Here is a 72,089-nt window from a genome sequence, read left to right on the forward strand (position 1 = left end):
ACGTCCCCCACTGACGGACAGGGCCACGGACCGGGTCTAGCCACCGTGACAACCCCGAGACTGAGACCCAGAGGCCCGGCTCCGGGTACCCCTCGGCCCTGCGGCGGTGTGGGGGCGCCGCATAAGGGAATCCGATTAGGTGTGATCCTTGGTCAACTGGCACCAGGGATAAAATAAAGGAACACTAACAACTAAAAACACATAGTCACACGTGTATGAATGAGATGAGCTGAAACCAAATATTTTGTTAACGTTGTGGAGTTAGGGGCATGTCCTGTCGGTGCCCAGGGCCGGCGTTAGGGGCAGGCAGACTAGAAGCTCCCCCAGGGGCCCCCAGATAGTGGCAAGTCACGCAGCCGCTATGGGGCCCCTGTAAGGCAGGGGGGCCCGCCTGCCGCCAGCGCTGACTTTTCCGCCGCATTGAACTATACCGGCATCTGCCGGTACAGTTCAAAGCAATGATAGAGGAGAGAGCGTCACCTGATGTTCCCTCTCCCATCATTCCCCGCTCTGCCTCTGACACAGTGGGTAAGTGTCATCGCGTACTCACTGTCTTCCAGGCAGTGCGGCGGCAGCCACCGACACAGGAGCAGGGAGCAGCGCTGGCTCGGGGAGAGGTAAGGAGCTTGTGGTTTTTTTTGTTTTTTTTTACTGGACTGTGCGACCATTCTCGGGAGGAGAGAGGCAGGGAGGGAAGGGGGGATGTGGGCAGTGCTGTATACTACTGTGGGCAGTGCTGTATACTACTGTGGGCAGTGCTGTATACTACAGTGGGCAGTGCTGTATACTACTGTGTGGGCAGTGCTGTATACTACTGTGTGGGCAGTGCTGTATACTACTGTGGGCAGTGCTGTATACTACTGTGTGGGCTTTGCTATACACTACTGTGTGGGCTGTGCTATATACTACTGTGTGGGCTGTGCTATACACTACTGTGTGGGCTGTGCTGTACACTACTGTGTGGGCTGTGCTGTACACTACTGTGTGGGCTGTGCTGTACACTACTGTGTGGGCAGTGCTGTATACTACTCTGTGGGCTGTGCTGTATATACTACTGTGTGGGCTGTGCTGTATATACTACTGTGTGGGCTGTGCTGTATACTACTGTGTGGGCAGTGCTATATACTACTCTGGGCTGTGCTGTATACTACTGTGTGGGCAGTGCTGTATGCTACTGTGTGGGCTGTGCTGTATGCTACTGTGTGGGCAGTGCTTTATACTACTGTGTGGGCTGTTCTATATACTCCTGTGTGGGCTGTGCTATATACTACTGTGTGGGCTTTGCTATATACTACTATGTGGGCTGTGCTATATACTACTATGTGGGCTGTGCTATATACTACTATGTGGGCTGTGCTATATACTATGGGGGTATATTATATTCTAAGGGGGAGGCTGTATTATATTTATATTCTATGAGGGGTGATGGCATCATACTCTATGAGGGGGTTACATTATACTATATTTGGGGCTGCATTATATTCTATGGGGAGGTTACATTATACTCTGTGGGGGGTTACATTATACTCTGGGGTGGCTGCATTATACTCTGTGGGGTGGCTGCATTATACTCTCTGTGGTGGTTGCTGCATTATACTATATGTGGGCTGAATTATACTGTATCGAGGACTATGGGGAATACATTATACTATATGAAGAACTATGGGGTGCATTATACTATGGGAAGTGAATTGTACTACATGGATGACTATGGCGGTGCATTATACTATATGGAGCACTGTGAGGAGTGTATTATGCTATATGGAGGACTGAGGAGTATATTTTAGTATATGGAGGACTATGAGGAGTGTATTATACTATATGGAGGACTATGGGAAGTGTATAATACTATATGGAGGACTATGAGGAGTATATTATACTATATGGAGGACTATGGGGCACATTATATTATATGGGGGACTATGGGGTGTGCATTTTACAATATGGAGGACTGTGGTGCACATTATAATATATGGAGGAGTATGGGGTGTATTATACTAAACAAGCAAAATGCTGCATATTCTGTTGTGAATTCTGTTTTTGGGCTCCCTCTGGTGGTTACTGGTGGTACTGGTTGACTGGTGTCTTGTTTTTTCCAGTGCACTATTTAGTCTGGCTTCCCAGTCATTGCAGTGCCGGCAAAATCAATGTTATCAGAGCACCTTGTTGCTTGCTTCCTGCTCCAAGTCTGCAAGTCAGCTAAGTTGAATCTTTGGCTTTTGTGTTTGTTTTGTCCAGCATGCATTTTCATATCTCGTGCGGCTGGAAGCTCTAGTGATCTGGAATTGCTACTCCGGTGTCATGAGTTGACAACGGAGTTAAGGTAATTCCAGGATGGCTGTTCAGGGTTTTGAGGTGACCGCGAAGTCCTCTTTGGTATATTCCGCTATCTAGTCAGAGGGCCTCGCTTTGCTGAATCTATATTCATACTGCGTTTGTGTTTTCCTCTTACCTAACCGTTATTATATGTGGGGGGCTACTATAACCTTTGGGGTTTCCCTGGAGGCAAGTCAGGTCTGTGTATTCCTCTATTAGGGGTAGTTAGTTCTCCGGCTGGCGCGAGGTGTCTAGAGACAACGTAGGCACACCCCCTGGCTATTTTTAGTTGCGTGTTAGGTTCAGTATCGCGGTTACCTAAGATACCATCCTTCCTAGAGCTTGTCCGTTTTTTGCCTAAGTCCCTGCCATTGGGAATCATGACAGTATTGCTGGCCTAATGTATTGAGAGTATTGGCTGAAGAAAGAGAGTAAAAAGAAGTTTCTGACACTTTTTTTTTTTTTGCTCAGAAGTTCTCCTAGCCATAATTGCAGTCTGCTGTTTTTTGTTTTTTTTTTCTCTCCTCTTAACCCCTGAATGGCTCAGATCTCTGCTGTTGAAAAATGGATATCCAGAGTTTAGCTTCAAACTTAAATGCTCTCGCTTCTAAGGTTCAAAATATCCAAGACTATGTTATGCATGCTCCTGTGTCTGAACCCAAGATCCCTATACCCGAGTTCTTTTCTGGAGATAGATCTCGTTTTTTGAATTTTAAGCACAATTGTAAATTGTATCTTTCTCTGAGATCTCGCTCCGCTGGAGATTCCGCTCAGCAGGTTAAAATTGTTATTTCCTTGTTGCGGGGTGACCCCCAGAATTGGGCATTTGCATTGGCACCAGGGGATCCTGCGCTGCTCAGTGTGGATGCGTTTTTTCTGGCACTGGGGTTGCTCTATGAGGAACCTAATTTGGAGATTCAGGCTGAAAAGGCCTTAATAGCCCTCTCTCAAGGGCATGATGAAGCTGAAATATATTGTCAAAAATTTCGAAAATGGTCTGTGCTTACTCAGTGGAATGAGTGCGCCCTGGCGGCGAATTTCAGAGAAGGTCTCTCTGACGCCGTTAAAGATGTCATGGTGGGGTTTCCTACGCCCACAGGTCTGAATGAATCCATGACTATGGCTATTCAGATTGATCGGCGTTTACGGGAGCGCAAACCTGTGCACCATTTGGCGGTGTCTTCTGAGCAGGCACCAGAGATTATGCAATGTGATAGAATTCTGTCCAGAGGTGAACGGCAGAATTATAGGTGCAAAAATGGGTTGTGCTTCTACTGTGGTGATTCTGCTCATGTTATATCAGCATGCTCTAAACGCACAAAAAAGGTTGATAAGTCTTTTTCAATTGGCACCTTACAATCTAAGTTTATTTTGTCTGTAACTTTGATTTGTTCATTGTCATCTATCACTGTGGATGCCTATGTGGATTCTGGCCCTTCCTTGAGTCTTATGGATTGGTCCTTTGCCAGACGTTGTGGGTTTAGCCTAAAGCCTTTGGAAGTTCCTATCCCTCTGAAGGGTATCGACTCCACACCTTTGGCTAGGAATAAACCACAATTCTGGACACAAGTGACTATGTGTATGACTCCTGACCATCGGGAGGTGATTCGCTTCCTTGTGTTGCATAACTTGCATGATGTCTTAGTGCTTGGATTGCCATGGTTGCAAACTCATAATCCAGTCCTCGACTGGAAAACAATGTCTGTGTTAAGCTGGGGATGTTGGGGGGCTCATGGGGAAGTACCTTTGGTTTCCATTGCTTCATCTACTCCCTCTGAAATTCCGGCATTTTTGTCTGATTTTTGTGATGTTTTTGAGGAGCCTAAACTTGGTTCTCTTCCCCCTCACCGGGATTGTGATTGCGCTATAGAATTGATTCCTGGCAGCAAGTTTCCCAAGGGTCATTTGTTCAATCTGTCTGTGCCTGAGCATGCTGCTATGCGAGAGTATATTAAGGAGTCCTTGGAAAAGGGACATATCCGTCCATCCTCATCCCCTTTAGGAGCAGGTTTTTTTTTCGTGGGTAAAAAAGATGGCTCCCTGAGGACCTGTATTGATTATCGCTTGTTGAATAAGATTACAGTCAAATATCAGTATCCTTTGCCACTATTGACTGATTTATTTGCTCGTATTAAAGGGGCAAAGTGGTTCTCTAAGGTTGATCTTCGGGGTGCGTATAATTTGGTGCGGATTAAGCAGGGAGATGAGTGGAAAACTGCATTTAATACGCCCGAGGGCCATTTTGAGTATTTGGTAATGCCTTTTGGTCTTTCTAATGCTCCTTCAGTCTTTCAGTCCTTTATGCACGATATTTTCCGTAAATATCTGGATAAATTTATGATTGTGTATTTGGATGATATTTTGATTTTTTCGGATGACTGGGAGTCGCATGTTCAACAGGTTAGGAAGGTTTTTCAGGTTTTGCGGTCCAATTCTTTGTTTGTAAAGGGTTCAAAGTGCATTTTTGGGGTTCAGAAGATCTCCTTTTTGGGGTATATTTTTTCCCCTTCTTCTGTTGAGATGGATCCTGTCAAGGTTCGGGCTATTTGTGATTGGACGCAGCCTACTTCCCTGAAGAGTCTTCAGAAGTTCTTGGGCTTTGCTAATTTCTATCGTCGATTTATAACTGGGTTTTCAAGTGTGGTTAGACCTCTGACTGATTTGACTAAGAAGGGTGCTGATGTTGCCAATTGGTCCTCTGCGGCTGTGGAGGCCTTTCGGGAGCTTAAGTGCCGCTTTTCTTCTGCCCCTGTGTTGCGTCAGCCTGATGTTTCGCTCCCTTTTCAGGTTGAGGTTGATGCTTCCGAGATTGGAGCAGGGGCGGTTTTGTCGCAGAAAGGTCCCGATTGCTCAGTGATGAGACCATGTGCATTCTTCTCTCGAAAATTTTCGCCCACCGAGCGAAATTATGATGTCGGTAATCGGGAGCTCTTGGCTATGAAGTGGGCATTTGAGGAGTGGCGTCATTGGCTTGAGGGTGCTAGACATCAGGTGGTGGTCTTGACTGATCACAAGAATCTGATTTACCTTGAGTCTGCCAGGCGTCTGAATCCTAGACAGGCGCGCTGGTCTTTGTTTTTCTCCCAGTTTAATTTTGTGGTTTCATACTTGCCGGGCTCGAAAAATGTGAAGGCAGATGCTCTTTCTAGGAGTTTTGAGCCTGACTCCTCTGGTGATTCTGAGCCTACGGGTATCCTTAAAGATGGAGTGATTTTGTCTGCTGTCTCCCCAGACTTGCGGCGTGCTTTGCAGGAGTTTCAGACTGATAGGCCTGATCGTTGTCCGCCTGGGAGATTGTTCGTTCCAGATGAGTGGACCAGTAGAGTCATCTCAGAGGTTCATTCTTCTGTGTTGGCAGGCCACCCTGGAATTTTTGGTACCAGAGATTTGGTGGCCAGATCCTTTTGGTGGCCTTCCTTGTCTCGGGATGTGCGTACCTTTGTGCAGTCTTGTGATGTTTGAGCTCGGGCCAAGCCTTGCTGTTCTCGGGCTAGTGGATTGTTGTTGTCCTTGCCTATTCCGAAGAGGCCGTGGACGCACATCTCTATGGACTTTATCTCGGATCTCCCGGTTTGTCAGAAAATGTCTGTCACTTGGGTGGTGTGTGACCGTTTTTCTAAGATGGTTCATTTGGTACCCTTGCCCAAATTGCCTTCTTCATCGGAGTTGGTTCCTTTGTTTTTTCAGAATGTGGTTCGTTTACATGGTATCCCGGAAAACATCGTTTCTGACAGGGCATCTCAATTTGTGTCCAGGTTCTGGCGAGCGTTCTGTGCCAGGATGGGCATTGATTTGTCTTTTTCGTCTGCGTTCCATCCCCAGACTAATGGCCAGACGGAGCGAACTAATCAGACCTTGGAGACTTATTTGAGGTGTTTTGTGTCTGCTGATCAGGATGATTGGGTCGCCTTTTTGCCGTTGGCAGAGTTTGCCCTCAATAATCGGGCCAGTTCTGCCACTCTGGTTTCTCCTTTCTTTTGCAATTCAGGGTTTCACCCTCGTTTTTCATCTGGCCAGGTGGAATCTTCGGATTGTCCTGGAGTGGACACTGTGGTGGATAGACTGCACCAGATTTGGAGTCATGTGGTGGACAATTTGAAGCTGTCTCAGGAGAAGACTCAGCAGTTTGCTAATCGTCATCGTCGTGTGGGTCATCATCTCCGTGTTGGGGACTTGGTGTGGTTGTCTTCTCGTTTTGTCCCTATGAAGGTCTCCTCTCCTAAGTTTAAGCCTCGGTTTATAGGTCCTTATAAGATTTTGGAGATTCTTAATCCTGTATCTTTTCGTTTGGATCTACCAGCATCTTTCACCATTCATAATGTCTTCCATCGGTCGTTGTTGCGGAGGTACGAGGTACCGGTTGTTCCTTCTGTTGAGCCTCCTGCTCCTGTGCTGGTGGAGGGTGAATTGGAGTATGTTGTGGAGAAGATTTTGGACTCTCGCATTTCCAGACGGAGACTTCAGTATTTGGTTAAATGGAAGGGATACGGTCAGGAGGATAATTCTTGGGTGACTGCCTCTGATGTTCATGCTTCGGATTTGGTTCGCGCCTTTCATAGGGCGCATCCAGATCGCCCTGGTGGTTCTCATGAGGGTTCGGTGCCCCCTCCTTAAGGGGGGGGTACTGTTGTGAATTCTGTTTTTGGGCTCCCCCTGGTGGTTACTGGTGGTACTGGTTGACTGGTGTCTTGTTTTTTCCAGTGCACCTGTTTCCATTAGGAAATTGGGAGTCTCCTATTTAGTCTGGCTTCCCAGTCATTGCAGTGCCGGCAATCAGTGTTATCAGAGCACCTTGTTGCTTGCTTCCTGCTCCAAGTCTGCAAGTCAGCTAAGTTGAATCTTTGGCTTTTGTGTTTGTTTTGTCCAGCATGCATTTTCATATCTCGTGCAGCTGGAAGCTCTAGTGATCTGGAATTGCTACTCCGGTGTCATGAGTTGACAACGGAGTTAAGGTAATTCCAGGATGGCTGTTCAGGGTTTTGAGGTGACCGCGAAGTCCTCTTTGGTATATTCCGCTATCTAGTCAGAGGGCCTCGCTTTGCTGAATCTATATTCATACTGCGTTTGTGTTTTCCTCTTACCTAACCGTTATTATATGTGGGGGGCTACTATAACCTTTGGGGTTTCCCTGGAGGCAAGTCAGGTCTGTGTATTCCTCTATTAGGGGTAGTTAGTTCTCCGGCTGGCGCGAGGTGTCTAGAGACAACGTAGACACACCCCCTGGCTATTTTTAGTTGCGTGTTAGGTTCAGTATCGCGGTTACCTAAGATACCATCCTTCCTAGAGCTTGTCCGTTTTTTGCCTAAGTCCCTGCCATTGGGAATCATGACAATATTCATTGGGTGATTGGATTGTTTATGCCGGAATAAAAATCATTGTTCTCAGCAGGATGTCGCCGGTGTAAACTGTAGATGTGCTGCTGATAACATGATACTGTATGGTGATCTGTTAGTGATCTATTAGTGATCGTTCTGTCCCCTTCAGTCTTTCTCAGACGGTGGAAAGAGGCTGGGAAACAAGCGTCCAACGACTTCACTATTGTCGATCACACTCGTTTAGTGGCCTGAGATCAGCGCAGGTAAATACAACCGAAATGCTTCTGTATGATGTGCAATATGTTAGCATTTGGGGCCCCATTTTAAACTTTGCCTAGGGCCCCACTTTGCCTAAAACCGGCCCTGTCCGTGCCATTAGTGGCCTATGACTCTACAATAATTTGACTAATATTTGGGAAGGCTGCAAGTGAAGCAACTGTGTTAAAATGCTATGCAGGTTTTGTGTGTGTTGTGTATGTTTCAGAAAATTAATAGATGAGAATAATGTCCTTTATGGTAGGTGGAAATTAACCAAGGTATTTCCAAGGACCACACAGGATAGAACACGATTTATAAAAAGAGGGGATACTAGATGGGACCTTAGGTTTGTGAATACCCATACCCTTATAAGTGATTCTCATTTTAACCCCAAGAGCCTTGCTAAACAACTCCCTGTATGTACGTCAAAGTCCAGATGGACAGGTCCTTCATATCAAGCACATACAGTATGTGTTAGAAACAGAGCTCCTAATTAAGTGCATGTTTGTTTTGATGTTTATGTCCATATATAGAATACAGCACTAAGTGTTGTGAACAACATTGAAATACGTTAATCTATATTGTGCCAAAGGAACTGCTTTTGTTCTTCTCTCGATTGTGATATTTGTATTGTATTTAGCAGTTAGAATTATTTGGCCAGTTTCCGGCAAATATTTTGTAAATGTTGTGCTCTGAGTGTAAATTTAGATTAATGATGGTTATATCATAGTACTTACATAGTTATTAAGGTTGAAGGAAGACTTTAAGTCCATCAAGTTCAACCCATAGCCTAACCTAACATGCCCTAACATGTTGATTCAGAGGAAGGCAAAAAAAAACCATGTGGCAAAGAGTAAGCTCCACATTGGGGAAAAAAATTCCTTCCCGACCCCACATACGGCAATCAGACTAGTTCCCTGGATCAACACCCTAACAAGGAATCTAGTATATATACCCTGTAACATTATACTTTTCCAGAAAGGTATCCAGTCCCCTCTTAAATTTAAGTAATGAATCACTCATCACAACATCATACGGCAGAGAGTTCCATAGTCTCACTGCTCTTACAGTAAAGAATCCGCGTCTGTTATTATACTTAAACCTTCTTTCCTCCAGACGTAGAGGATGCCCCCTTGTCCCTGTCTCAGGTCTATGATTAAAAAGATCATCAGAAAGGTCTTTGTACTGTCCCCTCATATACTTATACATTAACATAAGATCACCCCTTAGCCTTCGTTTTTCCAAACTAAATAGCCCCAAGTGTAATAACCTATCTTGGTATTGCAGACCCCCCAGTCCTCTAATAACCTTGGTCGCTCTTCTCTGCACCTGCTCCAGTTCAGCTATGTCTTTCTTATACACCGGAGACCAGAACTGTGCACAGTATTCTAAGTGTGGTCGAACTAGTGACTTGTATAGAGGTAAAATTATGTTCTCCTCATGAGCATCTATGCCTCTTTTAATACATCCCATTATTTTATTTGCCTTTGTAGCAGCTGCCTGACACTGGCCACTGAATATGAGTTTGTCTTCCACCCATACCCCTAGGTCTTTTTCATTGACGGTTTTGCCCAGAGTTTTAGAATTAAGCACATAGTTATACATCTTATTACTTCTACCCAAGTGCATGACCTTACATTTATCCCCATTAAAGCTCATTTGCCATTTATCAGCCCAAGCTTCTAGTTTACATAAATCATCCTGATAGAAAAAGGAGTACCAATTGGAGCGTAGAGGTAGTGAAAAATATATCAATTATATTAAATAGACAAGCATAAAGTGCATAACAAGTTAATACAAAGTATAGTATCAAAGGATGGTTAGAAAGAAGGTGTGTATCCTCCGGTGTACATTGCCACTAGGTATATCATGCATCATATTAGAAAGGCAAGGACCCCTCAGTAAACAGTGACACTCAACTCGTGAGTTAACAAGTGTCCCATAACCTGAAGTAGTAATAGAGAAAGGACGCTTACCAATAAAGTGTAATAGGGCAGAGCACACCGGGTTGGATCCCACTAGCAAGCACCCCCAATAAATCATCCTGTAATATAAATCTGAGGGTTGGAAAATTATTAAAATTGTTCACCAAGGTTATAGTCAAGAGTATACTGGGTTTGGACCTCTGTCAGAAAGATGTCTAAATTTTAAAGTATTCCGACTAGTGTTGAGCGATACCTTCCGATATCGGAAAGTATCGGTATCGGAAAGTATCGGCCGATACCGTAAAAGTATCGGATCTAATCCGATACCGATACCCGATCCCAATGCAAGTCAATGGGACGAAAATATCGGAATTAAAATAAACCCTTTCTTTCCTTGTAGGTTAATTCTACATGAAGGAAAACAACTAAGAATAATGTAGGATGTATTGGGGGAGGTGGCAGAGACATTAAAGGCACAGAGGTTTAGCCCAAACAAATAGAATAGCAGGTTTTTTTGTTTTTTTTTATGACGTTCGGCGTTAGAAAGATTTTGACTATTTTTTTTTTTATTTTGTCAGATATTGATGTTTCACTACTTCCACGTCCTTCACCTTCTTTTTTACTTCTCCCACACTTTCTTCTTCATTATCCTCATCATCAGCTTCTTTGACATCAACTATCTTCACCTTATTCATCTTCTTCTTCTTCTACCTATAATTTTTTTTTTTTACATTGTTCATATTCTTTTTAATTAACTATTATCTTTTTCATATTCAACTTCTTCATCATATTCTTATTTGTGACAGGCATTCCCGTAGTTGTTATCTATAAAAGTTTGAAGATTACACCTTCCATTCTGCCTGTCACAAAAGAGTTACATTTGTCCGCGTTCAGTTTGGCCTGCAGCATCAGGCTTTATCCAGGGGCACCATGAGGAGGAACGGACTCACCCCCATACACTGCTTAGTCTTCTTCTGCTTATAATTTAGATAATATCTTTTGCTCTGATATTTAGTGTTATGCTTAATGTTCTTCTGCTCTTTGTTCTGCAGCCTCTTGTTCTTCTGCTTCTCGGTCTCCCATGTCGTAGTCGTCTCCAGGGTCGTCGTCATCTCAGTGGTTGTCGTCTCTGGTGTCGTCGTCATCTTAGGGGTGGTCTTCCTGGTCATCGTCTTTAGGGTCTTGAACTTGGAAATGTAGCAGAAGGTACAAGAAGGCTGAGAAAATGCCGAGAAACAGCTGATGGAACTGGAACTTGGATGGGTAGCCGAAGGTCCAAGAGCCAATGGAACTACCGAGGACCAGCTGACGTTACTGGAACCCGGTTACTAAGCAGGAGGTACCCGTGCCTGAATCACTACCAAGGACCACCTGACGTTGGTGGAACTCGGATACCCAGAGGGAGGCACCTAAGCCAAAGGCTCTGCCCGGAACCAGCTGACGGTACTGGAACCAGGATGGGGAGCAGAAGGTACAAGAGCAAAAGACACTGCCGAGAACCAGCTGACGGTACTGGAACCCGGATGGGTAGCCGAAGGTCCAAGAGCCAATGGAACTACCGAGGACCAGCTGACGTTACTGGAACCCGGTTACTAAGCAGGAGGTACCCGTGCCTGAAAGCACTACCAAGGACCACCTGACATTGGTGGAACTCGGATACCCAGAGGGAGGCACCTAAGCCAAAGGCTCTGCCCGGAACCAGCTGACGGTACTGGAACCAGGATGGGGACCTATTCAAGCTTGTCTTCCTAGAGCCCCAACTGGCGGTGTTAGAGCCCAGGGTCAGCAGGAGGAGGAGCAGGGGGAGGGGAGTGTAGGCCGAAGCCTGCACTGGCGGCAGCTTTGGGTCTGTTGTGTCTGCGTGGCGGTCGCAGGACACGTTGCCGGCTACACAGCAGGGGAACAGCTGGCGGTGCTGGACCCCACTGACACATTGGCGAGGTGTTTGGCTCTGTACAGCCAGCACTTCCGGACAGCAACTAGCGGTGTTGGAGCCCGGGCTCTGCAGGTGGAGCAGAGTGTAGGCCGAAGCCTAATTGAACCGATTTTAAAAGTAACCTTTAACCCCCCCTCAGGGGTTACAAACTAGAAGAGCCACAGCTTATGCAGCAGTAGTGCTGCACAAGTCAAAGGTTGCTCTTTTAATTTTTCTCCTTGCACACGCTGAATGAAACACGTATAACATTTAGCCCTTTATACAGTCAAACTGTGTTGGAGGCGAGAGTTCCCTTCGTAATGAGACGCAGCACAGATGTCAAGAATCCCACCTTGGTGCTGAGCGCAGCCTCCTGAGCGTTGTTATTTGCTGTACAGGAGTCTGCGCTGTCGTGTTATCCCTTGGCCTTGCGCTGTTAGCGCTGCCCATCTTCTGACATCATTTAATGTCAGCCGTTGCGCTTTGCGATGACCATGAATCCCAGCCCCGCAGTGTCTTTACATAGTTAAAACACTGCGGGGCTGGGATTCATGGCCTGGCGCAGTACATATGTTCGCCTCTCACACTCGGGTCTGTCATGTTCTCAATGGCAAGAGAACATAGCATCAGCATATATAGGAACTAGCTCTTGGAAGATGGGAACTGAGCTGACCATGAACTAAACCTAACGCACAACTAGCAGTGGCCGGGTAGCATGCCTACGTTGATTCTAGATGCCCAGCACCAGCCGGAGGACTAAATAATGCTAGCAGAGGAAAATATTAGTCCTAGCTCACCTCTAGAGAAATACCCCGAAAGGAGACAGAGGCCCCCCACATGTATTGGCGGTGAATTAAGATGAAAAAACAAACGTAGTATGAAAATAGGTTTAGCAAATTTGAGGTCCACTTACTACATAGCAGAAGACAGAAAGGACACTTTCATGGTCAGCTGAAAACCCTATCAAAACACCATCCAGAAATTACTTTAAAACTCTGGCATTAACTCATAACACCAGAGTGGCAATTCCTGTTCACAAGAGCTTTCCAGACACAGTAACGAAACTACAGCTGTGAACTGGAACAAAAATGCAAAAACAAACATGGACAAGAGTCCAACTTATCTAGTAGTTGTCTAGGAGCAGGAACAAGCACAGAGAGGCTTCTGATAACATTGTTGACCGGCAAGCAACTAACAGAGCAGCAAGGTTATATAGCGACTCCCACATCTTGATGGGAACAGGTGAACAGAGAAGATGAAAACACCAGTTCAATTCCACCAGTAGCCACCGGGGGAGCCCAGAATCCAAATTCACAACAGTACCCCCCCCTCAAGGAGGGGGCACCGAACCCTCACCAGAACCACCAGGGCGATCAGGATGGGCCCTATGAAAGGCACGAACCAGATCAGAGGCATGAACATCAGATGCATTCACCCAAGAATTATCCTCCTGGCCGTATCCCTTCCACTTGACCAGATACTGGAGTCTCCGTCTGGAAACACGAGAGTCTAAGATTTTCTCCACAATGTACTCCAACTCACCCTCAACCAACACCGGAGCAGGAGGCTCAACGGAAGGCACAACCGGTACCTCATACCTGCGCAATAATGACCGATGAAAAACGTTATGAATAGAAAAGGATGCAGGGAGGTCCAAACGGAAGGAAACAGGGTTAAGAATCTCCAATATCTTATACGGGCCGATGAACCGAGGCTTAAACTTAGGAGAAGAGACCCTCATAGGGACAAAACGAGAAGACAACCACACCAAATCCCCAACACAAAGCCGAGGACCAACACGACGGTGGCGGTTGGCAAAAAGCTGAGTCTTCTCCTGGGACAACCTCAAATTGTCCACCACCTGCCCCCAGATCTGATGCAATCTCTCCACCACAGCATCCACTCCAGGACAATCCGAAGATTCCACCTGACCAGAGGAAAATCGAGGATGAAACCCCGAATTACAGAAAAACGGGGACACCAAAGTGGCAGAGCTGGCCCGATTATTGAGAGCGAACTCTGCCAATGGCAAAAAAGCAACCCAATCATCCTGGTCAGCAGACACAAAACACCTCAGATATGTCTCCAGGGTCTGATTAGTCCGCTCGGTCTGGCCATTCGTCTGAGGATGGAAAGCGGACGAAAAAGATAAATCTATGCCCATCCTAGCACAGAATGCCCGCCAAAATCTAGACACGAATTGGGTCCCTCTGTCAGAAATGATATTCTCAGGAATACCATGCAAACGAACAACATTTTGAAAAAACAGAGGAACCAACTCGGAAGAAGAAGGCAACTTGGGCAGAGGAACCAAATGGACCATCTTAGAGAAACGGTCACACACCACCCAGATGACAGACATCTTCTGAGAAACAGGCAGATCTGAAATAAAATCCATCGAGATGTGCGTCCAAGGCCTCTTAGGAATAGGCAAGGGCAACAATAATCCACTAGCCCGAGAGCAACAAGGCTTGGCCCGAGCACAAACGTCACAAGACTGCACAAAGCCTCGCACATCTCGTGACAGGGAAGGCCACCAGAAGGACCTTGCCACCAAATCCCTGGTACCAAAAATGCCAGGATGACCTGCCAACGCAGAAGAATGAACCTCAGAGATGACTCTACTGGTCCAATCATCAGGAACAAACAGTTTATCAGGTGGGCAACGATCCGGTCTATCCGCCTGAAACTCCTGCAAGGCCCGCCGCAGGTCTGGAGAAACGGCTGACAATACCACTCCATCCTTAAGGATACCTGTGGGCTCAGAGTTACCAGGCGAGTCAGGCTCAAAACTCCTAGAAAGGGCATCCGCCTTAACATTCTTAGAACCCGGTAGGTATGACACCACAAAATTAAACCGAGAGAAAAATAATGACCAGCGTGCCTGTCTAGGATTCAGGCGCCTGGCGGTCTCAAGATAAATCAAGTTTTTGTGGTCAGTCAATACCACCACCTGATGTCTGGCCCCCTCAAGCCAATGGCGCCACTCCTCAAAAGCCCACTTCATGGCCAAAAGCTCCCGATTCCCAACATCATAATTCCGCTCAGCGGGCGAAAATTTACGGGAAAAGAAGGCACAAGGCCTCATCACGGAGCAGTCAGAACTTTTCTGCGACAACACTGCCCCAGCTCCGATCTCAGAAGCGTCGACCTCAACCTGAAAAGGTAGAGCAACATCAGGCTGACGCAACACAGGGGCAGAGGAAAAACGGCGCTTAAGCTCCCGAAAGGCCTCCACAGCGTCAGGGGACCAATCAGCAACATCAGCACCCTTCTTAGTCAAATCGGTCAATGGCTTAGCAATATCCGAAAAACCAGCAATAAATCGACGATAAAAGTTAGCAAAGCCCAAAAATTTCTGAAGACTCTTAAGAGAAGAGGGCTGCGTCCAATCACAAATAGCTTGAACCTTGACAGGATCCATTTCAATGGAAGAGGGAGAAAAAATATATCCCAAAAAGGAAATCCTCTGTACCCCAAAAACACACTTAGAACCCTTCACACACAAAGAATTAGACCGCAAAACCTGGAAAACCCTCCTGACTTGCTGGACATGAGAGTCCCAGTCATCCGAAAAAATCAGAATATCATCCAGATACACAATCATAAATTTATCCAAATAATCGCGAAAAATATCATGCATAAAGGACTGGAAAACTGACGGAGCATTTGAAAGACCAAAAGGCATCACTAAATACTCAAAGTGGCCCTCGGGCGTATTAAATGCGGTTTTCCACTCATCCCCCTGCCTGATTCGCACCAAATTATACGCCCCACGAAGGTCAATCTTAGAGAACCACTTGGCCCCCTTTATGCGAGCAAACAAATCAGTCAGCAACGGCAATGGGTATTGATATTTTACAGTGATTTTATTCAAAAGCCGATAATCGATACATGGTCTCAAAGAGCCGTCTTTTTTTGACACAAAGAAAAAAACGGCTCCTAAGGGAGATGACGATGGACGAATATGTCCCTTTTCCAAGGACTCCTTTATATATTCTCGCATAGCAGCATGTTCAGGCACAGACAGATTAAATAAACGACCCTTTGGGTATTTACTACCCGGGATTAAATCTATGGCACAATCGCACTCTCGGTGCGGAGGTAATGAACCAAGCTTGGATTCTTCAAAGACGTCACGATAGTCAGACAGGAACTCAGGAATTTCAGAGGGAATAGATGATGAAATGGAAACCACAGGTACATCCCCATGAGCCCCCTTACATCCCCAGCTCAACACAGACATAGCTCTCCAGTCGAGGACTGGGTTGTGAGATTGCAGCCAAGGCAATCCTAGCACCAAATCATCATGTAGATTATACAGCACCAGAAAGCGAATAATCTCCTGGTGATCCGGATTAATACGCATAGTTACTTGTGTCCAGTATTGTGGTTTATTATTAGCCAATGGGGTGGAGTCAATCCCCTTCAGAGGAATAAGAGTCTCCAAAGGCTCTAAATCATACCCACAGCGTTTGGCAAAGGACCAATCCATAAGACTCAAAGCGGCGCCAGAGTCGACATAGGCGTCCGTGGTAATAGATGACAAAGAGCAAATCAGGGTCACAGATAGAATAAACTTAGACGGTAAGGTGCAAATGGAAACAGATTTATCAAGCTTTTTAGTGCGCTTAGAGCATGCTGATATAACATGAGTAGAATCACCACAATAGAAACACAACCCATTTTTCCGTCTAAAATTCTGCCGCTCGCTTCGGGACAGAATTCTATCACACTGCATACTCTCTGGCGACTTCTCAGTGGACACCGCCAGATGGTGCACTGGTTTGCGCTCCCGCAAACGCCTATCGATCTGAATAGCCATTGTCATGGACTCATTCAGACCCGCAGGCACAGGGAACCCCACCATAACATCCTTAATGGCATCAGAGAGACCCTCTCTGAAAGTCGCCGCCAGGGCGCATTCATTCCACTGAGTAAGCACAGACCATTTACGGAATCTTTGACAGTAAATTTCCGCTTCATCTTGCCCCTGAGATAGGGACATCAAAGTTTTTTCTGCCTGAAGCTCCAAATGAGGTTCGTCATAAAGCAACCCCAAGGCCAGAAAAAACACATCCACATTGAGCAACGCAGGATCCCCTGGTGTCAATGAAAAAGCCCAGTCTTGAGGGTCGCCCCGGAGCAAGGAAATCACAATCCTGACCTGCTGTGCAGGGTCTCCGGCAGAGCGAAATTTCAGGGACAAAAATAATTTGCAATTATTTCGAAAATTCTGAAACCCAGATCTATTCCCCGAGAAAAATTCCGGCAAAGGAATTCTCGGCTCAGATACAGGTGCATGACAAACAAAGTCTTGCAAATTTTGTACCTTCGTGGCGAGATTATTCAAACCTGCAGTTACACTCTGAAGATCCATTACAAACAGGTGGACACAGAGCCATTCAAAGATTAGAAGGAGAAAAAAAAAAAAAAATTCTCAGCAGACTTCTTATTTCTCTCCTTTCTCAGCCAAGGATTTTAACCCTTTAGTGGGCCGGTCAAACTGTCATGTTCTCAATGGCAAGAGAACATAGCATCAGCATATATAGGAACTAGCTCTTGGAAGATGGGAACTGAGCTGACCATGAACTAAACCTAACGCACAACTAGCAGTGGCCGGGTAGCATGCCTACGTTGATTCTAGATGCCCAGCACCAGCCGGAGGACTAAATAATGCTAGCAGAGGAAAATATTAGTCCTAGCTCACCTCTAGAGAAATACCCCGAAAGGAGACAGAGGCCCCCCACATGTATTGGCGGTGAATTAAGATGAAAAAACAAACGTAGTATGAAAATAGGTTTAGCAAATTTGAGGTCCACTTACTACATAGCAGAAGACAGAAAGGACACTTTCATGGTCAGCTGAAAACCCTATCAAAACACCATCCAGAAATTACTTTAAAACTCTGGCATTAACTCATAACACCAGAGTGGCAATTCCTGTTCACAAGAGCTTTCCAGACACAGTAACGAAACTACAGCTGTGAACTGGAACAAAAATGCAAAAACAAACATGGACAAGAGTCCAACTTATCTAGTAGTTGTCTAGGAGCAGGAACAAGCACAGAGAGGCTTCTGATAACATTGTTGACCGGCAAGCAACTAACAGAGCAGCAAGGTTATATAGCGACTCCCACATCTTGATGGGAACAGGTGAACAGAGAAGATGAAAACACCAGTTCAATTCCACCAGTAGCCACCGGGGGAGCCCAGAATCCAAATTCACAACACGGGTCCTTACACCCGCTTCAGACTGTGCGGCGTCAGCTGATCCCTTATCGCATGCCACGGCCATGAAGCCGCACAGTCTGAAGAAGGCGGAAGGAGATGAGGGACAGGCGAACATAGGCACTGCTCATGCCCATCAATCACACCCTCGCAGTCCAAATAAATAAGACACCGAGGGGCGTTGTGTGGGTCAGGGCGGCCGCAGAGGCGCAGCCAGCCAAACAATGATGCCAGAAGACGGGCAGCGCTACCAAGGGGGTTGCAGCGTGTCATTACAAAGGAAAGTCACACCTCCGGGACGGTTAAATGGTCACAGAGGATACATTTTAGACGTGTTCAGTTCCCCATGGGCAAGGAGAATAAGTTTCCGAGCCACCTTGCACACATGCAGCATTACTGCTGTACAAGGTGGCTGTAAAACATAGAAACACCTGGGGGAGGGGGGACAGGTTCCCTTAAATTTCAGTTCTTGTGTCTGCGTGGCGGTCGCAGGACACGTTGCCGGCTACACAGCAGGGGAACAGCTGGCGGTGCTGGACCCCACTGACACATTGGCTGGTGTTTTTCTCTGTGCAGCTAGCACATCTGGGCCCCAACTGGCGGTGTTACAGCCCAGGGTCAGCAGGAGGAGGAGCAGGGGGAGGGGAGTGTAGGCCGAAGCCTGCACTGGCGGCAGCTTTGGGTCTGTTGTGTCTGCGTGGCGGTCGCAGGACACGTTGCCGGCTACACAGCAGGGGAACAGCTGGCAGTGCTGGACCCCACTGACACATTGGCGAGGTGTTTGGCTCTGTGCAGCCAGCACTTCCGGACAGCAACTAGCGGTGTTGGAGCCCGGGCTCTGCAGGTGGAGCAGAGTGTAGGCCGAAGCCTAATTGAACCGATTTTAAAAGTAACCTTTAACCCCCCCTCAGGGGTTACAAACTAGAAGAGCCACAGCTTATGCAGCAGTAGTGCTGCACAAGTCAAAGGTTGCTCTTTTAATTTTTCTCCTTGCACACGCTGAATGAAACACGTATAACATTTAGCCCTTTATACAGTCAAACTGTGTTGGAGGCGAGAGTTCCCTTCGTAATGAGACGCAGCACAGATGTCAAGAATCCCACCTTGGTGCTGAGCGCAGCCTCCTGAGCGTTGTTATTTGCTGTACAGGAGTCTGCGCTGTCGTGTTATCCCTTGGCCTTGCGCTGTTAGCGCTGCCCATCTTCTGACATCATTTAATGTCGGCCGTTGCGCTTTGCGATGACCATGAATCCCAGCCCCGCAGTGTCTTTACATAGTTAAAACACTGCGGGGCTGGGATTCATGGCCTGGCGCAGTACATATGTTCGCCTCTCACACTCGGGTCCTTACACCCGCTTCAGACTGTGCGGCGTCAGCTGATCCCTTATCGCATGCCACGGCCATGAAGCCGCACAGTCTGAAGAAGGCGGAAGGAGATGAGGGACAGGCGAACATAGGCACTGCTCATGCCCATCAATCACACCCTCGCAGTCCCAAGAAATAAGACACCGAGGGGCGTTGTGTGGGTCAGGGCGGCCGCAGAGGCGCAGGCAGCCAAACAATGATGCCAGAAGACGGGCAGCGCTACCAAGGGGGTTGCAGCGTGTCATTACAAAGGAAAGTCACACCTCCGGGACGGTTAAATGGTCACAGAGGACACATTTTAGACGTGTTCAGTTCCCCATGGGCAAGGAGAATAAGTTTCCGAGCCACCTTGCACACATGCAGCATTACTGCTGTACAAGGTGGCTGTAAAACATAGAAACACCTGGGGGAGGGGGGACAGGTTCCCTTAAATTTCAGTTCTTGTGTCTGCGTGGCGGTCGCAGGACACGTTGCCGGCTACACAGCAGGGGAACAGCTGGCGGTGCTGGACCCCACTGACACATTGGCTGGTGTTTTTCTCTGTGCAGCTAGCACATCTGGGCCCCAACTGGCGGTGTTACAGCCCAGGGTCAGCAGGAGGAGGAGAGGGAGCAGAGTGTAGGCCGAAGCCTGCACTGGAGCAAGTTGAAAGGGAACCTTTAACCCCCCCCCAGGCGTTTGTAGCTGAAAGAGCCATCGTGTACAGCACTAATGCTGGAAAAGGTAAACTTAGCTCTTTTAATTATGGTCCTTGCACATGCTGAACCTAACACTTATGAAATGTGTCCCCTCACACCGTTAAACCGTCCGGTAGGTGGAACTTTCGTTTGTCATGTGACGCAGCACAGCCGTCATTCTTACCCCCTTGGCGCCGTGCGCCGCCTCCTCAGCGTTGTTTGAATCTGTCCCGGAGCCTGCGCTGTTAGGTTAGCCCTTGGCCATGCACACATTTTGCGCTGCCCGTCTTCTGACATCATTTGGTGCGGCCGCGCTGGCCGAGAGCCCGCCTTGCTGTGTCATCTAATGTAATCCCACCGCGGGCCTGGGATCCGTGGCCATGCGCAGTGCATATCCTCGCCTCTCACTCCCCTCCCTACGGCTTCTTCAGACTGTGCGGTGTCACGGCCGTGGCATGCTATTAGGGATCAGCTGACACCGCACAGTCTGAAGAAGCCGTAGGGAGATGAGTGAGAGGCGGAGGTTCAGATATGCACTGCGCATGTCCATGGATCTCAGGCCCCCAGTGGGATTAAATCAGAAGACAATGCGAGGCGGGCTCTCGGCCAGCGCGGCCGCACAGGCGCAGCCAGCCTGACACCAAATGATGTCAGAAGATGGGCAGCGCAAAATGTGTGCATGGCCAAGGGCCAAACTAACAGCGCAGGCTCCGGGACAGATTCAAACAACGCTGAGGAGGCGGCGCACGGCGCCAAGGGGGTAAGAATGAGGGCTGTGCTGCGTCACATGACAAAGGAAAGTGCCACCTACTGGACGGTATAACGGTAGGAGGGGACACATTTCATAAGTGTTAGGTTCAGCATGTGCAAGGAGCACCACGAAAAGAGGCACTTTTTCCCTTTGCATCATTACTGCTGCACAAGTGGCTCCTTCAGTAACAAACGCCTGGGGGGGGGGGACAGGTTCCCTTAAAATTAACTTGTTGTGCCTGCGTGGCGGTCGCAGTACACGTTGCCGTATACACAGCAGGGGAACAGCTGGCGGTGCTGAACCCCACTAACACATTGGCGAGGTGTTTGGCTCTGTGCGTACAGCACTTCTGGACAGCAACTAGCGGTGTTGGAGCCCAGGGACAGGAGGAGGAGGAGGTGGAGGAGATAGGAGGGATTGCCATACACACAGCAGGGGAGCAGCTGACGTTACTGAACCCCAATAACAGAGGAGCGACTGTTGGGACTGTGCGTACAGCACTACCAGGCAACAACTAGCGGTGTTGGAGCCCAGGGACAGGAGGAGGAGGAGGTGGAGGAGATAGGAGGGATTGCCACACACACAGCAGGGGAGCAGCTGACGTTACTGAACCCCAATAACAGAGGAGCGACTGTTGGGACTGTGCATACAGCACTACCAGGCAACAACTAGTGGTGTTGGAGCCCAGGGACAGGGGGAGGAGGAGGTGGAGGAGATAGGAGGGATTGCCACACACACAGCAGGGGAGCAGCTGACGTTACTGAACCCCAATAACAGAGGAGCGACTGTTGGGACTGTGCGTACAGCACTACCAGGCAACAACTAGCGGTGTTGGAGCCCAGGGACAGGAGGAGGAGGAGGTGGAGGAGATAGGAGGGATTGCCACACACACAGCTGGGGAACAGCTGACGTTACTGAACCCCAATAACAGAGGAGCGACTGTTGGGACTGTGCGTACAGCACTACCAGGCAACAACTAGCGGTGTTGGAGCCTAGGGACAGGGGGAGGAGGAGGTGGAGGAGATAGGAGGGATTGCCACACACACAGCAGGGGAGCAGCTGACGTTACTGAACCCCAATAACAGAGTAGCGACTGTTGGGACTGTGCGTACAGCACTACCAGGCAACAACTAGCGGTGTTGGAGCCCAGGGACAGGAGGAGGAGGAGGTGGAGGAGATAGGAGGGATTGCCACACACACAGCAGGGGAGCAGCTGACGTTACTGAACCCCAATAACAGAGGAGGGACTGTTGGGACTGTGCGTACAGCACTACCAGGCAACAACTAGCGGTGTTGGAGCCCAGGGACAGGAGGAGGAGGAGGTGGAGGAGATAGGAGGGATTGCCACACACACAGCAGGGGAGCAGCTGACGTTACTGAACCCCAATAACAGAGGAGCGACTGTTGGGACTGTGCGTACAGCACTACCAGGCAACAACTAGCGGTGTTGGAGCCCAGGGACAGGGGGAGGAGGAGGTGGAGGAGAAAGGAGGGATTGCCACACACACAGCAGGGGAGCAGCAGGCGTTACTGAACCCCACTAACACATTGGCGAGGTGTTTGGCTCTGTGCGTACAGCACTACCAGGCAACAACTAGCGGTGTTGGAGCCCAGTGACAGGAGGAGAAGCAGAGGAACACAATGTAGGCCGAAGCCTGATTGGAGAAAGTCGAAAGGGAACCTTTAACTCCCCCCCCCAAGGCGTTTGTAGCTGAAAGAGCCAGCTTGTGCAGCACAAAAGATGCAAAAGGAAAAGGTGGCTCTTTTCATTATGCTCCTTGCAAACACAGAACTAAACACTTATAAAATGTGTCCCCTGAAACCGTGAGACCGTCCCGGAGGTGGGACTTTCCTTCGTAATATGACGCAGCACAGCTGTCATTCCTACCCCCTCGGCGCCGTGCCCCTATTAGGGTTGAACAATTAATATAAATGTTCAATTCTCTAGTTGCCTACTCCTGGCCTAATGGATATTGATCATGTGCACTAAAGAAATACACCAGACACAGTCAGCTGTAACTCTCCTTGATCAATGTGTGGCTCAGCTCCAAGAAGGGCTTTTATTAGTGAAAACACAATGTTATATATCTCCTGTAAGGGGGCTCGGTTAGCTCTAAAATGGGAGTGATCGGATGTATTCCATTGGTTAGTGGGTTGGGCATGAGCAAGTCCATGGGCGGATCCATGAGGTCATCAAGGTGGGTTGGTCCGTGAGGTCATCAGAGTGGGCGTCGCTGTGGGTGGATCCATGAGGTCATCAGTGTGGGCGTCGTCTTGGATACCAGACCGCATGGTCTGCTAAAACAGGAAATGGCAGCCATCTTCAGTGTCTTCATTGTTCATCAGACCGCATGGCTCTGGTATAGGAGATGGCAGCCATCTTAAGTGTCTTACTTTGTCTGAGGAAAACTTATGTAAGGTTAAACAATACATGTTATAGGTTGCTTTCCTCAATTACCTTATGTGTTGAGGTTAATTAAGTATTTGATCTTATGGCTCTCCTCAACAGTCCCCCCTAAATACTTTATTAACCTTTTCTTTTATCTTGATCCCACCGTGGTTCCCTAACCCACCGATGTTAAGTGTTATTATGACATCAGAGAATGTGTGACCAATTATGGGTATACTGAGGAGGTATATCAGAGCGCGTTACCAGTGTCCTCGGGACTTCCCAACCTGCTGGATCTATTACTCTCCAATCTCCCATCTCCATGGTTACTTAAAGTAAAATACACATGCGACTAACCCTGATGTACACATCCTAGATCTGACCGTCTTGCCCGGGAGGGGGAATTGGAGTTTTCACCAGTTTGAGACAAGTTTTCCCTTGTGGAAAACCTCCCTTTGTAGCTGGACTTTGACAAGCAGGTCAGATCCTACTCTGTCCCTAACTGTCTAACAAGTTTACAATGTGAGAGATGGATCCAGGAGGCGCTCAGCAACCCTGACTGAAGTAGGAGTAGTCAGGAGCACTTGGTAGGGACCCTCAAATCTCGACTCCAGGAATGTCTTTCTGATGAACGTCTTTACCAGCATGTAGTCACCAGGTTAGAAAGTATGGGTACCGTCACTGGAATCTGGACCTGGAATGGATGATAAAACTTGTACATGTGTTATTGACAGTTCTTTAGTAACAACAATTACATATTTTACAAGAGTATCACTTCCCAAGGCTAGCTGTTGTGGAAAATATTGACCCAATCTTGGAGGCCCCCCAAAAAGAATCTCGTATGGTGTGAGTTTAGTGGGACCCCTTGGAGTGTTTCTGACTGAGTATAAGGCAACGTGCAAAATGTCTGTCCAAGTCTGACCTCCTAACTGGCTTTCAGTATTTTATTTTTGAAGGTGCCAGTGTTTCTACTTTCCCACTGCTATGTAGGTGATATGGAGTATGTAAACCCAAATCAGCTCCCACCAGTGTCCATAGTTCCTTAGTCAGTGCTGCAGTGAACGCAGGTCCTTGGTCACTCTCAATTACCTCTGGGACCCCATATCTGCAGACTACTTCAGTCATCAGTCTCTTAACAGTCACTCTGGCAGTCATGTTTGTTACTGGATAGGCTTCGGGCCATCCTGAGAACATGTCAGTCACTACCAGTACATACTCGCACTTCCCTACTTTTGGCATTTGAATGTGGTCAATCTGAATTCTCTGAAAGGGATAGAGTGGTTTAGCCAAATGTTTCTGAGTAACTTTCTGAGGTGGTGCTGGATTGCATGCTGCACACAAAAGGCAGGACTTGAAATAATTTTGGGTGACAGTAGAGATCCCAAGTGCCATATAAATCTTCCAAATCAGGTCATTCATCCGATTCTTGCCTCTGTGGGTGATACCGTGTGCCCATTCTGTCACTGAGGGGCACAGATTACGGGGTAGACAGACCTTTGTGTTCACCCTCCAGCCTCCATCTTCATCCTTTTTAGCTCCTCCTTCTTGCCATGACTTCTTTTCATCATCTGATGTCTTGATGTATATGGATAATCCTCATAAGAGAGGCTTTAGTCCCTTCTTCAGTGTCTTGTGACACGTACACCGCTGCTTTCTCTTTCCTAAATGGATCCACAGCATAGGGTTTTTTTTCTGTTTTGTCAGCAAAGAAGTTCCCCCTTGCTTCTGGAGAATCCAATTTCCCGTGAGCTTTGATCTTGATTACTGAAACCTCCAAAGGTAGATCTAGAGCGGCCACAAGTTCTTGTATGATAGCAGCATGTTTTACAGGAGTTCCACTGGACGTTAGGTATCCTCTGGCTGCCCAGATACTGCCGAAGTCATGAGTCACTCCAAAAGCGTATCTTGAATCCGTATAGATGTTGACCACCTTCTCCGTCGCTTCCTGACAAGCCAACGTCAAAGCTTTAAGTTCCGCTTCTTGTGCAGACATGTGCGGTGGTAGCGATCCAGCTGAGATGACCTGGTCATGTGTAACCACGGCATATCCCGTATGGAACCTTCCTGTTTTATCTGCAAATCTGGAACCATCAGTGAAGAACGTCACGTCAGCATGTGGGAGTGGGTCTTCAGACACGTTTTTCTGGGAGGCTACTTCTTCATGCATTTGTTCAAGACAGTCATAATCCTCTGAGTGTGTAGAGGCATCTTCTCCGAGAGCATCAGTATCATCCACATCCCCCCTGGAAAGAGGAAGCAGCGTGGACAGTTTGAAGATGCTGCAGCGGACAAGAGTGACATTATCCGGAACCAAGAGCCAATGTTGGAGTCTCATATGATGCTGTACCAACAGATGTTTAGGTTCCAACAATAGCAATTATGTCATGTGGAGCCATTAAGAGAACTGGATGTCCTCTGATGATATCAGAAGTTTTGTCCAGAAGCATATGTGCAGCATGAACAGCTCTGAGGCAAGTCGGGGAAGCTTGAGACACAGAGTCCAGACGGGCAGAGTAGTAGCCGATTGGTCTTGTTCTTCCCCCATGTTTTTGTGCTAGGACTCCGGAAGCATGTCCTGCTACTTCACTGACAAACAAGTAAAAAGGTAGTTGATAATTTGGGATTCCAAGAGCTGGTGCAGACTGTATGGCCTGTTTAAGAGCGTAGAAAGCTTCCACGGATTTAGTACATAGTGGAAACGCTGACGTCTTGAGGTCATCGTACAATGGCTGCATCAGCTTTGAGGCATCTGGAAACCTTTGGCAACAATAATAATTGATAGGTCAGCCAACTCATCCGAGGCCCTTGTCTTAGGTTCTTGGCAGAACTCAACACCAGAGTCCCATGTCTCGTCATGCTCCTGTAGAAAGGCATCGGCTGTTTTTCTGGATCTAGAACTTGGTTCAACAGAGTAGCAGCGTGCCGGGGTGTAAACTTGACACAGATGGTGGGCTCTTCAGACATGAGCATCGGCACTGTTGGTGGCGGCACCTGAGGCGGGAGTAGAGATGGCACCGGCAGTGCAGATGTAGTCCCTTGTGTATGAGGAGCCGGAGGAGGTAACAGTCTTGGAATGAGGACCTCTATTTGGGCAGCTCCAGTATCATGGTGTGGGCTCCAGGTGATGCAGGCAGTCTTAAAAGCTTTAACAGTCCTGTCCTCATTACTAATTAGCCTGATTTCAGAGAGGCAGCAAATGCTTGGGGGGCTACACTTGTTTATTATAATTTCAACAATTTCCCTTGTACATGCATGAACAGGGAAACCGAAAATGCCAACACCAATGGCGGGAATTGTCAAGGTCTCAATGTGCTCACTAATATTTGCATACTCTAAAATGCGAGTTATTGCTGCACGAAGTTGTTGAGCACTAACGTCTGGATGAATAGGGTCATAAGTAGGGGTCACAGCATGTATGATCATTCTACATGGAAGATTGCCAGCTTTAGTCACCGCTATGTCCCCAACAGCTATCTGACCACGTGACTCAACAATGATTTGGCTGTCAGCTTGAATAGTCGCCCCTCCTGCTTCCACTATAGCTCTAGCTACACCTCCATTGTGCTCTAACCGAGAATTGGCAGCATTAACAATAGCGTCTGTCTCCATTGTTGTTATGTCACCCTTTCCCACCACTAACAAGGGTCCCTCAGGAAGTTCTTTTTCAAAAATAGGTTGCCAACAATCCCTCCCCTTTGTGCTTCCTGTGCTATTGGTATCCCCCTCCCACATTGAGCCCCCCTTGTTACAGTCGCCAATGTCCCATACAGGTGTGCGCTTGGCTGCGAGACAGCCTGTGAGGTACTGGGCATAGGGTTATGTAGGCTGCGTGAGAGTGCTGTTGTGGAAGCATTGGGAGGAGAGGCCGCTGCTTGGAGCATCTCATGTGGGTGTGCGGCTAAATTGGCAGTGGAAGTGACAGTAGAAAGGGTAGGTGCTGGGGACGATCCAGGTGGGAGGACTGCTGGATTCACAACAGGAGTGATAGAGGAAAGGGTTGGTGCCCCATTGGAAACACTGAGATAGGAAACATGGGTAAAGCCTTTTTATTTCCTGAAGGAATATAGTATTGGCCATCAGTGGTCATTACTGGGTAACAAGGATTTAGCGAAGTGGTGTGTAGCCTTTGTCTGAGATGTTCACCACCAGAACCAGCACATTCGCCATCCACAACATGGCCGCTGTCAGAATTATATTTACCACCAACAAGATGGCCGCCATCAGAATTATATTTACCACCAACAAAATGGCTGCCGTCAGAATTGTATTTACCACCAACAAAATGGCTGCCGTCAGAATTGTATTTACCACCAACAAAATGGCTGCCGTCAGAATTGTATTTACCACCAACAAAATGGCTGCCGTCAGAATTGTATTTACCACCAACAAAATGGCTGCCGTCAGAATTGTATTTACCACCAACAAAATGGCTGCCGTCAGAACTATATTTACCACCAACAAAATGGCTGCCGTCAGAATTGTATTTACCACCAACAAGATGGCTGCCGTCAGAATTGTATTTACCACCAACAAAATGGCTGCCGTCAGAATTGTATTTACCACCAACAAAATGGCTGCCGTCAGAATTGTATTTACCACCAACAGAATGGCTGCCGTCAGAATTATATTTACCACCAACAAAATGGCTGCCGTCAGAATTATATTTACCACCAACAAAATGGCTGCCGTCAGAATTGTATTTACCACCAACAAGATGGCTGCCGTCAGAATTGTATTTACCACCAACAAAATGGCTGCCGTCAGAATTGTATTTACCACCAACAAAATGGCTGCCGTCAGAACTATATTTACCACCAACAAAATGGCTGCCGTCAGAATTGTATTTACCACCAACAAAATGGCTGCCGTCAGAATTGTATTTACCACCAACAGAATGGCTGCCGTCAGAATTATATTTACCACCAACAAAATGGCTGCCGTCAGAATTGTATTTACCACCAACAAAATGGCTGCCGTCAGAATTATATTTACCACCAACAAAATGGCTGCCGTCAGAATTGTATTTACCACCAACAAAATGGCTGCCATCAGAATTATATTTAGCACATGGCTCTGGGCCACCATTTTGGCTGCTATCACATTTAACACATTCGCCATTAACAAAATGGTTTTGTAATACACAACTCAAAACTCTATTCTTTCTATTCCTTTTCTCTTCTACCGAATTTCCAATTTTTCCTTTTTTTTTTTTTTTTTTATTTACAGACTTTCAGAGACTCTTTCTCCTGCCCTAGCAATAGACAACAATCCATTATCTTCTAGGATACCTTTTCTTTCTTTCAAGACAAGCTTACACTCCAGGGGCTGTAACCTCCCCCTTCTGGCATTCCACACAATTTCCACTAATGTGCATGAGTCTAACTTGCCATCTGAATTTGGCTTAGTGCCCATACGGCAGAACTGCATTAATTTCTCCATCTTTCTATAGATACACAGTATATATATCTATCTATCTATCAAGATAACAAACACCAAACAAACAATAAGACGGGGGAGATGACTCAAACCTGAGATTCTAAAGGGAACTGAGTCTGCAGTACCCAGTTCCTATTGCTTCTTGTCACGTGGTCCCTGTCTGACTTCCGTGCTCCGTACTTTACAAACCAATTATTCCCTACTTTGTCAAATTGCTCCCTAACTTACCGGTCCCCGTGCAGAGTCACTCACTCGATGTCACGGGGCAAAAAAAAGGAAAACTATAAATTTAATTGGCTCAAACTGAGTCAATCACTCCAAGCTTTGATGAGCCGCTACACAATTTATTATGCCCGAACTGAGCCAATTCGCTCCAAGATTTACCGGGCCCCCCCTAGGCCGAGTCAATCACTCAAGGTCCTAGTCTTACTTGTACAGAACTGAAAATCTTATCACAGGCGACAACCGTATACCACAGACAAAAATTATTTTTCTACACTTGCTTGCTTTCCTTCTCTATAAACAAACCTGCCCTGTTCCAAACACAATGCTTCTCTTTCTGTAAACACTTGCTTTGACTTTCCTAGAAACCTTGCTCCAAACACAATGACTACCAGTCATACCAATCTGTAAAAACCAGTTTTTCTTGTTTTATCACTTGCCTGTAGCCCTCTGTAAACACTTGCCTTATTTTTCCTTTCTTTCCTAGTAACCTGCTTTGTTCCAAACACAATGCTTTTCTTCTTTACTACCAATCATCTCCCCTCTTCACAACATGTAACAGGCAGTAGGCAACTAAAACGTGACGGTTCTTGCAATTAAATGACCAGCAGCGGAGATACCCTTTCTGCCGTCTTACAGATACCAAGAAAACCGGACACGGTCAGGCAATCTGCACAGGATACCCCGAAAGACACAGGTAAAGACTACAGATTATAAAAATCAGCAGACTTACCGTGTTCTGTTAAGGAGTTGATCAGTCTCCAGATTCGGGGTACTCAGTGCATCCAGCCGTTCCACTCGCCGGTTTTACAGGGTTCAGGGCTCTTCCTCTGCTGGCCCCAGGTTGGGCGGCCAAATATTAGGGTTGAACAATTAATATAAATGTTCAATTCTCTAGTTGCCTACTCCTGGCCTAATGGATATTGATCATGTGCACTAAAGAAATACACCAGACACAGTCAGCTGTAACTCTCCTTGATCAATGTGTGGCTCAGCTCCAAGAAGGGCTTTTATTAGTGAAAACACAATGTTATATATCTCCTGTAAGGGGGCTCGGTTAGCTCTAAAATGGGAGTGATCGGATGTATTCCATTGGTTAGTGGGTTGGGCATGAGCAAGTCCATGGGCGGATCCATGAGGTCATCAAGGTGGGTTGGTCCGTGAGGTCATCAGAGTGGGCGTCGCTGTGGGTGGATCCATGAGGTCATCAGTGTGGGCGTCGTCTTGGATACCAGACCGCATGGTCTGCTAAAACAGGAAATGGCAGCCATCTTCAGTGTCTTCATTGTTCATCAGACCGCATGGCTCTGGTATAGGAGATGGCAGCCATCTTAAGTGTCTTACTTTGTCTGAGGAAAACTTATGTAAGGTTAAACAATACATGTTATAGGTTGCTTTCCTCAATTACCTTATGTGTTGAGGTTAATTAAGTATTTGATCTTATGGCTCTCCTCAACACCCCGGCTCCTCAGCGTTGTTTGATTCCTTCCCGGAGCCTGCGCTGGTGTCAGGCTGGCTGCGCCTGTGCGGCCGCGCTGGCCGAGAGCCCGCCTCGCAGTGTCGTCTAATGTAATCCCACCGCGGGCCTGGGATCCGTGGCCATGCGCAGTGCATATCCTCGCCTCTCAATCCCCTCCCTACGGCTTCTTCAGACTGTGCGGCGTCACGGCCGTGGCATGCTATTAGGGATCAGCTGACGGCGCACAGTCTGAAGAAGGCGTAGGGAGATGAGTGAGAGGCGGATGTTCAGATATGCACTGCGCATGTCCATGGATCTCAGGCCCCCAGTGGGATTAAATCAGAAGACAATGCGAGGCGGGCTCTCGGCCAGCGCGGCCGCACAGGCGCAGCCAGCCTGACACCAAATGATGTCAGAAGATGGGCAGCGCTAAGTGTGCCTGGCCAAGGGATAACATAACAGCGCAGGCTCCGGGACGGAATCAAACAACGCTGAGGAGCCGGGGCACGGCGCCGAGGGGGTAGGAATGACAGCTGTGCTGCGTCATATTACGAAGGAAAGTCCCACCTCCGGGACGGTTTTACGGTATCAGTGGACACATTTTATAAGTGTTAAGTTCTGCGTGTGCAAGGAGCATAATGAAAATAGCTACCTTTTCCTTGTGCAGCATTACTGCTGCACAAGGTGGCTCTTTCAGTAACAAACGCCTTGGGGGGGGGGACAAGTTCCCTTACATTTCAGTTGTTGTGTCAGCGTGGCGGTCGCAGGACACATTGCCGGCTACACAGCTGGGGATCAGCTGACGTTACTGAAACCCAATAACACTGGGTCGTATGTTTTGACTGTGCAGACGGCACTTCTGAGCCTCAACTGGTGGTGTTGGAGCCCAGGAATTAAAGTTCAGGTGGTAGAAAGATGAACACAACAGGAGACCTGGATAACGTAGACAGTCACCTAATTATTTAATCAGAAAGAGGAGTGGCAAATTTCTTCGAGATCCAGGCCTTGTTCATTTTCAGGAAAGTAAGCCGGTCAACGTTATCGGAGGATAGTCGCATGCGACGGTCAGTTAGTACACCACCTGCAGCACTAAAGACGCGTTCCGATAATACACTAGCCGCAGGGCAAGCCAGCACCTCCAATGCATACTGGCTTAGCTCTGGCCATGTATCCAGCTTTGAGACCCAAAACTTGAAAGGGGAAGAGCCGTCTGGGAGTACAGCAAGAGGGCAAGACATGTAGTCTGTCACCATCTGACGGAACCGTTGCCTCCTGCTGACTGGAGCCGTCTGTGATGGTGTAGACTTTTGTGGCGGGCACAGAAAACTGTGCCACAGTTGAGCCATACTGGTCTTGCCTTGGGCAGAGGCACTGCTTCTGCTCCCTCTTTGTGCAGAGCCTCCACCACTGCCTGGACGCACTGAGCTGCTTTGTAATGCACTAGCAGCACTTCTCTCACTTGGAATGGAGAAGATGATGGAATTCACCAGTGTGTCTTGGTACTCCCGCATTTTTCGCTCCCGGTTCAACGGTGTGATGAGGCTTTCTACGTTGTCCCGGTAGCGAGGATCGAGGAGGGTGAACACCCAATAATCAGACATGTTGAGAATGTGGGCGATGCGGCGGTCGTTTCTCAGGCACTGCAGCATGTAATCCACCATGTGCTGCAGACTGCCAACTGCCCAAGAAACGCTGTCCCCTGCTGGAGGCGTGATCTCTGCCCGCTCGTCATCACCCCACCCTCGCTGTACACACTGAGTACTGGACAATTGTGTAACTCCCTCCTCTGGACGGATGTCTTCCTCCTCCAATGACTTATTGACTCCTCCTCATCCTCCTCACAAACTGTCCCCTGCCTACGCGTTTGTGAGGAACCACGTGGCGCTGACTGTCCAGAAGATGATGGAAGTGGTGAATCCTCATCCTCCACCTCTTCCACAACATCATCCCTTAGCGCTTGCAGTGATTTTTCAAGCAGGCAGATAAGGGGGACAGTCATGCTGACTAGTGCATCATCTGCACTCGCCATCCGCGTGGAATAATCAAAGGGACGCAAAACCTGGCAGACGTCATTCATAGTGGCCCACTCTGTGGTTGTGAAGTCTGTACGGCGCGGAGTGCGACTTCTTTGCGCCTGATACAGCTGGTACTCCATTACAGCTTGCTGCTGCTCACACAACCGCTCCAACATATGTAACGTGGAATTCCACCTGGTAGGTAGGTCACATATGATGCGATGTTCCGGCAGGTGGTGTCGGCGCTGCAGAGCCGCAATGCGCGCTTTTGCCGTGCTGGAACGCCGCAAGTGAGCACACTCTAGGCGGACCTTGTGCAGCAGCGCATCAAGATCCGGATAGTCCCTCAAAAAACTCTGCACGACCAAATTGAGCACATGTGCCAGACATGGGATGTGAGTGAGGTTGCCGAGGCCCAGAGCTGCCACCAGATTTCGGCCATTATCACACACTACCATGCCTGGTTGGAGATTCGCTGGCACAAACCACACATCGCTCTCCTGCTTAATGGCATTCAAGAGCTCCTGCGCTGTGTGGCTTCGATTCCCCAAAGAAATTAATTTCAAGACGGCCTGTTGACATTTGGCCACGGCTGTGCTCATGTCGGTCGTAACAGGTAAATGTTCATCACGGGTCCATGTGGAGGTGGACTGTGACGGCTCCTGCAGCGATGATTCTGAGGAACTGGTGTAAGAGGAGGAGTCAATGCGTACAGAATGGATTCCTGCAATCCTTGGAGTGGGCAGGACACGTCCTGCGCCACTCGCACGATCTGTACCCGGCTCAATGACATTAACCCAATGGGCAGTGAGGGAAAGGTATCGCCCCTGTCCATGTTGACTGGTCCACGCATCGGTGGTGAGGTGGACCTTGCTACTGACAGCATTCAGTAGCGCGTGTTTTATGTGTCCCTCCACATGCTTGTGCAGGGCAGGGACGGCTTGCCTGCTGAAGTAAAAGCGGCTGGGCACATTGTACTGGGGGACTGCCAATGACATCAAGTCACGGAAGCTGTCAGTCTCCACCAGCCTGAATGACAGCATTTCCAGTGACAGAAGTTTGGCAATGCCTGCAGTCAGAGCCTGTGCTCGTGGGTGGTTTGACGAGAAAGGCCGCCTTTTCTCCCATGCCTGTGCTACCGATGGCTGTAGACTGGGCTGGGAGTGTGTGGATGACTGGGAAAGTGGTGCTGCGGGTGGAATTACAGCGGGTCTCTGGACAACAGGGCCAGAGGTTCTTCCACGGCGATCCTGGGAGGAAGCCGAACCAGCTGCGTGTGAGCTGGAGGAAGAGGCAACACGAGCTGAAGAGGTGGTAGCTGCCGCTGTTGTTTGGCCTAGCTCTTCAGTGTGTCTTTCTAACTCCGCCGCGTGCCTGGTGCGCACATGTTTCCACATGTTGGAGGTATTGAGGTTGCTGACATTTCGACCTCTTTTGACTTTGTGATGACACACCTTGCATTTGACATAGCAAATGTCATCTGCAACTGTGTCAAAAAAGGACCAGGCACTGCAAGTCTTGGGAGCGCCCTTTTTGGCTTTTGGAAGAGACATGCTCCTAACGGGTGCCAAAGCGGAGGCTGCAGGATCCGCAGTCTTCCCCCTCCCTCTCCCTCTTTGGGCTGTACGGGGAATCTCTTCCTCAGAGCTGCTCCCACCACCTTCCTGTCCCTCACGCCAAGATGGGTCAAGGACCTCATCATCTACACTACCCTCTGCCCCCAACTGCTCCTCCTGGGTAGTCTCAGCAGCAGAGCACGCACCAGTAAGTGGCACCTGAGTGTCATCATCAGCGGATGCGGCCTGCGATGTGGTGACCGGAGGCACTGGCCCACCCGCCTCTTCAGACTCAGAGAGAAAAAGCTGTTGGGCATCACTGCACCCTGCCTCTTCTTCCATTTCTCCAATGCTGCTTGGCTGGCCCCCTGTTTCCAAGCCAAGAGATTCAGAGAACAGAAGTAGAGACGGCTCCTGTCCTCGGCTCTCTGTCTGCCTGGGCAATTTGGCAGGTGGTGAAGAGACAGATGGCTGCTCTCCAGTGCTCTGTGTCTGAGAGGATGTGGCACTAATTGAAGTTGATGCATTAGCTGCCATCCATCCGACAACGGCTTCAATTTGTTCTTCACGCAGCAGCGGTGTATGGCGCTCTGCGACAAAGCTGCGCATGAATGACTGTTCCCTGGTGAAAGTGGGTGCTGATGAGTCACCGGTGCCCGCAGCAGGCACAGAATCCCCACGTCCCCTCCCTGCTCCGCACCCATGCCCACGCCCACGTGCCTTACTCACTGCCTTCTTCATCTTGGTTGACTGATAAAGATAAGCAGAAAAGTACTAACGGCTTTGTGTGCTTATTCCTGAACAACTCCTAACAGGTATAAGAAACACTAATTTTCTAAAGTGTGGACTAGACTTTAATATGAGCTAATGTGGCCTACACAAATGTAAAGTGGTGTCACTGGTGTGTTTGGTGAACTTTATTATTTTTTTGGGGGGGGGGGGCTGAACTGACAACAGAGAGAGCTGCAGTCACACGGAGACCGTGCAGACAGCCGTAAACGGCGCTGCAAGGCCAGAAAACCCTCCTCTACGTTATCCTATGTAGTGTTTTTCCACAAATTAGCTGGAGACGGGTGGAAAGACACTAATAGGATTTTTTTGAAAAAATGTGCAGCAGCCTGCACTACTTAAAAGAAAAGGAAAATTGATTTTACGGTATGACGCAGTGAAGAACCCTGAGCTGGAGACAACCAGGCTATGGCTGCTCACAGACTACAGGGCGAGCTGCAGTCACACGGAGACCGTGCAGACAGCCGTAAACGGCGCTGCAAGGCCCAAAAACCCTCCTCTACATTATCCTATGTAGTGTTTTTCCACAAATTAGCTGGAGACGGGTGGAAAGACACTAATAGGATTTTTTTGAAAAAATGTGCAGCAGCCTGCACTACTTAAAAGAAAAGGAAAATTGATTTTACGGTATGACGCAGTGAAGAACCCTGAGCTGGAGACAACCAGGCTATGGCTGCTCACAGACTACAGGGCGAGCTGCAGTCACACGGAGACCGTGCAGACAGCCGTAAACGGCGCTGCAAGGCCCAAAAACCCTCCTCTACGTTATCCTATGTAGTGTTTTTCCACAAATTAGCTGGAGATGGGTGGAAAGACACTAATAGGATTTTTTTGAAAAAATGTGCAGCAGCCTGCACTACTTAAAAGAAAAGGAAAATTGATTTTACAGTATGACGCAGTGAAGAACCCTGAGCTGGAGACAACCAGGCTATGGCTGCTCACAGACTACAGGGTGAGCTGCAGTCACACGGAGACCGTGCAGACAGCCGTAAATGGCGCTGCAAGGCCCGAAAACCCTCCTCTACGTTATCCTATGTAGTGTTTTTCCACAAATTAGCTGGAGACGGGTGGAAAGACACTAATAGGATTTTTTTGAAAAAATTAGCAGCAGACTACACTACTTGGAAAAAAAAACAAAAAAAAAACAGTATGAGGCAATGAACCACCCTCCCTGAACTGAATACAACCAGCTATGGATGGCCTATGTGGCTGCACTCAGACTAGAGAGTGGGCTGCACTCACACACACACACACACACAGACCTTGCAGATCGCTGTGAAAACAGCGCTACAAGGCAAAAGCAAGGTGAATAGTAGGTGAACACAGCGGTTGCTAAATTAGCCTTTGAAAAGCACAAAAAAGCAAATCGCTATCTCTAAACTGGCCCTCAGTCAGCAAACAGCGTCCTGTCACTAACTGAATTCACAGCAGAGTGAGCGCAAAATGGCGCCAGCGACTTTTAAACTGCATCATGACATCATTTCAGCAGCCAATCACAGCCATGCCAGTAGTTTCATGCCCTCCATGCTGAACAGGATGTGCCCACACTTGGAATCATTGTCATTGGCTGAATTTGTGCAGTTTGAATCTGGGAACTTCCGATTCCGGTATCCGATACGCGGCAAGTATCGGAATCCCGGTATCGGAATTCCGATACCGCAAGTATCGGCCGATACCCGATACTTGCGGTATCGGAATGCTCAACACTAATTCCGACTTAATGTTCATGGGACTGTTCAGTGGACCCCGGGAACATTATTGAATCACATAGAGGAACATAATCTCTGGTATCCTAAAACATGCCATTCAGGTGTCCTCTAAATAATGGGAAACCAGAGGATCACACCCAGTCTGCAAAACTTTATGCTCTCCGCAGTGGATTTGAAATATAAAATGGGAATATTTTGATGTCTGTCACAAGGACAGACCACTACAGTAGAAGGTGATGTTAAGCTGCCACAGAATGTGTAAAGAATGTCAATAGGTGGGATAAAAAGAAATGGTTTTAAAGGAATGTTCAGTTTAAGAAAGTGTGAAATATTGGGTGAAGGAAATTAAAAAGTGCAATGGTAAGGATAAAAGGAAGGTTGTTAGTTGAAGACAGGAACTCTTGGAGGAATAAGATATACCCCAGATGGAAAAGCAAAATGTTGTGAAATATTGCATATTAGCTTGGCAAACTGCCAAGTGTCAAAAATTTGCACATGGCTTCTATGCCCCAAGTACAGGTTACCCTATAAACAAAATTGTCTGCACTTATTTAACCCGCCCTTATTCTGTGCTATTTCCTCCTACCATATCCCTGTTTACCCATCGCTTCCCTGCGTTGAGTAATCCCTTTGTTATTAAACCTGTTAACTCTTGCTCTGCCTCCTGTCCGTCACAGCATCCCGCAACCTGCTCACACTCCCACAGAGATAGGTGCAGAGTACACATACACACATAGAGGCTTTTTGGCAGAGTACACCCACAGAGATGTGTGCAGAGTACATCTTGATTCCTGTCCCAAGATCTGGAATCAACTGAGGCCGGGTCACATAGTGCATCTGCCAATCACATCCATTCCATACCAATATTTGACATGGCTGTGATGGCTCTGGAAGTTCCCACAGCCTAAATGCTTGTTGACAGGCTGTGCTGCAGCCTTTCAACAAACTTTATTCAGCATCTGAACCTGAACAATACAATGGACTTCCAGAAAGTCTGTGTCCGAAGATGAGCACCAAACACAGTACGAACCCCGAACTTTAAAGTTCAAGCTCTCTCATCTCTATCGGGAACCATGCTGCACAAGTAAGAGACATGTAAGACTGGAAAGCACTGGAGTGTTTTTTTTTTCTTAAAGGGAATCGATAGCTGAAACATGCTTCATGCTAGATTCATCATGGGCATTTAAAGATGGGAACTACCTTTTATTTCAACTGCACATTATATTGATGTGGTTCCCCATGGCTGTGTGTCTACTAGCTGGGCTCAGTCCTTCTCAGCCCTTTTCCACATTCATGTCTCTTGACAAATGGTAAGGTTTTTAAAATTAGAGTTACAACCGTCCCAATTAGAGTCACTGTGAAGTGTTGGGGTGGCTTATGCATTTCTTTCATCAAAATTAAGTTGATTAAGTACCCTATATTATTTTCATGCATTATTGCTGTTTGTTTATTTATGTATTTACTTATTATATTTCTGTTTTTGTTTTTTTCAGGGTAGTCAAGAGGTCTGGGATCAGATACCAAGAGAGCTCATAATAAACAGAGGGGTGAGGTAAAGCCATAGTCAGGTCACAGTCAAGTATCAGAATTCCAAGAAGGTAATGGATTAAAAAAAGGGACTAGACAAACGGATGATCAAAGTCAAGGTCCAAGGTCGGACAACAAAGATCAAAATACAGGAACTTCCATCACAGAGCAATTTCGCACTCATTTGAGCTAAGCTACAACTGGCAGTAATCTGAGGCAGAGAGCCATCTAAATAGCCAATCACCCAGAACAGGTGACACCTGGAAAACTTTGCAGACCTGATCACATTGGGCATCTGTGCTGTCAATCACAATAGCGACAGCGAAGCATGCCCCTAAATTGTGTTCACCCTGTAGTTCCTTGGAAAATATGTTGCTAACACTCTAAATTCCCTTTTAATACTGACTCTCCTTTCTTTCACTCTGTCAAAAAATACAGATATTAAAACACTGTTACTGCACTATATCACTTGCATTTTTGGATGAGTATTCCCAAAGCCTACCACTCTCATTTTTAGTGTGTTTCATTAGCATTTATGTAGAACACCACAACTGCAATGGTCTTTGTCTATCCCCATGCTCTGTGCTTCGAGCTCAGATCCTTACACAGTAAAAGCATAAAATGGTATTGCATGGCTCACTGAGTCTTTAGCAGTGTGTAAAATAGTACTTTTTTTAGATTTTGCAGTTCCTTGTGAATCAAATTACAGATTGTTCAAATTCCCATGAAATTGCAAATTTCAGATAATTTCATTGACCTTGATCCTCAATTTGCTTATCTTCATTAATTACGGTATGCATTTTATTTCCTAAGAAGTGATGAGCGAACGTGCTCTCCACTACTCGTTACTCTCCTGAGTATCACTATGCTCGGTGTACTCTGCGAGCACCGAGTATTTCCGGGATTATTCGGCGGGAGCTCGGGTCTCCGCTCTGCAAATCTGGTGCTCTTTAGAGCACCAATGACAATGCAGGGATTGACAGCCATGCACTATAATGCCACAGCCATCTTTATTGTGATATTACAGTGATTGGCTGGCTGCACAGCATCATCAGGTCTATAAGAGACCTGGCGCCGCCCTGCTCGCCGCATTCTGCTCCGGACTTACCGAGTGTAGTGAGAGGTGCTGCTGATATAGGGTCAGAATCATCCATTTACTGTAATAGTTAGCGTAGGTCTGCAACTGTTCAGTCCACAACTCCTGAGAAACCAACAGTCCTTTTTAGGGCTAATTCGGGGGTCCAGAGATTGCAGCGCTAGGTGGGTATGGGAGTCTATGTGCACATATCCACATCAGTGCAAGGCCTGCAGGCACTGTATGTGAGTACATAGCTCTCACTGCATCCCTCCAAAAGCTCCATTCCTGGCTGCTGCTGCTTATTTAATATATACCTAGCTGCAGTTTTCTGTGGCTTTTTCTCACCTTATACCTTCTCCTTTTATTCTAAAGCAATCCATAGCCCCCTTATTTCAACATTTATTTGCTTGGTCATGCTGCAGATTACAGCCAGGTTATTGTAATTGAAGAGTGTGCAAATCTCAATTTATAATTTTTTTTTTTGTCCCAGGCATCAGATGTGAGTGCGCCCCCCAAATTTTTTTTTTTGGGTCATAGCCAACTTGTTGACACAATTTAGTCGTGCCCAAAAAAATCAAGGCCACATTTAGATCAGTCTGTTATCACAGGCTGACGGCTGGTGTATCTGTGGTGGAAAAATTGTAGCTTTGCAGGCATACGTAGCATAGTTCTGTCTGCTAGACTTGTTGTACTCATTTTTTACTTTTTCCAAATTTCACATACAACAGAAAAAAAATTATACAGTCTGTTATCTGTGGCTGCAGCCTGGTGTATCTGTGGTGGAAAAATCGTAGTTTCGCAGGCATGCGTAGCATAGTGCTGTGTGCTAACCTTGTTCTAATCTTTTTTTCAAAAATTCACCAAAACCCCCAAAAATGTATACAGTCTGTTATGTCAGGCTGAGACCTGGTGTATCTGTGATGGAAAACTCGTAGCTTAGAAGGCTGATCAGCTGTAATTTTGCTCCAAATAAATACATTTGTGTTGAGCTTTTGATATAGTTCAGTAGTCCATTTAAAATGGGCAAGGCAAGAGGCAAAGGAAGGGGAAGTGGACGTGATGCTGATGGTAAATGCAGAGGACAAGGCCATGGCCAAGCTGAAAGTGGGCTACAACAAAGACCCACATCTTCTCGCTTGACCTTCCTGTCCCAGTTTCTAGGGGACTGCAGCAAACCACTATTGAAGCCAGAGCAGTGTGAAACGGTTGTTGGTTGGATAGCGGATAATGCTTCCAAGCACTTAGCCATGACCACCACCACCATGTCTTCCACACAGTCAAGACTGAGTAGCCATGAGTGTGGACCGGATATTCCTCACCATGATCCTCCTTCCTCCCACCAGGCCGAGTGCCTGAGACAACTGGTCCCACACTTGGACCCTCTGAAGAGCTGTTCGGTTTTCCTTTTCAAGATTCTGGACTCTCAGCCAGTCATCTTGAAGTTGGGCCAGATGAGATTGCATGTAGCGATGACTAAAGCTTTGACCAGCCACGGTTACACGAAATCGATGGTGGGAAAGTGTCACAAGAGGTGGACGATGATGAGACCCAATTGCCAGAAAGTCAGGAGGAGGAGCAGGGTGCCGATGTGGAAGTCGAGGTGGTGGATGACATAGTGACTGACTCAACCTGGCAGGAGGAAATGCAGAGCGAGGACAGCAGCACACATGGGGAAGAAGGCATATCACCCCAACAGGCAGGAAGAAGCCCCCAACATGAGGCAGGTTGCCATTCCAACTCTTAGATCTTCCCGAGTCTGGTTATTTTTTAAAGACTCTGCCGATAACCCCAAACAGGCCATTTGTAGCACCTGCCATGCCCGCATCAGCAGGGGTAGCAAAACTACCAGCCTGACCACCACCAGCATGATAGGGCAGCAAAGCACCCGACTTTGTGGGCTGAACCCCAGGCTCCAGGAACACTGTCTGCAGGTGACACCACTGCTTCTTCCACTGTTTTGCATAGAAGCCAATCCCCAGTCCACTGTGCATATGAAGATTCCTCTAGCCCTGCACTTGTTGTTGCCCACAGTCAAGCAGAACCATCATCAAGCCCGTCCACATCCTTGTCCCATCACAACATTCAGTTGTCTATACCCCAGTCATTGGAACGCAAGTGGAAATGCCCAGCCAATGCCCCACAGGCCACAATACTAAATTCTAACATTTCTCTTCTGCTTGCACTAGAAATGTTGCCTTTTAGGCTCGTTGAGACGGAAGCTTTCCACAACCTGATGGTGGCAGCCGTCCCAAGGTACTCACACCCCAGTTGCCACTACTTCTCCTGATGTGCCGTACTGGCATTACAGCAGCATGTGTCCCACAACATTTCCCATGCCCTCAATAATGCTGTTACTGGGAAAGTCCACCTAACCACGGACAACACAAGTGCTTGTGGGCAGAGATGGTACATCTCACTGACGGCACACTGGGTTAACATAGTGGAAGCCAGGACCTTGGGATGGAACACATCCTCCCCACACCTAGGATTGCGGGCACTACATCAATCAGAGTTGCCCCCACAGTCTACAGCTCCTGCACCTCCTCTTCAGCCTCCATCTCTGAAATCAACACATCAGTCAGAAGCTGGAAGCACTGCAGCACTGCCTCAGGAAAGCGGCAACTGGTTGTGCTGAAGCTAATCTGCATAGATGACAAACCTCTCAATGCAGAAGAGTTGTGGACAGCGCTGAAAGAGCAGTCAGATATTTGGATGACACCGCTGAACCTAAAGCCAGGCATGGTCATGTGTGAGAATGGCCGGAACCTGGTGGCGGCTCTGAGGCAAGGTGAGCTCACACACGTACCTTGCCTGGCCCATGTGCTGAACCTCGTGGTTCAACGTTTTCTGAAAAGCTACTCGGAGCTGCCGGATCTGCTAGTGAAAGTACGCAGTCTGTCTGCCCATTTTAGAAAGTCAGCTACAGCCTCAGCCGCCTTTGCCGTGCTTCAGCAGCGTTTGCAGCTTTGGCTCACCGACTGATGTGTGATGTCCCCACTAGTGATGAGCGACCACTAAAATGCTCGGGTGCTCATTGCTCGGGTCGAGCAAATTGAAATACTCTGGTACTCAACCCGAGCAACAAGCCCAATTTAAGTCTATGGGAACCCCGGGGGGGTTCTTTTAAGGTATAAAAACATCTGAAAATGATGGAAACACTGCTCAAATTACATGGGAATATCATGGAGATCGCCCCTGGAAGCATTTCTGATTCCAAGATTACAGCTGTAAGCAATGTTGTCAGAGTTTCACACCATTTTTACAGGTGCACCAAAAAACATACAAAAATGGAACCAAAATGGATTTTGCAGGGAAATATGTTAAGGTACATCCTTTCCAGAGTAATTACTTGTATATAACGCAAAATAATGAACCCCGGACTGAAATGTTCCTCCACCACTTGGGCTATGTTCACACGCAGTGTTTTTGATGCATTGTTCAACTTTTACATTGCATTCAAACAATACAAATGCATTCACTGGGAAATGTCATTTTAACATTTAACATCTCTAGCTGGTCATGTGGTGTGTGACACATAAGCAGACCCATCTTGCTTCATTTGTGAAAGAGGGACTCAGTCTTAAAGTCTTAAAACCTATTTTTAGAGGGGCATCAGGCGGCATTAATATTCTTAAAGGGCCATTATTAAACAGTTGCTGTTATTGCTTATGAAGTGAGTGGCCTGGCTACCAACAATTGCAACGCACCCCAATACCCCTTTCACGAGAGGTACAGGAGGGCTTCCTGAAAAAATGTTGTATTGAATGCAAGGCCTGCCCTGCTATTAAGTTATATGCACTCCAATAAGCCATTGAACCCAGGTACTGGATGGCCACAGGAAAACCCATTTCACATTCTTCAGTTGGTCCTGCCATACTGTTTTCTCATGTATTACCTGCAAGGCCTGCCCTGCTACCAAGTCATATGCTCCCCAATAAGCCTTTAAACCCAGGTACTGGATGGCCACATGAAAACCCATTTCACATTCTTCAGTTGGTCCTGCCATACTCTTTTCTCATGTATTACCTGCAAGGCCTGCCCTGCTACCAAGTCATATGCTCCCCAATAAGCCTTTAAACCCAGGTACTGGATGGCCACAGGAAAACCCATTTCACATTCTTCAGTTGGTCCTGCCATACTGTTTTCTTATGCATTGACTGCAAGGGCCGCCTTGACCATAATTTGCAAGCACCCCAATCCCCCTTGAAAGAAACATGGAGCAGGGCCTCATAAAAAAACTGTCCTATTACAAAGGAGCGGGTCTCCTAGACTTGTAAGGCCCATACACTAAGTGTATGGGCTGACAAACATTTCCCCATGGGGGATACATTTTTAAAAAAATATTTAATTGGGATCACAGACATCCTTGCCAAAAAATTGACTGTCTGTAGCAGCACGGAACCCGTGAACCCTGGTTATCTAGTGGTGGAAAATGATGAGAGGTGTATGGGCAGTTTGAGTCTAGGAAACACGCTCCTTGGTAATGGGACAGTTTTGTTTAGGAGACGCTCCTCCATGTTTCTTCCAAGGGGGGATTGGTATGCGTGCAAATTTGGGTAAAGGCTGCCCTTGCATTGAATGCATAAGGAACCTGTTTAGCAGGACCAACTGAAGACTGTGAAGTGGATTTTCCTGTGGCCATCCAGAATCTGGGTTCAAAGGCTTATTGGAGTGCATATGACTTGATAGCAGAGCAGGCCTTGTATTCAATGCAACATTTTTCCAAGTAAATGCATTTGTATTGGTTGAAAGAAATGTTAAAGTTGAAAAATGCATCAAAAACACTTAGTGTGAACATAGCCCAAGTGGTGGAAGAACATTTTGGTCTTGGGTAAATTCTTTTGCCTTACATACAAGTCATTACCCTGGAAAGGATGTACCTTAACATATTTCCCAGCAAAATCCATTTTGGTTTTGTTTTTGTATGTTTTTGGGTGCGCCTGTAAAAATGGCGTGAAACTCTGACAACATTGCTTACAGCTGTGTCCTAGGAGTCTGAAATGCTTCCAAGGGCTATCCCTATGATGTTCCTGTGTCATTTGAGCAGAGTTTCCATCATTTTCAGACGTTTTTACACCTTAAAAGAACCCCCGGGGGGATCGCGGTAAAAATAGTCAGGTTTCCCATAGACTTACATTGGGCTCGTAGCTCGGGTCGAGTACCCGAGTATTCCAATTTGCTCGATCCGAACAACGAGCAGCCGAGCATTTTAGTGCTCGCCCATCACTATTCCTAAGCCTAAGCGTATGACATTGCATGTATCTACAATAAACTTCAATTACCATTTCTCAGCACAAGCCTCCAGATGGAATGAATCCCATGGTAATATTCAACTTTCCTCTTCTGTTTTGATTTCCTTGCAGAGTTTAGTATCAACTGCAAGTATTTTTGAAATTCTGCTATCCGTGGTCATTAATACATATGTGTATGTTGGTAGATAGAACTATTACAGATTTTGCATTAATTTCCTCTGGGCACTGGTCATTATTATGTACATGTTAGCAGTAGTGTAACTGGAAACTCATGAGCCTCCATGTAAAATTTCCAACAATTTTCCAAACTAATATACATCCTTCAGGTCTGCTGCATGTTGAGTGTGGTTTTATGTAGTGGGCTCAGGAGCTCAGGACTGATCTCACACACTGACAGATTCTTGCTGTATTACACGGCCAGCATCTGCCTACTGCAATTACTGGAGATAAGATCCAAGAGTTGCCATCAACCCATTAAATGACGCTGTCAATCAGTGACAACAGCTTTCCAGGTGCACAGTTTTGTGGGTACACATCTGTGATCCCAGGATGCCAATGGGTTGCCATTGTAGCAAATGGCCTGCTAAAGACCCCCCATGACTTCCATGTTGGGGTATTATTTGTTCCCCAAAATAGTATTAATAAAACAATCTTGCCATGCAAAAAAATAGGCCCCTATAATTCAATCAACTGATAAAAAAAAGTTTAGGGTCTCAGAAAATGGCAATTCAAACTATTTTTTTTAACAAATTATAGTATTTTTTTTTTAAACCCCAAAAACAATGGTGAAATTGCATTTTTTTTCTAATTTCCACTGCTTTTTAAATGTTTCTCCCATTTTCCAGGACATTGTATGTTAAAATGAATCATCTATTTTTTTTAACCTTCAACTCATCCTGCAGAAAACAGTTGTGGCTCTTGGAAGAAGAGCAGGGAAAAAAAAGCGCCAAAAAAAATTGGTGGCAGTAGAAGTTAATAGTGTTGATCTTTGGGCTCATTCAGACGTCTGTGATTTTTCATTCATGTTTGAATGCAAGAATCAGCATTGGAAAACATAGAGAAAACCTTAAATTGAAAGATTGACGCCTGTTCACTGAGGTGAACCCTAAAATAGTTTTTTGCATAAGTTCCAAGGGGTTGGATTGCAACCACTGGATCCACTCTAGGTATGCCCCTCCATGTTATTACCATGTTGAAATGTTAACTGTTGAAATTTACTGTCTAAGTTTTTTTTAATTATTTTTGTTTCATTGTTACAGAAATCTTGGTGAGATCTGCATGTTTGGAAGCAAAATGAATGGCCGAATCTACTTTCAGAAATATCGTACCTTATTCTTCTTGACCCTTATTTTAATGTCCGGGTATTTACTCTGCTACAAAATAAAAATGATGAACAAATGGATTCAAGATTCTGTAAAATTACAAGAAAGAAAGAAACCTGAGAATAATTTTACTTACCCGGCGTTCCGGCACCCCCTGACTCTTCCATACCCATTTCCGTACAAGTTCCTCACTAACCAGCCGGACAAGTGCAAGAACCGGAATCCTTTTCTTGTTATAATGGTGCTTGTAGAGTGCCAGGATTATGAGTCTAGACACGCAATCTGAGAAACATGGGGTAATGAAAGTATTTATGGTATGGAGGTGGTCAGGATTTTTCTGGTGGGTCTACCTAAGATCTTTCCTAATCGAACTCAGAATTTGTTAGAAGAGGAAAATGTGACCTTTGGGGACATCGTACAACAAGACTTCATGGACACCTATTACAATTTGACCTTGAAATCCTTAATGGGTATGGAGTGGGTGACCAAATTCTGTCCTTCTGCCAGTTATGTCATGAAGATAGACAGTGACATGTTTCTTAATGTAGACTACTTGATTCATAGCGTTCTTTATCCAGACTTACCAGTTCGGGCAAATTACTTCACTGGAGACCTAGTTATAAATACTGGACCTTTGAGGAGTAAAGCTTATAAATGGTACGTACCAAAGGAAATCTATCCAAACAATACATACCCACCATATTGCTCTGGTCCTGGATATGTTTTTTCTGCTGACATGGCAAAGAAAATTTATAATGTGGCCCAAGAGATTACAGTCATCCCTATGGAAGATGCTTTTATGGGAATTTGCTTGCATGAGCTCCATATTCCACCCAGAAAACCCCCTAGAGGTGCATTTAATGGATTCAAGCTTCATTACAACCATTGCAAGTTTAGGAAAGTTGTCACAGTGCACCATTGTCATGGACAAGAGCTGCGGAATATATGGGCAGACTTTTGGGCTAAGAGATCTCAAAAGTGCTAAGAAAATAGAAACAAAAAATAGACTGGAGAAAACATCATATTTGAGGAGAACTAACCATTTCAAAGACTCTTTTTTAAAAAAATGTACACACATGTCCATTAGTCTGGTAGGATTTATACAATAAATCCTAGATATTTTGTATTTATTTAATGGCCATAAACACATTAGCACTGATTTTTTAATTGCTATTTTGTGTAAACGCAAAATTAAGAGAACTGATCAATCTAAGAAGAGAAGTCCTAGTGTCACGGCAAACTTCCAAAACTTTCCCTTTATTCTCTCTTGGAAAGAGGCGTTCACGGGTGGGTGTTCACGTAACCACATGTATGCGAATTGCAAAGTTCTGGTCTGGTGTTAACTAGACTTTCCTCTGCCTCTTATTGTTCTAGATGGAACTCAGGGAAATGGTGTCAATGTGTGCCTCAGACTGTCATGATTCGTCAGACACATAGCACGGTTGCAGACATTTCTTCTTACACTGGAAAACTCCTTTAAGCAACTTTCAAAATAAAATATTTTAAAAAACGTTGATGCTGCACCTGTGCACCTGCTTCACACATCTGACTTTCCTGTTGCTCATGACATAGATTAGGAATTCCTGGCTGTGTCATCTTTCTCTGCTCTCACTATTCCTTCACTCAGAGTTAGGGATAGCAGCAGGTGGAGGTTGTAGACAATAAATCCCAATATGAACAGCGTAGATGGCATTCAAGTTTTCAGGAAGTTTAGCTCACACAGGCAATGGATAGGGTGGAAATCATACACAAAGAATACCGCAGGTGTGGGGACGTACATGAGTATTGAGTGACTGCAGAAAATACTAGTCAGATCTGCAGAAGGAAAAAGAAGTGCAGGAATGAAGCTTTTCTGATACATGAGAGATAGTGAATGTATCAGCATCCTGACCATACCATACTCACATCCAGCATATAATACTGGGAGGGACATGATTAAATGAGTAAAGTAGAAAAACTACGGGTAGGTTGTAAATTGCATATCAAAGGGTCTGAAAATGGATGAAAAGGAATTGAGACTGGAGTCTGAAATTTAGTGCACCTTTTAAAGTCAAGATGAGATTCTCTACCATAGATATCAAAAGTATTTAATCCCTTCCTGACATGAGACATAATAGTACGTCTTATTCCATGGAAACTCGACATATCTCATAGTCAAGCACCTGCACTAAAAGTCAAGCCCAATGTCAAAGAATGAACTAAGCTGCGTATGGCAGCCTGTTAGGCCCATAAGCAGAGTCTAACAGGCCTCCTATCAACATCATACTGACAGTTCTAATACCCTGCAGTACACTAGTACAGTATTGTACGGTATTCGACAAGCAATCAAACACTTTAAAGTTGAAGTTAAAAAAGTTGTCAAAATATGAAAAAAAGTATACAGTATGGAATATAAATATGTTTTATTTAAATATAGTTTTATCCATCATACTTATCCATCAAATTGCTGTACAAAAAGTGGAATAAAACAGTCACATAGTCATGTGCAAAGAAAAATGGTATCATAGAAAGGGACCTCCAATAGATCAAACCTTGACATGGCTCAGTTGGCAAAAACATAAATAATCACACAGTCCAGAGAAAAAAAGCGGCAGCACTGCCGTTATATGTTGGACCCTCGTGCCTCAGGGATATACCGTTTTAAGCCTTTATTGCCAGAAAAGGAAATTGCAAAATATTTCTGCTGTACCTGGGTGCTGCTTTGAAAAACAACAGTATTTGAAAAGTCCAAAATAGAGAAAAAAAGCGCACTCACCGGTAATTCAGCGAAAAGCAGTTTTATTCATGTGCAAAGTTGCAGTGCAGGGAGGGTAGACAGTGCATAGCGGATGACAGCTGTTTCGTGCTCTGAAGCACTTCGACAGATCCTATAGCTAGCGGAAGGAAGTTGGGCTCCTAAATAGCAAGATTCAGAAGCGCCGCCTTCCCTCTCAGCTGTATGCTAGTGGATAATTTAGCCACTCTCCGGTACTAAGTGAGTAGTGAAAGTGTTAAAAACAATTAAAAACAAAGTTACAATTGAAAATGTTATTACAAGAGGAATAAATCACAGACATATTAACACAGGATTTCTTACAAGAACACCGACATATCTATTTTATCATTGAATCCTATTGGACCAGAAGCGTTTGTGCGTAAGATCCATTTAGCTTCATTTCGCAGCAACATACGGTTCAGATTACCTCCATCTTGCGGTAGGGAAGTTCTATCTATCCCTGCAAAACGGAGTACTTGGGGATCACCCTCGTGTTGTTCTTTTATGTGTTTTATTAAGCGGGGGACCCCTTTCCCCGTATGTATCGAATTTAAATGCTCTCTAAACCGTACAAACATCGGACGAATTGTTTTTCCGATATAATAAAACCCGCAGGGGCAATACAGGATATACACTACGTGCGTTGTTCTACATGAAATGAAGTCTTGTACTGTATGTGTAATCGGACCAATTTTTAAAGAAGTGCCTGTTAAATGGTATCTGCAAAAATTGCAGTGTCCACACCGAAAGTTTCCTTTCGGGGCTGTAGTTTGCAGCCAGTTATTGCGCGGGGAGGTCACACGATTATGGACTATTAAATCTCCTATATTTTTGCTGCGGCGACAGGCAAACAAGGGACCTTTATCCGTCATTACTTTTAATATGGGGTCTTGGCTGAGAATTTGCCAATTTTTTCGGATGGCTGTTCTCACTTGTGCATCCATTGGCCCATATTTAAAACAAAATACAAATTTCTTAGCGGCTGTTGGTTCTTTTTTTACATTTTTTTCCTTATACTCATTTGCTCGTTCCAGTGCCGAGTTGAGGATGGTACCAGGGTAACCTCTGTTCCTGAATCTCCTATACAATTCTTGAGACTGTTTCTGAAAACCTATAGCACTATTATTTACTCTTTTCACCCGTAGGAATTGGCTATAGGGCAGGGCTTTTTTTACATATGATGGATGTGCGCTGTCAAAGTGTAGCAAAGAATTGCAAGAGGAAGGCTTACGATGTATTTCTGTATGTAGAGCTCCTTCAACAATCCTCAGATTGACATCGAGGAAAGTAAGTTTCTCACCTCCGAATTGATGCGTGAACTGCATGTTCATGGCGTTGGACAGCCCCAGGTACTCCACGAAATTTGTGAAAGACACCTGGTCCCCGTCCCACACCACGAACATGTCGTCCACGAATCTAATATACAATTTTATGTGTTTTAGATACGGATTTTTTGAAGAATATATATACCTCTCTTCAAATACGGACAGGAAGAGGTTAGCCAGGGTACACGAGACAGGTGTACCCATGGCAGTACCCTCCACCTGCCTGTACCAGGTATTATCAAATTTAAAGGTATTGTTTTTTAGAATAAAGGTAAGACTCTCGCAAATGAAATAAATGGTATTTTCATCTGTAGGGGTGTTTTTAAGAATTTCCCGAACAGCCTCCACACTCATATCCTGCGGGATACGAGTGTAGAGGCTTTCTACATCTATTGATGCCAGAGAGAAGCCCCTTTGCCAGTCAAAATCTTTTAAACTTCTTAAAAAGTGTTTTGTGTCTTTTATGTACGATGGTATATCACACAAAAGAGGGCGCAAAAGCCAGTCTACATATGCTGATAATGGTTCTGTCACTGACCCAACCCCCGATACAATAGGACGTCCCGGTGGCTCATTTAGGGATTTGTGGATTTTTGGCAGGTGATACCAGTGCGGTTTCCTTGGGAATTCTGGAAAAAGTTTTTCTGCCTGTATTTTAGATATAGTGCCGTTCTCTATATACGATCTTAACAAAGATCGCAATGAATTTTGGATTTTAAAAGTAGGGTCACTTTTTAATATTTCGTATGTTTTTGTCACTGACAGTTGTCTTAAAGCCTCTTTTATATAAAAACTCTTTTGTAACAGGACAGTGTTCCCACCTTTATCCGCTCTACGCACAATGATGTCGGGGCGTTTTTGGATATCTTTTATGGCATTCAACTCTGCTGGTTTCAGATTTTTCATGGTCTTATTATACAATATAGCTTCCACATCCTTTATAACTTGTGCCTCAAAGGCATCAATTAGGTTCCCTGGGGATATTGGGGGAACATAAGTAGATTTGACTCCCTTGCAGAATGGGGCCGTTGGGATTGTTATTCTATTATTTTTTTCTTTTTCTTTTGGCTCCGATGAATAGCCATCAACCAGGCTGACTAATAGTTCTGCCTCTTGTGCTACATCATCTGAAGGATCTTTAGGGCCTAAAAAGCCCAAAGGACCCACTCTGCAGGGCTGTTCTGCTGGAAATAATTTTTTATTTTTATCTTGACCTTTATTTTGTGCAAAAAATTTAAATAGATGAATCTTTCTTACAGCTTTATACAAATCGATCTTAAAATCAACAATGTCGAATTCTTCTGGGAGACAGTAATTCAAGCCTTTTGACAGCACTGATGTATGAGCTTCACTTAAAGGAAAATCTGTTAAATTAACCACAGTATTTCTATCATTCTCTATTAGACTGGTCTCCATGAGACCTGTTTCCTTTTTCGCTCGTTGTTGCCTGTTCCTTCTCTTGCCTCCACGGCGTGTTCTCCGTCTAAAGGGAGAGATGCGTTTTCAGAATAACGAACAGAGGTAGAAGTCGATGGATTTACTTTTACTCCCATTTCTTCTCCAGCACTGGAGTCAGAGTCAGTAGTGAGGTAATCTTTCTTGTTTTGATTCTTTTTCCATGTTTGTCCTTTTTTGAAAGATCTCTTTCTCGAGTTCCTCTGGAATTGAATATTTTTATTCCATGTGAACGCTCTGCCACTCTCAAAATCATTTTTATCGCGAATGAATTTGTCTCTTTTTCTTTGTTTGATTTCATTTTGTAGCAGCACCAGTTTTGTCTCCAGTTTTTTGTCTATTGTATTCCATTGGGTTTCTGAAAGTCTTGTTTTTAATTCGTCCATTGTTTTATTCAGCTCTTGTTTCGTGGATTCATAATTAATTATATTATGTTTTAGGACTAGTTGCAATAAATCCTGTGAACACCTTAAGAGGATCTTTTCCCATTCCTTTCTGAAGTTTTCATTCTCTTTAAATTGTGACATTTCTTTTATCACTCTCAAGCCCCGGGGGACTCTTCCACACTCTGTGTAGGATTGAAGAGAGTTATTTGTCCAGAACAGGTTCACTTCTCTTTCAGCGGTGTTAAATAATTTATGTTCTAAAGCCTTTGTACTTAGTGATAAAATATCCTCTTGGGACTCACATTCCGAAAAAAATGCATTGACATTTTCCCTCCCTGCCAAAATCCTGTTTGACAAGGCTACGGTTTCTGTCTCCATTTGCTTTGGAGCAGGGTGTGGTACAGAATATGCTGACCTTTTTTACCTGAGGTGTAATTGAGGTAATCTACCTCTGTTCGTTATTCTGAAAACGCATCTCTCCCTTTAGACGGAGAACACGCCGTGGAGGCAAGAGAAGGAACAGGCAACAACGAGCGAAAAAGGAAACAGGTCTCATGGAGACCAGTCTAATAGAGAATGATAGAAATACTGTGGTTAATTTAACAGATTTTCCTTTAAGTGAAGCTCATACATCAGTGCTGTCAAAAGGCTTGAATTACTGTCTCCCAGAAGAATTCGACATCGTTGATTTTAAGATCGATTTGTATAAAGCTGTAAGAAAGATTCATCTATTTAAATTTTTTGCACAAAATAAAGGTCAAGATAAAAATAAAAAATTATTTCCAGCAGAACAGCCCTGCAGAGTGGGTCCTTTGGGCTTTTTAGGCCCTAAAGATCCTTCAGATGATGTAGCACAAGAGGCAGAACTATTAGTCAGCCTGGTTGATGGCTATTCATCGGAGCCAAAAGAAAAAGAAAAAAATAATAGAATAACAATCCCAACGGCCCCATTCTGCAAGGGAGTCAAATCTACTTATGTTCCCCCAATATCCCCAGGGAACCTAATTGATGCCTTTGAGGCACAAGTTATAAAGGATGTGGAAGCTGTATTGTATAATAAGACCATGAAAAATCTGAAACCAGCAGAGTTGAATGCCATAAAAGATATCCAAAAACGCCCCGACATCATTGTGCGTAGAGCGGATAAAGGTGGGAACACTGTCCTGTTACAAAAGAGTTTTTATATAAAAGAGGCTTTAAGACAACTGTCAGTGACAAAAACATACGAAATATTAAAAAGTGACCCTACTTTTAAAATCCAAAATTCATTGCGATCTTTGTTAAGATCGTATATAGAGAACGGCACTATATCTAAAATACAGGCAGAAAAACTTTTTCCAGAATTCCCAAGGAAACCGCACTGGTATCACCTGCCAAAAATCCACAAATCCCTAAATGAGCCACCGGGACGTCCTATTGTATCGGGGGTTGGGTCAGTGACAGAACCATTATCAGCATATGTAGACTGGCTTTTGCGCCCTCTTTTGTGTGATATACCATCGTACATAAAAGACACAAAACACTTTTTAAGAAGTTTAAAAGATTTTGACTGGCAAAGGGGCTTCTCTCTGGCATCAATAGATGTAGAAAGCCTCTACACTCGTATCCCGCAGGATATGAGTGTGGAGGCTGTTCGGGAAATTCTTAAAAACACCCCTACAGATGAAAATACCATTTCTTTCATTTGCGAGAGTCTTACCTTTATTCTAAAAAACAATACCTTTAAATTTGATAATACCTGGTACAGGCAGGTGGAGGGTACTGCCATGGGTACACCTGTCTCGTGTACCCTGGCTAACCTCTTCCTGTCCGTATTTGAAGAGAGGTATATATATTCTTCAAAAAATCCGTATCTAAAACACATAAAATTGTATATTAGATTCGTGGACGACATGTTCGTGGTGTGGGACGGGGACCAGGTGTCTTTCACAAATTTCGTGGAGTACCTGGGGCTGTCCAACGCCATGAACATGCAGTTCACGCATCAATTCGGAGGTGAGAAACTTACTTTCCTCGATGTCAATCTGAGGATTGTTGAAGGAGCTCTACATACAGAAATACATCGTAAGCCTTCCTCTTGCAATTCTTTGCTACACTTTGACAGCGCACATCCATCATATGTAAAAAAAGCCCTGCCCTATAGCCAATTCCTACGGGTGAAAAGAGTAAATAATAGTGCTATAGGTTTTCAGAAACAGTCTCAAGAATTGTATAGGAGATTCAGGAACAGAGGTTACCCTGGTACCATCCTCAACTCGGCACTGGAACGAGCAAATGAGTATAAGGAAAAAAATGTAAAAAAAGAACCAACAGCCGCTAAGAAATTTGTATTTTGTTTTAAATATGGGCCAATGGATGCACAAGTGAGAACAGCCATCCGAAAAAATTGGCAAATTCTCAGCCAAGACCCCATATTAAAAGTAATGACGGATAAAGGTCCCTTGTTTGCCTGTCGCCGCAGCAAAAATATAGGAGATTTAATAGTCCATAATCGTGTGACCTCCCCGCGCAATAACTGGCTGCAAACTACAGCCCCGAAAGGAAACTTTCGGTGTGGACACTGCAATTTTTGCAGATACCATTTAACAGGCACTTCTTTAAAAATTGGTCCGATTACACATACAGTACAAGACTTCATTTCATGTAGAACAACGCACGTAGTGTATATCCTGTATTGCCCCTGCGGGTTTTATTATATCGGAAAAACAATTCGTCCGATGTTTGTACGGTTTAGAGAGCATTTAAATTCGATACATACGGGGAAAGGGGTCCCCCGCTTAATAAAACACATAAAAGAACAACACGAGGGTGATCCCCAAGTACTCCGTTTTGCAGGGATAGATAGAACTTCCCTACCGCAAGATGGAGGTAATCTGAACCGTATGTTGCTGCGAAATGAAGCTAAATGGATCTTACGCACAAACGCTTCTGGTCCAATAGGATTCAATGATAAAATAGATATGTCGGTGTTCTTGTAAGAAATCCTGTGTTAATATGTCTGTGATTTATTCCTCTTGTAATAACATTTTCAATTGTAACTTTGTTTTTAATTGTTTTTAACACTTTCACTACTCACTTAGTACCGGAGAGTGGCTAAATTATCCACTAGCATACAGCTGAGAGGGAAGGCGGCGCTTCTGAATCTTGCTATTTAGGAGCCCAACTTCCTTCCGCTAGCTATAGGATCTGTCGAAGTGCTTCAGAGCACGAAACAGCTGTCATCCGCTATGCACTGTCTACCCTCCCTGCACTGCAACTTTGCACATGAATAAAACTGCTTTTCGCTGAATTACCGGTGAGTGCGCTTTTTTTCTCTATTTTGGACTTTTCAAAAACATAAATAAATTACACTCAAAGATGTATAGTTTCCGAAATGGGGTCAGTTCTGGGGCAGTTCTGATGTCCTGACACCTAAGGGTCTCTGCAAATTAACTATTCTAGGAAAACTTGCACTCCAAGAGTCAAATAGCGCTACTTCCTTCCGAGCCCCCAAGTATTAGTTTCCAACCAAATATGAGGTACTGTGAGAGAAATTGCGCAATCAATTTTGGATCCATTTCCACCTCCTCCTGGGGAAAATTAAAAAAAAAACTAAAACAACTAAAAATTGTAGTAAAAAAATACGCTAAAAGGAAGAGAAGCTTAGGCCCAACTCAATATCATAAGACAATTTTCTTTTTTAGTGCACAAAAAATACATAAAAACATTTTAAAAATAAGGGAAAACAAAAGCAAAGATAACTACACACATGAGGAATAACGATAAACAACCCTTCAAATTAATCTAACCTCAAAACTGGGTGATACCCAAAGGACACCGAGTAAGGTAAGTAGTTGTTCAATCAAGAGCGGCTCGAGGCCTTTATTGATTGCAGTTCCACTTATAATTTTGTTGATGCTTGATTTACTATTAGGGATGAGCGGACACGTGGATGTTCGGGTTCATCAGGTTCGGACAAACTTCAGTCCAAAATTTGGTTTGAATACCAGAACTTGACTCGAACTTGACTCTGAACCCGAAACCCACATAAATCAATGGGGACTAGTGTTGAGCATTCCGATACCGCAAGTATCGGGTATCGGCCGATACTTAGCGGTATCGGAATTCTGATACCGAGATCCAATACTTGCCGCGTATCCGATACCGGAATCGGAAGTTCCCAGGATTCAAACTGCACAAATTTGTACGAAATCAGCCAATGAGAATGATTCCAAGTGTGGGCACATCCTGTTCAGCATGGAGGGCCTGAAACTACTGGCAAGGCTGTGATTGGCTGCTGAAATGATGTCATGATGCAGTTTAAAAGTCGCTGGCGCCATTTTGCGCTCACTCTGCTGTGAATTCAGTTAGTGACAGGACGCTGTTTGCTGACTGAGGGCCAGTTTAGAGATAGCGATTTGCTTCTTTGTGCTTTTCAAAGGCTAATTTAGCAACCGCTGTGTTCACCTACTAATCACCTTGCTTTTGCCTTGTAGCGCTGTTTTCACAGCGATCTGCAAGGTCTGTGTGTGTGTGTGTGTGTGAGTGCAGCCCACTCTCTAGTCTGAGTGCAGCCATAGGCCATCCATAGCTGGTTGTATTCAGTTCAGGGAGGGTGGTTCATTGCCTCATACTGTTCTTTTTTTTTTTTTTTCAAGTAGTGTAGTCTGCTGCTCATTTTTTCAAAAAAATCCTATTAGTGTCTTTCCACCCGTCTCCAGCTAACTTGTGGAAAAACACTACATAGGATAACGTAGAGGAGGGTTTTTGGGCCTTGCAGCGCCGTTTACGGCTGTCTGGACGGTCTCCGTGTGACTGCAGCTCGCCCTGTAGTCTGTGAGCAGCCATAGCCTGGTTGTCTCCAGCTCAGGGTTCTTCACTGCGTCATACCGTAAAATCAATTTTCCTTTTGTTTTAAGTAGTGCAAGCTGCTGCACATTTTTTCAAAAAATTCCTATTAGTGTCTTTCCACCCGTCTCCAGCTAACTTGTGGAAAAACACTACATAGGATAACGTACAGGAGGGTTTTTGGGCCTTGCAGCGCCGTTTACGGCTGTCTGGACGGTCTCCGTGTGACTGCAGCTCGCCCTGCAGTCTGTGAGCAGCCATAGCCTGGTTGACTCCAGCTCAGGGTTCTTCACTGCGTCATACCGTAAAATCAATTTTCCTTTTGTTTTAAGTAGTGCAGGCTGCTGCACATTTTTTCAAAAAATTCCTATCAGTGTCTTTCCACCCGTCTCCAGCTAACTTGTGGAAAAACACTACATAGGATAACGTAGAGGAGGGTTTTTGGGCCTTGCAGCGCCGTTTACGGCTGTCTGCACGGTCTCCGTGTGACTGCAGCTCTCTCTGTTGTCAGTTCAGCCCCAAAAAAATAAATAATAAAGTTCACCAAACACACCAGTGACACCACTTTACATTTGTGTAGGCCACATTAGCTCATATTAAAGTCTAGTCCACACTTTAGAAAATTAGTGTTTCTTAAACCTGTTAGGAGTTGTTCAGGAATAAGCACACAAAGCCGTTAGTACTTTTCTGCTTATCTTTATCAGTCAACCAAGATGAAGAAGGCAGTGAGTAAGGCACGTGGGCGTGGGCGCGGAGCAGGGAGAGGACGTGGGGATTCTGTGAATGCTGCGGGCACCGGTGACTCATCAGCACCCACTTTCACCAGGGAACAGTCCTTCATGCGCAGCTTTGTCGCAGAGCACCGTACACCGCTGCTGCGTGAAGAACAAATTGAAGCCGTTGTCGGATGGATGGCAGCTAATGCATCAACTTCAATTAGTGCCACATCCTCTCAGACACAGAGCACTGGAGAGCAGCCATCTGTCTCTTCACCACCTGCCACCTGCTCTGAGTCTGAAGAGGCGGGTGGGCCAGTGCCTCCGGTCACCACATCGCAGGACGCATCTGCTGATGACACTCAGGTGCCACTTTCTGGTGCATGCTCTGCTGCTGAGACTACCTAGGAGGAGCAGTTGGGGGCAGAGGGTAGTGTAGATGATGAGGTCCTTGACCCATCTTGGCGTGAGGGACAGGAAGGTGGTGGGAGCAGCTCTGAGGAAGAGATTCCCCGTACGGCCCAAAGAGGGAGAGGGAGGGGGAAGACTGCGGATCCTGCAGCCTCCGCTTTGGCACCCGTTATCAGCATGTCTCTTCCAAAAGCCAAAAAGGGCGCTCCCAAGACTTGCAGTGCCTGGTCCTTTTTTGACACAGTTGCAGATGACATTTGCTATGTCAAATGCAAGGTGTGTCATCACAAAGTCAAAAGAGGTCGAAATGTCAGCAACCTCAATACCTCCAACATGTGGAAACATGTGCGCACCAGGCATGCGGCGGAGTTAGAAAAACACACTGAAGAGCTAGGCCAACCAACAGCGGCAGCTACCACCTCTTCAGCTCGTGTTGCCTCTTCCTCCAGCTCACACGCAGCTGGTTCGGCTTCCTCCCAGGATCGCCATGGAAGAACCTCTGGCCCTGTTGTCCAGAGACCCGCTGTAATTCCACCCGCAGCACCACTTTCCCAGTCATCCACACACTCCCAGCCCAGTCTACAGCCATCGGTAGTACAGGCATGGGAGAAAAGGCGGCCTTTCTCGTCAAACCACCCATGAGCACAGGCTCTGACTGCAGGCATTGCCAAACTTCTGTCACTGGAAATGCTGTCATTCAGGCTGGTGGAGACTGACAGCTTCCGTGACTTGATGTCATTGGCAGTCCCACAGTACAATGTGCCCAGCCGCTTTTACTTCAGCAGGCAAGCCGTCCCTGCCCTGCACAAGCATGTGGAGGGACACATAAAACACGTGCTACTGAATGCCGTCAGTAGCAAGGTCCACCTCACCACCAATGCGTGGACCAGTCAACATGGACAGGGGCGATACCTTTCCCTCACTGCCCATTGGGTTAATGTCGTTGAGCAGGGTACAGATCGTGCGAGTGGCGCAGGACGTGTCCTGCCCACTCCAAGGATTGCAGGAATCCATTCTGTACGCATTGACTCCTTCTCTTACACCAGTTCCTCAGAATCATCGCTGCAGGAGCCGTCGTCACAGTCCACCTCCACATGGACCCGTGATGAACGTTTACCTGTTACGACCGACATGAGCACAGCCGTGGCCAAACGTCAACAGGCCGTCTTGAAATTAATTTCTTTGGGGAATCGAAGCCACACAGCGCAGGAGCTCTGGAATGCCATCAAGCAGGAGAGCGATGTGTGGTTTGTGCCAGCGAATCTCCAGCCAGGCATGGTAGTGTGTGATAATGGCCGAAATCTGGTGGCAGCTCTGGGCCTCGGCAACCTCACTCACATCCCATGTCTGGCACATGTGCTCAATTTGGTCGTGCAGAGTTTTTTGAGGGACTATCCGGATCTTGATGCACTGCTGCACAAGGTCCGCCTAGAGTGTGCTCACTTGCGGCGTTCCAGCACGGCAAAAGCGCGCATTGCGGCTCTGCAGCGCCGACACCACCTGCCTGAACATCGCATCATATGTGACCTACCTACCAGGTGGAATTCCACGTTACATATGTTGGAGCGGTTGTGTGAGCAGCAGCAAGCTGTAATGGAGTACCAGCTGCATCAGGCGCAAAGAAGTCGCACTCCGCGCCGTTCAGACTTCACAACCACAGAGTGGGCCACTATGAATGATGTCTGCCAGGTTTTGCTTCCCTTCGATTATTCCACGCGGATGGCGAGTGCAGATGATGCACTAGTCAGCATGACTGTCCCCCTTATCTGCCTGCTTGAAAAATCACTGCAAGCACTAAGGGATGATGTTGTGGAAGAGGTGGAGGATGAGGATTCACCATTTCCATCATCTTCTGGACAGTCAGCGCCACGTGGTTCCTCACAAATGCGTAGGCAGGGGACAGTTTGTGAGGAGGATGAGGAGGAGTCAATGGAGGAGGAAGACATCCGTCCAGAGGAGGGAGTTACACAATTGTCCAGTACTCAGTGTGTACAGCGAGGATGGGGTGATGACGAGCGGGCAGAGATCACGCCTCCAGCAGGGGACAGCGTTTCTTGGGCAGTTGGCAGTCTGCAGCACATGGTGGATTACATGCTGCAGTGCCTGAGAAATGACCGCCGCATCGCCCACATTCTCAACATGTCTGATTATTGGGTGTTCACCCTCCTCGATCCTCGCTACTGGGACAACGTAGAAAGCCAGGTTTTGCTTCCCTTCGATTATTCCACGCGGATGGCGAGTGCAGATGATGCACTAGTCAGCATGACTGTCCCCCTTATCTGCCTGCTTGAAAAATCACTGCAAGCGCTAAGGGATGATGTTGTGGAAGAGGTGGAGGATGAGGATTCACCATTTCCATCATCTTCTGGACAGTCAGCGCCACGTGGTTCCTCACAAATGCGTAGGCAGGGGACAGTTTGTGAGGAGGATGAGGAGGAGTCAATGGAGGAGGAAGACATCCGTCCAGAGGAGGGAGTTACACAATTGTCCAGTACTCAGTGTGTACAGCGAGGATGGGGTGATGACGAGCGGGCAGAGATCACGCCTCCAGCAGGGGACAGCGTTTCTTGGGCAGTTGGCAGTCTGCAGCACATGGTGGATTACATGCTGCAGTGCCTGAGAAATGACCGCCGCATCGCCCACATTCTCAACATGTCTGATTATTGGGTGTTCACCCTCCTCGATCCTCGCTACTGGGACAACGTAGAAAGCCTCATCACACCGTTGAACCGGGAGCGAAAAATGCGGGAGTACCAAGACACACTGGTGAATTCCATCATCTTCTCCAGTCCAACTGAGAGAAGTGCTGCTAGTGCATTACAAAGCAGCTCAGTGCGTCCAGGCAGTGGAGGAGGCTCTGCACAAAGAGGGAGCAGAAGCAGTGCCTCTGCCCAAGGCAAGACCAGTATGGCCCAACTGTGGCACAGTTTTTTGTGCCCGCCACAAAAGTCTACACCATCACAGACGGCTCCAGTCAGCAGGAGGCAACGGTTCTGTCAGATGGTGACAGACTACTTGTCTTGCCCTCTTGCTGTACTCCCGGACAGCTCTTCCCATTTCAAGTTTTGGGTCTCAAAGCTGGATACATGGCCAGAGCTAAGCCAGTATGCATTGGAGGTGCTGGCTTGCCCTGCGACTAGTGTATTATCGGAACGCGTCTTTAGTGCTGCAGGTGGTGTACTAACTGACCGTCGCATGCGACTATCCTCCGATAACGTTGACCCGCTTACTTTCCTGAAAATGAACAAGGCCTGGATCTCGAAGGAATTTGCCACTCCTCTTCCTGATTAAATAATTAGGTGACTGTCTACGTTATCCAGGTCTCCTGTTGTGTTCATCTTTCTACCACCTGAACTTAAATTCCTGGGCTCCAACACCGCCAGTTGAGGCTCAGAAGTGCCGTCTGCACAGTCAAAACATACGACCCAGTGTTATTGGGTTTCAGTAACGTCAGCTGATCCCCAGCTGTGTAGCCGGCAATGTGACCTGTGACCGCCACGCTGACACAACAACTGAAATGTAAGGGAACCTGTCCCCCCCCACCCCAAGGTGTTTGTTACTGAAAGAGTCACCTTGTGCAGCAGTAATGCTGCACAAGGAAAAGGTAGCTATTTTTGTTTAGCTCCTTGCACACGCAGAACTTAACACTTATAAAATGTGTCCATTGATACCGTAAAACCGTCCCGGAGGTGGGACTTTCCTTCGTAATATGACGCAGCACAGCTGTCATTCCTACCCCCTTGGCGCCGTGCCCCGGCTCCTCAGCGTTGTTTGATTCCGTCCCGGAGCCTGCACTGTTATGTTATCCCTTGGCCAGGCACACTTAGTGCTGCCCATCTTCTGACATCATTTGGTGTCAGGCTGGCTGCGCCTGTGCGGCCGCGCTGGCCGAGAGCCCGCCTCGCATTGTCTTCTGATTTAATCCCACTGAGGGCCTGAGATCCATGGACATGCGCAGTGCATATCTGAACCTCCGCCTCTCACTCATCTCCTTATGCCTTCTTCAGACTGTGCGCCTTCAGCTAATCCCTAATAGCATGCCACGGCCGTGACGCCGCACAGTCTGAAGAAGCCGTAGGAAGGGGAGTGAGAGGAGAGGATATGCACTGCGCATGGCCACGGATCCCAGGCCCGCGGTGGGATTATGTTAGATGACACTGCGAGGCGGGCCCTCGGCCAGCGCGGCCGCACAGGCGCAGCCAGCCTGACACCAAATGATGTCAGAAGATGGGCAGCGCTAAGTGTGCCTGGCCAAGGGATAACATAACAGCGCAGGCTCCGGGACGGAATCAAACAACGTTGAGGAGCCGGGGCACGGCGCCAATGGGGTAGGAATGAGAGCTGTGCTGTGTCATATTATGAAGGAAAGTCCAACCTCCGGGACGGTCTCACGGTTTCAGGGGACACATTTTATAAGTGTTTAGTTCTGTGTTTGCAAGGAGCATAATGAAAAGAGCCACCTTTTCCTTTTGCATCTTTTGTGCTGCACAAGCTGGCTCTTTCAGCTACAAATGCCTTGGGGGGGGTTAAAGGTTCCCTTTCGACTTTCTCCAATCAGGCTTCGGCCTACATTGTGTTCGTCTGCTTCTCCTGCTGTCCCTGGGCTCCAACACCGCTAGTTGTTGCCTGGTAGTGCTGTACGCACAGTCAACAGTCGCTCCTCTGTTATTGGGGTTCAGTAACGTCAGCTGTTCCCCAGCTGTGTGTGTGGCAATCCCTCTTATCTCCTCCACCTCCTCCTCCTCCTGTCCCTGGGCTCCAACACCGCTAGTTGTTGTCCAGAAGTGCTGTACGCACAGTCAACAGTCACTCCTCTGTTATTGGGGTTCAGTAATGTCAGCTGTTCCCCAGCTGTGTGTGTGGCAATCCCTCCTATCTCCTCCACCTCCTCCTCCTCCTGTCCCTGGGCTCCAACACTGCTAGTTGCTGTCCAGAAGTGCTGTCCGCACAGAGCCAAACACCTCGCCAATGTGTTAGTGGGGTTCAGTAACGTCAGCTGTTCCCCATCTGTGTGTGTGGCAATCCCTCTTATCTCCTCCACCTCCTCCTCCTCCTGTCCCTGGGCTCCAACACCGCTAGTTGATGTCCAGAAGTGCTGTCCGCACAGAGCCAAACACCTCGCCAATGTTTAGTGGGGTTCAGAAATGTCAGCTGTTCCCCAGCTGTGTGTGTGGCAATCCCTCCTATCTCCTCCACCTCCTCCTCCTCCTGTCCCTGGGCTCCAACACCACTAGTTGTTGTCCAGAAGTGCTGTACGCACAGTCAACAGTCGCTCCTCTGTTATTGGGGTTCAGTAACGTCAGCTGTTCCCCAGCTGTGTGTGTGGCAATCCCTCCTATCTCCTCCACCTCCTCCTCCTCCTGTCCCTGGGCTCCAACACCGCTAGTTGCTGTCCAGAAGTGCTGTCCGCACAGAGCCAAACACCTCGCCAATGTGTTAGTGGGGTTCAGTAACGTCAGCTGTTCCCCAGCTGTGTGTGTGGCAATTCCTCTTATCTCCTCCACCTCCTCCTCCTCCTGTCCCTGGGCTTCAACACCGCTAGTTGATGTCCAGAAGTGCTGTCCGCACAGAGCCAAACACCTCGCCAATGTGTTAGTGGGGTTCAGTAACGTCAGCTGATCCCCAGCTGTGTGTGTGGCAATCCCTCCTATCTCCTCCACCTCCTCCTCCTCCTGTCCCTGGGCTCCAACACCACTAGTTGCTGTCCAGAAGTGCTGTCCGCACAGAGCCAAACACCTCGCCAATGTGTTAGTGGGGTTCAGTAACGTCAGCTGTTCCCCAGCTGTGTGTGTGGCAATCCCTCCTATCTCCTCCACCTCCTCCTCCTCCTGTCCCTGGGCTCCAACACCGCTAGTTGCTGTCCAGAAGTGCTGTCCGCACAGAGCCAAACACCTCGCCAATGTGTTAGTGGGGTTCAGTAATGTCAGCTGTTCCCCAGCTGTGTGTGTGGCAATCCCTCCTATCTCCTCCACCTCCTCCTCCTCCTGTCCCTGGGCTCCAACACCGCTAGTTGCTGTCAAGAAGTGCTGTACGCACAGTCAACAGTCGCTCCTCTGTTATTGGGGTTCAGTAACGTCAGCTGTTCCCCAGCTGTGTGTGTGGCAATCCCTCCTATCTCCTCCACCTCCTCCTCCTCCTGTCCCTTGGCTCCAACACCGCTAGTTGCTGTCCAGAAGTGCTGTACGCACAGTCAACAGTCGCTCCTCTGTTATTGGGGTTCAGTAACATCAGCTGTTCCCCAGCTGTGTGTGTGGCAATCCCTCCTATCTCCTCCACCTCCTCCTCCTCCTGTCCCTGGGCTCCAACACCGCTAGTTGCTGTCCAGAAGTGCTGTACGCACAGTCAACAGTCGCTCCTCTGTTATTGGGGTTCAGTAACGTCAGCTGTTCCCCAGCTGTGTGTGTGGCAATCCCTCCTATCTCCTCCACCTCCTCCTCCTCCTGTCCCTGGGCTCCAACACCGCTAGTTGCTGTCCAGAAGTGCTGTACGCACAGTCAACAGTCGCTCCTCTGTTATTGGGGTTCATTAACGTCAGCTGTTCCCCAGCTGTGTGTGTGGCAATCCCTCCTATCTCCTCCACCTCCTCCTCCTCCTGTCCCTGGGCTCCAACACCGCTAGTTGCTGTCCAGAAGTGCTGTCCGCACAGAGCCAAACACCTCGCCAATGTGTTAGTGGGGTTCAGCACTGCCAGCTGTTCCCCTGCTGTGTATACGGCAACGTGTCATGCGACCGTGGCGCCACGCAGGCACAACAGCTTAAATTTAAGGTAACCTGTCCCCCCCCCAAGGCGTTTGTTACTGAAAGAGCCACCTTGTGCAGCAGTAATGATGCAAATGGAAAAAGTGCCTCTTTTCGTGGTACTCCTTGCACATGCTGAACCCAACACTTATGAAATGTGTCCCCTCACACCGTTAAACCGTCCGGTAGGTGGAACTTTCCTTTGTCATGTGACGCAGCACAGCCGTCATTCTTACCCCTTTGGCGCCGTGCGCTGCCTCCTCAGCGTTGTTTGAATCTGTCCCGGAACCTGCGCTGTTAGGTTAGCCCTTGGCCATGCACACATTTTGCGCTGCCCGTCTTCTGACATCATTTGGTGTCAGGCTGGCCTGTGTGGCCGCGCTGGCCGAGAGCCCGCCTCGCAGTGTCTTCTGATTTAATCCCACTGGGGGCCTGAGATCCATGGACATGTGCAGTGCATATCTGAACCTCCACCTCTCACTCATCTCCCTACGGCTTCTTCAGACTCAAACAACGCTGAGGCGGCGGCGCATGGTGCCAAGGGGGTAAGAATGACGGCTGTGCTGCGTCACATGACAAAGGAAAGTTCCACCTACCGGACGGTTTAACGGTGTGAGGGGACACATTTCATAAGTGTTAGGTTCAGCATGTGCAAAGACCATAATTAAAAGAGCTAAGTTTACCTTTTCAAGCATTAGTGCTGTACAAGATGGCTCTTTCAGCTACAAACGCCTGGGGGGGGGGTAAAGTTACCCTTTCAACTTGCTCCAGTGCAGGCTTCGGCCTACACTCTGCTCCCTCTCCTCCTCCTGCTGACCCTGGGCTCTAACACCGCCAGTTGGGGCCCGGAAGTGCTGGCTGCACAGAGCCAAACACCTCGCCAATGTGTCAGTGGGGTTCAGCACCGCCAGCTGTTCCCCTGCTGTGTAGCCGGCAACGTGTCCTGCAACAACCACGCAGACACAACAGACCCAAAGCTGCCGCCAGTGCAGGATTCGGCCTACACTCTGCTCCCTCTCCTCCTCCTGCTGACCCTGGGCTCTAACACCGCCAGTTGGGGCCCAGATGTGCTAGCTGCACAGAGAAAAACACCAGCCAATGTGTCAGTGGGGTTCAGCACCGCCAGCTGTTCCCCTGCTGTGTAGCCGGCAACATGTCCTGCAACAGCCACGCAGACACAACAGACCCAAAGCTGTCGCCAGTGCAGGCTTCGGCCTACACTCTGCTCCCTCTCCTCCTCCTGCTGACCCTGGGCTCCAACACCGCTAGTTGCTGTCCAGAAGTGCTGTCTGCACAGAGCCAAACACCTCGCCAATGTGTTAGTGGGGTTCAGTAATGTCAGCTGTTCCCCAGCTGTGTGTGTGGCAATCCCTCCTATCTCCTCCACCTCCTCCTCCTCCTGTCCCTGGGCTCCAACACCGCTAGTTGCTGTCAAGAAGTGCTGTACGCACAATCAACAGTCGCTCCTCTGTTATTGGGGTTCAGTAACGTCAGCTGTTCCCCAGCTGTGTGTGTGGCAATCCCTCCTATCTCCTCCACCTCCTCCTCCTCCTGTCCCTGGGCTCCAACACCGCTAGTTGCTGTCCAGAAGTGCTGTACGCACAGTCAACAGTCGCTCCTCTGTTATTGGGGTTCAGTAACGTCAGCTGTTCCCCAGCTGTGTGTGTGGCAATCCCTCCTATCTCCTCCACCTCCTCCTCCTCCTCTCCCTTGGCTCCAACACCGCTAGTTGCTGTCCAGAAGTGCTGTACGCACAGTCAACAGTCGCTCCTCTGTTATTGGGGTTCAGTAACATCAGCTGTTCCCCAGCTGTGTGTGTGGCAATCCCTCCTATCTCCTCCACCTCCTCCTCCTCCTGTCCCTGGGCTCCAACACCGCTAGTTGCTGTCCAGAAGTGCTGTACGCACAGTCAACAGTCGCTCCTCTGTTATTGGGGTTCAGTAACGTCAGCTGTTCCCCAGCTGTGTGTGTGGCAATCCCTCCTATCTCCTCCACCTCCTCCTCCTCCTGTCCCTGGGCTCCAACACCGCTAGTTGCTGTCCAGAAGTGCTGTACGCACAGTCAACAGTCGCTCCTCTGTTATTGGGGTTCAGTAACGTCAGCTGTTCCCCAGCTGTGTGTGTGGCAATCCCTCCTATCTCCTCCACCTCCTCCTCCTCCTGTCCCTGGGCTCCAACACCGCTAGTTGCTGTCCAGAAGTGCTGTCCGCACAGAGCCAAACACCTCGCCAATGTGTTAGTGGGGTTCAGCACTGCCAGCTGTTCCCCTGCTGTGTATACGGCAACGTGTCATGCGACCGTGGCGCCACGCAGGCACAACAGCTTAAATTTAAGGTAACCTGTCCCCCCCCCAAGGCGTTTGTTACTGAAAGAGCCACCTTGTGCAGCAGTAATGATGCAAATGGAAAAAGTGCCTCTTTTCGTGGTACTCCTTGCACATGCTGAACCCAACACTTATGAAATGTGTCCCCTCACACCGTTAAACCATCCGGTAGGTGGAACTTTCCTTTGTCATGTGACGCAGCACAGCCGTCATTCTTACCCCCTTGGCGCCGTGTGCTGCCTCCTCAGCGTTGTTTGAATCTGTCCCGGAACCTGCGCTGTTAGGTTAGCCCTTGGCCATGCACACATTTTGCGCTGCCCGTCTTCTGACATCATTTGGTGTCAGGCTGGCCTGTGTGGCCGCGCTGGCCGAGAGCCCGCCTCGCAGTGTCTTCTGATTTAATCCCACTGGGGGCCTGAGATCCATGGACATGTGCAGTGCATATCTGAACCTCCACCTCTCACTCATCTCCCTACGGCTTCTTCAGACTCAAACAACGCTGAGGCGGCGGCGCATGGTGCCAAGGGGGTAAGAATGACGGCTGTGCTGCGTCACATGACAAAGGAAAGTTCCACCTACCGGACGGTTTAACGGTGTGAGGGGACACATTTCATAAGTGTTAGGTTCAGCATGTGCAAAGACCATAATTAAAAGAGCTAAGTTTACCTTTTCAAGCATTAGTGCTGTACAAGATGGCTCTTTCAGCTACAAACGCCTGGGGGGGGGGTAAAGTTACCCTTTCAACTTGCTCCAGTGCAGGCTTCGGCCTACACTCTGCTCCCTCTCCTCCTCCTGCTGACCCTGGGCTCTAACACCGCCAGTTGGGGCCCGGAAGTGCTGGCTGCACAGAGCCAAACACCTCGCCAATGTGTCAGTGGGGTTCAGCACCGCCAGCTGTTCCCCTGCTGTGTAGCCGGCAACGTGTCCTGCAACAACCACGCAGACACAACAGACCCAAAGCTGCCGCCAGTGCAGGATTCGGCCTACACTCTGCTCCCTCTCCTCCTCCTGCTGACCCTGGGCTCTAACACCGCCAGTTGGGGCCCAGATGTGCTAGCTGCACAGAGAAAAACACCAGCCAATGTGTCAGTGGGGTTCAGCACCGCCAGCTGTTCCCCTGCTGTGTAGCCGGCAACATGTCCTGCAACAGCCAAGAAGACACAACAGACCCAAAGCTGTCGCCAGTGCAGGTTTCGGCCTACACTCTGCTCCCTCTCCTCCTCCTGCTGACCCAGGGTTCCAACACCGCTAGTTGCTGTCCAGAAGTGCTGTCTGCACAGAGCCAAACACCTCGCCAATGTGTTAGTGGGGTTCAGTAATGTCAGCTGTTCCCCAGCTGTGTGTGTGGCAATCCCTCCTATCTCCTCCACCTCCTCCTCCTCCTGTCCCTGGGCTCCAACACCGCTAGTTGCTGTCAAGAAGTGCTGTACGCACAGTCAACAGTCGCTCCTCTGTTATTGGGGTTCAGTAACGTCAGCTGTTCCCCAGCTGTGTGTGTGGCAATCCCTCCTATCTCCTCCACCTCCTCCTCCTCCTGTCCCTGGGCTCCAACACCGCTAGTTGCTGTCCAGAAGTGCTGTACGCACAGTCAACAGTCGCTCCTCTGTTATTGGGGTTCAGTAACGTCAGCTGTTCCCCAGCTGTGTGTGTGGCAATCCCTCCTATCTCCTCCACCTCCTCCTCCTCCTGTCCCTGGGCTCCAACACCGCTAGTTGCTGTCCAGAAGTGCTGTACGCACAGTCAACAGTCGCTCCTCTGTTATTGGGGTTCAGTAACGTCAGCTGTTCCCCAGCTGTGTGTGTGGCAATCCCTCCTATCTCCTCCACCTCCTCCTCCTCCTGTCCCTGGGCTCCAACACCGCTAGTTGCTGTCCAGAAGTGCTGTCCGCACAGAGCCAAACACCTCGCCAATGTGTTAGTGGGGTTCAGCACTGCCAGCTGTTCCCCTGCTGTGTATACGGCAACGTGTCATGCGACCGCCACGCAGGCACAACAGCTTAAATTTAAGGTAATCTGTCCCCCCCCCAAGGCGTTTGTTACTGAAAGAGCCACCTTGTGCAGCAGTAATGATGCAAATGGAAAAAGTGCCTCTTTTCATGGTACTCCTTGCACATGCTGAACCCAACACTTATGAAATGTGTCCCCTCACACCGTTAAACCGTCCGGTAGGTGGAACTTTCCTTTGTCATGTGACGCAGCACAGCCGTCATTCTTACCCCCTTGGCGCCGTGCGCTGCCTCCTCAGCGTTGTTTGAATCTGTCCCGGAACCTGCGCTGTTAGGTTAGCCCTTGGCCATGCACACATTTTGCGCTGCCCGTCTTCTGACATCATTTGGTGTCAGGCTGGCCTGTGCGGCCGCGCTGGCCGAGAGCCCGCCTCGCAGTGTCTTCAGATTTAATCCCACTGGGGGCCTGAGATCCATGGACATGCGCAGTGCATATCTGAACCTCCACCTCTCACTCATCTCCCTACGGCTTCTTCAGACTCAAGCAACGCTGAGGCGGCGGCGCATGGTGCCAAGGGGGTAAGAATGACGGCTGTGCTGCGTCACATGACAAAGGAAAGTTCCACCTACCGGACGGTTTAACGGTATGAGGGGACACATTTCATAAGTGTTAGGTTCAGCATGTGCAAAGACCATAATTAAAAGAGCTAAGTTTACCTTTTCAAGCATTAGTGCTGTACAAGATGGCTCTTTCAGCTACAAACGCCTGGGGGGGGGTTAAAGTTACCCTTTCAACTTGCTCCAGTGCAGGCTTCGGCCTACACTCTGCTCCCTCTCCTCCTCCTGCTGACCCTGGGCTCTAACACCGCCAGTTGGGGCCCGGAAGTGCTGGCTCCACAGAGCCAAACTCCTCGCCAATGTGTCAGTGGGGTTCAGCACCGCCAGCTGTTCCCCTGCTGTGTAGCCGGCAACGTGTCCTGCAACAGCCACGCAGACACAACAGACCCAAAGCTGCCGCCAGTGCAGGATTCGGCCTACACTCTGCTCCCTCTCCTCCTCCTGCTGACCCTGGGCTCTAACACCGCCAGTTGGGGCCCAGATGTGCTAGCTGCACAGAGAAAAACACCAGCCAATGTGTCAGTGGGGTTCAGCACCGCCAGCTGTTCCCCTGCTGTGTAGCCGGCAAGGTGTCCTGCAACAGCCACGCAGACACAACAGACCCAAAGCTGCCGCCAGTGCAGACTTCGGCCTACACTCTGCTCCCTCTCCTCCTCCTGCTGACCCTGGGCTCTAACACCGCCAGTTGGGGCCCAGATGTGCTAGCTGGACAGAGAAAAACACCAGCCAATGTGTCAGTGGGGTTCAGCACCGCCAGCTGTTCCCCTGCTGTGTAGCTGGCAACGTGTCCTGCAACAGCCACGCAGACACAACAGACCCAAAGCTGCCGCCAGTGCAGGCTTCGGCCTACACTCTGCTCCCTCTCCTCCTCCTGCTGACCCTGGGCTCTAACACCGCCAGTTGGGGCCCAGATGTGCTAGCTGCACAGAGAAAAACACCAGCCAATGTGTCAGTGGGGTTCAGCACCGCCAGCTGTTCCCCTGCTGTGTAGCCGGCAACATGTCCTGCAACAGCCACGCAGACACAACAGACCCAAAGCTGCCGCCAGTGCAGGCTTCGGCCTACACTCTGCTCCCTCTCCTCCTCCTGCTGACCCTGGGCTCTAACACCGCCAGTTGGGGCCCAGATGTGCTAGCTGCACAGAGAAAAACACCAGCCAATGTGTCAGTGGGGTTCAGCACCGCCAGCTGTTCCCCTGCTGTGTAGCCGGCAACGTGTCCTGCAACAGCCACGCAGACACCAGAACTGAAATTGAAGGGAACCTGTCCCCCCTCCCCCAGGCGTTTGTATGTTTTCCAGCCACCTTGTACAGCAGTAATGCTGCATGTGTGCAAGGTGGCTCATAAACTTATTCTCCTTGCACATGGGGAACTGAACACGTCTAAAATGTGTCCTCTGTGACCATTTAACCGTCCCGGAGGTTTGACTTTCCTTTGTAATGACACGCTGCAACCCCCTTGGTAGCGCTGCCCGTCTTCTGGCATCATTGTTTGGCTGGCTGCGCCTCTGCGGCCGCCCTGACCCACACAACGCCCCTCGGTGTCTTATTTATTTGGACTGCGAGAGTGTGATTGATGGGCATGAGCAGTGCATATGTTCGCCTGTCCCTCATCTCCTTCCGCCTTCTTCAGACTGTGCGGCTTCATGGCCGTGGCATGCGATAAGGGATCAGATGACGCCGCACAGTCTGAAGCGGGTGTAAGGACCCGAGTGTGAGAGGCGAACATATGTACTGCGCCAGGCCATGAATCCCAGCCCCGCAGTGTTTTAACTATGTAAAGACACTGCGGGGCTGGGATTCATGGTCATCGCAAACCGCAACGGCCGACATGAAATGATGTCAGAAGATGGGCAGCGCTAACAGCGCAAGGCCAAGGGATAAAACGACAGCGCAGACTCTTGTACAGCAAATAACAACGCTCAGGAGGCTGCGCCCAACACCAAGGTGGGATTCTTGACATCTGTGCTGCGTCTCATTACGAAGGGAACTCTCGCCTCCAATACAGTTTGACTGTATAAAGGGCTAAATGTTATACGTGTTTCATTCAGCGTGTGCAAGGAGAAAAATTAAAAGAGCAACCTTTGACTTGTGCAGCACTACTGCTGCACAAGCTGTGGTTCTTCTAGTTTGTAACACCTGAGGGGGGGTTAAAGGTTACCTTTGAAATTGGTTCAATTAGGCTTCGGCCTACACTCCGCTCCCCCTGCTCCTCCTTCTGCTGACCCTGGGCTCTAACACCGCCAGTTGGGGCCCAGATGTGCTAGCTGCACAGAGAAAAACACCAGCCAATGTGTCAGTGGGGTTCAGCACCGCCAGCTGTTCCCCTGCTGTGTAGCCGGCAACGTGTCCTGCAACAGCCACGCAGACACCAGAACTGAAATTGAAGGGAACCTGTCCCCCCTCCCCCAGGCTTTTGTATGTTTTCCAGCCACCTTGTACAGCAGTAATGCTGCATGTGTGCAAGGTGGCTCATAAACTTATTCTCCTTGCACATGGGGAACTGAACACGTCTAAAATGTGTCCTCTGTGACCATTTAACCGTCCCGGAGGTGTGACTTTCCTTTGTAATGACACGCTGCAACCCCCTTGGTAGCGCTGCCCGTCTTCTGGCATCATTGTTTGGCTGGCTGCGCCTCTGCGGCCGCCCTGACCCACACAACGCCCCTCGGTGTCTTATTTATTTGGACTGCGAGGGTGTGATTGATGGGCATGAGCAGTGCATATGTTCGCCTGTCCCTCATTTCCTTCCGCCTTCTTCAGACTGTGCGGCTTCATGGCCGTGGCATGCGATAAGGGATCAGATGACGCCGCACAGTCTGAAGCGGGTGTAAGGACCCGAGTGTGAGAGGCGAACATATGTACTGCGCCAGGCCATGAATCCCAGCCCCGCAGTGTTTTAACTATGTAAAGACACTGCGGGGCTGGGATTCATGGTCATCGCAAACCGCAATGGCCGACATGAAATGATGTCAGAAGATGGGCAGCGCTAACAGCGCAAGGCCAAGGGATAAAACGACAGCGCAGACTCTTGTACAGCAAATAACAACGCTCAGGAGGCTGCGCCCAACACCAAGGTGGGATTTT

General features: G+C 47.7%; 1 pseudogene across 1 annotated transcript; it reads left to right on the forward strand.

Moving 5' to 3' along the window:
- Positions 1–37,591: 37,591 nt before the first annotated feature.
- LOC143773291 (beta-1,3-galactosyltransferase 1-like) lies at positions 37,592–46,804 on the forward strand (annotated as a pseudogene). The gene is made up of 2 exons (XR_013215131.1): positions 37,592–37,925; positions 45,444–46,804. The product of XR_013215131.1 is annotated as a beta-1,3-galactosyltransferase 1-like (transcript).
- The last annotated feature ends 25,285 nt before the right edge of the window (positions 46,805–72,089 follow it).

This window comes from Ranitomeya variabilis, chromosome 5 (assembly GCF_051348905.1).
Source record: "Ranitomeya variabilis isolate aRanVar5 chromosome 5, aRanVar5.hap1, whole genome shotgun sequence".
NCBI lineage: Eukaryota > Metazoa > Chordata > Amphibia > Anura > Dendrobatidae > Ranitomeya > Ranitomeya variabilis.